This window comes from Myripristis murdjan, chromosome 7 (assembly GCF_902150065.1).
Source record: "Myripristis murdjan chromosome 7, fMyrMur1.1, whole genome shotgun sequence".
NCBI classification, from domain to species: domain Eukaryota; kingdom Metazoa; phylum Chordata; class Actinopteri; order Holocentriformes; family Holocentridae; genus Myripristis; species Myripristis murdjan.
In genome coordinates this window covers 10,089,248-10,156,389 of record NC_043986.1, presented here as the reverse complement: position 1 = coordinate 10,156,389, position 67,142 = coordinate 10,089,248, and the positions used below count along the sequence as shown (strand labels likewise).

Genomic DNA, 67,142 nt, shown 5'->3' with positions numbered 1-67,142 from the left:
CAGAGAGGACGTATCATTCTTCACCGTTGAGACATGAAAAAATTACCAATATTGGAGTTGCATGGAGTGACCTTATATAAGTTTATCTCTTTTACTTCTCTTTTAAGTCCTTATTCATTTTTCTTAAATGTCTCTCTTAAATGATCAGTCTGTGGTAACAGAAAAAAATATCAGGGAACTTTGACCCTGACTTTTGCACCCTTTATTGTTGGTTGCTTTTAATACAGGTGATCTAGGAGTTAAAGTTTATAATATGGTCACACTGGATAGAAGCATCAGCTAGATGCTTAAAATATCTATTGCACACCTAAAAGTAACGAGGAAATTTTTAAGTAGTAGATATTATTTTAAGCATTTGAAAATGAAAATACACACCATGTCTCCTTGTGTTTGTGCCTCAGATACTGCTGTCACCACTGGAAAATGGACCAGAAGGCTCTGTGCCCCAGCCCACAGGAGATAACCAGCCTTTATGTGCTACAGTTGAACTGCACTCTTTCACGCCAGGCAAGGAGTCCTGGCAGATGTCTCCTGGTGAAAAATGGGAGTGGGTGAGGTTGCACAAGGAAAGGGGTGGAGAGAGATTCAGGAATGGGGATGTATGGGGAGCTTCAGACAGCTACAGTCGGGCCCTCAAACTCCTCATCACTCTCCACTCTTGTATAAGTGAGGTGGAGAGAAATGGACCAGGACAGAAGATGGAGGAGCAGAAAGACACAAACACCTGTGACAAACAGAAACTGGCTGCAGACTCTCTGGTTCCCTCCATAAAAGCAGAGCTCCACTCCAACCTGTCTTTGTGCCAACTCAAACTGAACCAACCACAGCGGGCCAAGGCCAGTGCTGCCAAGGCCACACAGCTGGACCCCACCGGGGCAAAGGCCTGGTACCGGCTGGGCCAAGCCTATCAAATGGTAAATGACCTGGAGGAGGCCAGGCGGGCCTTTGGGAGACTTTTAGAGCTACAGCCAGACTCTCCTGCTGCCCAGAAGGCACTTAAAGATGTGGCAAGTAGAGAGAAAGAGAAAAACACACAGCTCGGACTGAGGCTCAGCAAAATGTTCAGCTAAAGACTATAAAATCTATAACCCAACAGTACAGTTCAAATGTGGGTCAGCAGTTCTTTTCTTCTTTTTCTTCTTGTTTGGGGGTGAGGAGTAAATGACTGAAATGTAGCCCTCTGTCTTCTATATAAATAAAATATAAATAAATTAGCAAACTTGTATTGCAATGCAAATCTGAATTGTTCTAGATCTACTACGCCATGTGGTGTGGACTTTTACAAGTCTTAAGAAAAAGCAAAGATGAAAGGTATATTATGTCAGAAATCATTGGTGCTAATGAATTATAGTTACAAACACAATGGTTTGCTTTGCCTTTCCTTTTGAAATGAGTGTTTATGAATTCAGATTTGACAGAATTTTGTTGGGGCTGGCACAGTGCACTTCATAGAGCAGTGATTCTGAAACATTTTTCATTAAGGCATCCCCTTTGATTTTTTTTTTTCCTTTTTTTCAAACAAGTACCCCCTGACCAGTGCAAAAAATGTATATTTGGTAGAAAAAAAGCCTATATAAGAGGTCCAACACAGCTCTATCAGTGTCTGAAACAGCAACCTGATCCTGGGGATATTTTGTCAGCTCTGTTTTTGCTTTAATTTATCATAAAGACAGACATTAAATTAGAAAACACCATGGATAAGGAGCACAAACCTGGAATGAATGGAGCCCCTGGTACACTGATAGGTTTTCAGCTGCACTCTTCCCTTGGAGACTCTTCTGGTCTCTGTGTAAAGCAGCACACCTGAAGACTGAATGTTGCCACATGCTGTTTCTGGGTGCGTCAGATGTGCTGCATCCACACAGTGTCAGTCAGAGGGACACTGAGCCAGTCATTCCCTTTGCTGCTCATGAGCTCCCCCAAGAGCTGATCAAGGAGGAGAATGCTCTGCTCTGCAACACCAGCTCAGTCTTGGTGATGTGGTGGTCCATCTCCCTCTCGGTCACCACAGGCCTGTTTTTCTGCATCAGCTGCACCCTCTCAGCCCCTCTCAGCAGAGCCACATCATCTGCATCCCACTCAAAAATGCATGGTGACATGCGTGCCATGAAGGTGGGGTACAGTTGAGGAGTGTCGGTGGTGCACTCTATGCCAGATGTCACATGAAGTGCCACATGTCTCAATGAACAATGAGATCCAGCCACCTGCTGAAGCACACCTTCAGTTTTGGTCTCTGCCACTTCCTTCCAGCAGCCACAGTCCACATCAGCTTCTTGGTGATCTGGAAATATAAATGAATAAATGCTGTATTAGAACAAGTTCATCTGGACTTACTAATTATATATTATAAAATGACGTAAAAAAAAAAAAAAAAAAAAAACAGACAAAAGCAAAACAAAAATCAACAATCCAACAGAAAGGTGTTTGCACATTGGTGAACACAACCACTAGATGGCCACAGAGAGGCTTTGAGCAAATGCTTGCCTGGCAAACATAACAGAGAATATGGAATAAACTGTACAGTGTTCTGTATATTGTATAGTGTCACCTGATGCAAGCACAATTTATCTCAAAATAAGAAGACAAACCATTTTAAACATCTGAGATGATGTCGAGGTTTGTAGGTTTTAAGGTAAAGTATTCTAGTCTGAAGAAGCATTAAACATAAATACTGTCTTTCCAATTTCTTTTCTGACTGTAGGAATGGATAAATATTGTGTAGAATGCCTCAAATGATAATCATATCATACCCATCAACACATACAAGAGAAAACTAACAGACTATGAAAACATGAAGGACAAAGTGGACTGAACATCAACAACAAAAAAACAGAAATTATGACCCTGAATATCAGAAACCAACCACCAGTCATGTTAAGCGAACGAGAGCTGCCCAGTACTACCACCTTGACACATTTGGGCGGTGCAGTGAATGTAAACGATGGGGCAAAGGCTGTAATCTGTCAAAGACTCTCAAAGGCAAGGACAGCCTTTAAGAACTTGCAAGCTGTCTGGAGATCAGGTCACGATCTGAACTGAACTCCAGCTATGCAAAAGCTGTGTCCTGCCAATACTCCTGGACGGGTCAGAGAGGATGACAGAGCTCATCTACAGAAACTGTCTTCCTTCCACACAGGGAGTTTGAGCAGGATCCTAAGGATCTAACGGCCACAGAACAGATTATGAAGAGAAGGCGGAAATTTTTAGGCCATGGCCTCCACAAGGCCTCTTTTGGACACCTGAGGGGACACGGAAGGCGAACCGTGGACGTGGACATGAAATAGTATCATCAAACCTGTGGCTGCTTGCAGGAAAAGCTTCATTGCTGCCCTTCACACCAGTGGGAGTTACAATAAGTAAGTAAATAAAAAATGTCTCAGACACTGCAAATGATCAGAATTGGGTGAATTGGGTTACATAATGCTTTATGCAGCCTAATGATATTTATCTGAGTAACATAATACAGCAGTGTAACGAGTTACTGCTTAAAATGTAGTACTATTATTGCAGTTTTTCTAATGTACAGGAGTTAACTGAAATTATATACAACCAATACTTCAGTGCTCATGAATATTACTCATCCTCACGGATAGGAAAGAAATACTTCACCACTGAGCACTCAGTGCAAGATGTTTTGGCTTGCATGGTGGTCAAAATCTTTTTAATTAATGATATTGTATTAATAAGTAGCTCTAACTTAACCTACACATCCATGTTTCGTTTGGTTTTTCATGAGTTTGCGCATACTTGGCTACCTGAGTCCTGATTATGTGTTCTCAGACAGTTAACCCAATAAAGCCTGAACTATGAAAGAATTGGCAGAAAATTCCAATTTTTTGAAATTGAACCCTTTATTTAGTCCTATAACAAAAAGAAAAATCAAAAAATATGTTATTACACAACCTTTCTGGTGTATGATATATGATATGTACTTGTAGTGCCAATGGTATGGTACAGGATGAACAGGGGAAGTGTTCAAAGGTATACAACAGTATTTTGGTCAAGTATTGATTAAAATGAAAACGAAAAACGGAATTGAAAATGTGTATCATATATGATACAAATGGCTTTATAGGGTTAAGAGGTTTTTGTCACTTAAGAGAGACTTGATAAACAACATTACCTCCAACAAAAAAATTGGACGGGGGTTATGTTTCCACCCCTTTCCATTTATCTGACTGTCTGACTGTGTGCTTGTCAGCAGGATATCTCTAAAAATTATGAATGGATTTACATTCAACTTTGTGGAAAAAGTTTGTGAGATATGGAAGAACTGATTCCCTTCTCATAACATTCTCAATTACACTCATTATTATTTACACTGTTTATTCAGTTGTTTACACTGTTTAGTCTGTTGTTTACATTCTGTTTTATCTAGTTACTCTCAATTGCACTCATTATTATTTAGCTCTTGTTTTTTTAGCACTAGTTATATAGACCATATCACACCAGTTATATAGACTATATTTATATATAATATTTATATTTATATATATTTAAACGGTCCCACAATTCCATCTCTGCTGTAATCCGGAAGCCAAGCAACGACATTTTGTTGCCAAAATCTCACTGCTGTGTTTTTTTGTGCAATGACAATAAAAGAAGTTTAAGTCTAAGTCTAAGTCTAACAGTCGGACAAAGGAGGGTGTGGTAGCTGGTGTGCTTAACTTTTGATGAATATCCAACATGATGAACGGCCATATCTTCAAAACTAGTGTTTGCCAGGTCTGCACTCTGGCTTTACAGTTTAGTGTCTGTATCTGAGATTATCAATAACCAATCACATGTCTGACTTGTCAGCATAACTTTCCAATAGTGAAAGTAATATTAAGTAGTATTAGCCACTATATGCAGACAGCAAAGAAAATATTGTATTACATTACTAAACATTTATAGGCTACTGTATGAGTTTCCATACTACAGATACAGTAGTATGGAAGTTACCATATACAGCAAGTGAGTATTGTAAGTTGAGAAAATAAGTTAATGACAGTAATAATGAACCATAATCACACTTCTTTTGATGATGAGTGATACGGAATATGTTACATTTTGAAACTAGTTTCCTCAAAACTGCACATCACATATTAACCCTTAGATGCATATGTGGGGTCAAAAATGCCCCCGGAGGTGTTTTTTTTTGCAATATCTTAGTCATTTTAAATTTTTATCATTTAATCTTCCATGTATTCCTCAAATAGGTTGTCTTTGACATGAGGGCATTTGGATTTGTATCTAATTGTTATATTTTTTAAGTAATTGCATTTTTTTATATCAATACCCCACTCTTCCATACGTGGGGCCAAAAATGACCCCAAGCATTTTCTATGGAATTTCAAGGGTTAACCTTAGGAACTGTTGATTTTTATCAACTGTGAATGTCAGGTATACATCTAGTGTTGATCCACACATCTAATGCCAGCAGTCTCACCACCCTGAAGGTTATTTTTACACAGCAACATACATTTAAGTATTATCATCATTTTTATACCTCAGAATATATATATGATGACTGGAAGGTAACTCACGCCTACCAACCCACATCACTGAAGCAATGGGAAGGTGTAGAATGACAAAAACTTCAATCCAGTCACAGGAGAGAAGCAGACAGGGCCAGCAGAAGAGAAAGAGGTGTAAGATCTGTCCAAGAAACAAAGATCGCAAAGCCACCTATAGTGTTGGAAATGCAGTGACCCTGTGTGCAGCGCTCACAGCCACAAACAAGTAGTTTGTAACAGCTGCTCACAGTGAGGAGAGAGAAGACACGCGTGTGTGTACATATGTGTGGACGTGCATAGACAGACAGACAGACGGACAGACAAACAATGAATGTTGACGTTTTGATAGCTGCATTGATAGCAATATTTTGATCAAATGAAAGAAGGTGATAAATCAGGGCCACTCAACTTAAGATGGCTCAGGGGCCACTCAGCAAAATTCAGCTGTGTCCAAGGGCCGCAAGCTAAACATGTCTGTCCTCTTTTGGACATTTAAACAATAATTTTGTCACAGGCTACATCTACAGGCTACAGCTACATTTCCATCCAAGGCCAAATCTCACTGAATAAAAGATTGTCATGCAATGATTAATGATGAAATGATCAGGTTACAACAAAATTAGGTTTTATTCCCAAAAAGACTGGATAGAATCATAATATTTTTATAATGATAGTGGCGGGCCACATAAAAATGACGTACGGGCTGCATGTGGCCCCTGGGCCGTGAATTGAGTAGCCCTGTGATTAATGAACATGTAAAACATGAAATTATTCTTGTGTTGACCAAAATATAATAAGAATCATTATTTTAAAACCAAAATGAAGAAATATTGCATTAAACACATTGTTTCTAATAGGGATAATTTTTGAATGTTTACTTTTTTTTGACCTATTTAAAATATGTTTTTGATAAAATATTTATTAAAAGTGATAAATGGACATGTGAAACATGAAATAATTCTTTTGTTGACTAAAATACAATAAAAATCATCATCTTTAACCAAAATGAAAGACATTTCTGAAGTTTACAGCATAAAACCCATTCATTTCAATTGGGGTCATTTTTGACCCCACTCATGGAAGAGTGTAGGGTTTGGTGAGCCATGCATCTAAGGGTTAAAAATAAATAAATGAATAAAAATTGCATTACACCGAGGGAGACTTGGATCATTTGCAAGGGACATCATGATCACTGTTGACTTGTTTTAACTGCAGAGCGATCAGACATGGGTCAGAAAAAAAAAAAAAAATTCTTCTCTGAGATCCAAAACCTCTAAACTTAATCTGGCAGTCAAATATAAAATGAATGCCTTTTTACATTTATCATTATATTTCAATTGAGCAGAGGAAATGATTTTTGGATGTCTTTTTTGTCAAAAATTATCATATAATTTATTTTTGCCAGTGTAATTACCATAAATGCAAAGCTGCAAAATGTGAAGGAATCATGAACAAAATATGAACTTATTATTAGAAACTCCACAAGAATACTGACATAATGCCATGTCAAGACACTCTAAGTTCTATGAATTAAAGAATCATAAGAATTGAGTAGAATTAAGATATCATCAATAATTCATGTCTAACTTAAAATATGATTAAAAAAACAAATAAACAAACAAATATACTGCTTCCTCTCACATGGTGAACAGCAGATGACCACTGAAGGTGCTGCGGTGATTTTGATCATCATATATTTTTGTGCTTTGCCAGAAACGCACAAACACAACATCTCCAACTTCTAGAAGCAGTGAAGCGCCATTAGAGGAAGTCCCATAGCCGGATGTTTGATGTTCAAATGCAATAAATATCTGTTGTCCATTTTTGACCAAGATAGCACTCGAGCCATGTGAACGATGTCCATATGCACCCACGTAGAACTCGAAGTGGTAAACACCTCTCACTGGTGCGATGAAAAGACCTGCAGAACAATTTTGACATTTTTAAATGGAGAGTGGACTGATGCAGCTCCTGCCAAACAACAAGCAGGTGTTTGGCATCACAGTGGCTAAAAATCACTTTTATTTCTGAAATTTGTAGAATACCTGTGTTTGGGTTGTAGGCATTCCCGATGTTAGTGATGACGTATCTGAAGACCAGAGGGGTGTCTGTGTTAAATGGCCCAAGAGTTCCAGAGCCTGAAGCCAGAAGAGAGGCTGAGAAAGCCACCCGTTTGACTGAGAGAGAGACAGAGAGAGAGAGAGAGAGAGAGAGAGAGAGAGAGAGAGAGAGTGAGTGAGAGAGAGAGAGAGTGAGTGAGAGAGAGAGAGAGAGTGAGTGAGAGAGAGAGAGAGTGAGAGAGAGAGAGAGAGAGTGAGAGAGAGAGAGAGAGAGAGAGAGAGAGAGAGAGAGAGAGAGAGACATGTAATCCTGTTAGTGTGGCTGCCACAATGACAAAAAACAGCTAAACTGAAATCATTTCATAATTGTCAAATGTGAAATGCATATGATTTAGTAAATGTGTTCACATCATTTTGTATACCAAGAGCATGCTACATCCTTGATAACTTTTTTTTTTGTGTTTGTTTGTTTGTTTGTTTTTTCCATCTGCAATGTTTAGGAGGGTAACATTTTTAAAATGATGTGTATCTTAATTTTGGAGAGAATGTTCCAGATATTATGCTGATAGTGTGATTTTCAGTCCTACCCTGCCTGTCTCTGTTTAGAGCCTCCACCTGGTTTTCTGTGATGTTTGACCTGGCCGTCATGGCGGCAAGTTGCACACCTTGAGCTGAAACCAAGAAAAGGAGAAACATGTAAAGAGAAAAGTGAAATACCTCCAATTCCTCTGCAAATAAACAGTTATTGAAACATTTGACAATGAAAAGCAGTTAATGGCAGCTGTCTGAACCAGGATGTAGGCGTCTCGGCTTGTCATAATATCAGTTTTCCCTTTCCATCAGTCCCAAAGTGACAGAGATAGTTACAACTAAACCAGACGTAAGGTGTTCAAATCAGCTGATTAACAATAAAGTAACATTTGAACAAACTCATCACAGACTTTGCACTGTATTCCACTGAAGTGTAGAAAAGTCACGGACAGAGATCACGCACATTTAAGAGCATCAGCTTTCATGTTATTTTTTGAACATATTTTGATTGTAATGACGGTTTAGTCATTGTTCGCTGTTGTTATGAGATGACGTCTGATCTTCACTCAGTACCTTGAAGCTGTGTCTTCAGACTGTCCACCTGAGTCTTCTGTCCCTCCAGTTCTCTCAGTTTTGCTGCTTGTGCTGCAACAAAAACACAACTTTAATAAATTAACCAACCAGTGGAGAAGAATTCATGGGTAAACCCATGGATCTTAGCCTCTATATGCCTGATTTTAATACAACTTTTATTATCCCTGGTTACTGTTTCAGTGCATGTTTATAATTTTTTTTGTTTGTTTGTTTTTTGTTTTTGTTGTTTTTTTGATGTAACAAGCAACACAATGACAAAACACATTACAATCTTGATCTAAGAACTTATTCCAAAAAACAGTCACTTTTCCTTTTCCTTTACTTCATTAGCTGACATTATTTTATTAGACCTTTGTTCTCATTCTACAAGTATCTCATCTCCACCTTCTGTCCAGCCAACATGGCACTCATTTCTCTCAGCGCAGCATGGATGTCAGGTGGACAGGTCTGTTGCTGACAACCCACGGTGAGCTATCTTTGGTCTTTAGGCTGCTAATCCCAAACTTACATATGGTCTAGCTTCGTTCAAACATTACCAGGCACAGTACCTTGAAGCTGTGTCTTCATCTCGTCCACCTGAGTCTTCTGTCCCTCCAATTCTCTCAGTTTAGCTGCTTGTGCTGAAACAAAAACCAAAAAAAATGTTTTAGAACAAAACATTTGCTAAATCTATCTCCTTTTTTTTATTTAAATGACATTTTACTATACCTTTGTTCTCATCCTGCAAGTATGTCATCTCCACCTTCTGCTCAGCCAACAAGGTGCTCATTTCTCTCAGCACAGCATGGATGTCAGGTGGACGGGTCTGTTGCTGATGAGAGGCGTTTGCAGGTTCAGTTCTCTGGGTTTCAGTCTGTTTTCCATGAGGAACGATTTGGTTCCCTTCGTCTGAGTGAACCTGAGCTCCGAACAGAGAGAGGACCAGCAGCAGCAGCTGACAAACCACGGTGATGTCCATTCTCACACTGGCAAATATGCACATGCCTTTATGCTGCTAATCCCAAACCTATATATAGTCTAGCTTTGTTTGGCTTTTTTTTTTCTGTCAGTATTTCTCTGCCAAGTTCTTAGGGCGCACTTGTTCTGCAAGTTTTTGCTCAAGCTGTTCTCTCCCCAACCTGTTTTGGACATTTGCTTAACCACTAACTGTTTGGGTGACTGAGATTTACCAGAAAACCCACAGTATGTTTTTCCTTTTGCTTCCTTAATGAATTGCGATGGGTAATTATATCTGGTTTTGGAACAGCAACAGCACTGACATTTAAGATGCAAAATATCCACTGCGAGATGCCATTCATGTGTGGAATTCCCTTGGATAGCTCAGTTTTTCTCGCTTCACTGAAAATTGATTGTAGATTGTGTGTGCACTGATATTGTATCCCCATGTAAAGCTGGTTTATCACACCGATGAGGTTTTTATCATTTCTTAAATCATGGTGGAGCTATCAGATATGGGCCAGAAAATAGACAGCATCCAGATGAATATATTTCAGTTAGTGTCCATCTCAACTCTTCCCATTAACTGTCAGTGCAACAGCCCCTAATCAAGCCCAAGTGTCTTCTCTGCTAAAGTATCCATGTATGAGACATGCAGCCAGCCTTGGGGGCCGCTTACAACTCATCACCAATGTATCTTAAAGAAGTAGAAGGGTCAATTGAGAACAAGGTTGGACTCAAGGAAACATCAACAGAGAAAAAAATCGAGCAGGCAGTGATTGACAGTGCAATACCCAGAGTAAGTATGGAGAAGAACAATGAACAAGGTAAAAGGAACTTTTTGTAAATGAGATGTTACAAGATAGGAAATGGTTACATGCTACATTTGAACTGCAATCAGGAAACTGGTCAAATAAATAAGTCAGACAACCTCCATTAACTTCCTGGTGTCGTTCTCCCAGGCCTGATCTTTGACATGTGATCTGGTGAAAGTGTCATGAAAATATGTAACCCTGTGTGGGATGAGGTGCTCCAGGGTTGGGCTGGAGCACAAAAAATCTTGGCAGACTTAAAACAAGATACACCAGAAACCAATCTTTAAGAAAAGGTGAGAAAGTATGCATATGTGTTATGTGCTTGGACTGCTCTTACAGATGTCATCATGGTGAAATCTCCATCTGATCCACTGAAAATGGATTGAGGTGACTGTGTGGACTGACTTTGTTTCACATATAAATGACCCTGATATTTCATATTTCATAGGGGTGCTCAGTTTAGCTGCCCCAGAATCAAGGCAATCTTTGGCTCTTTTGTCTCAAGCTTTGAAGAGATGCCAAAGTGACAAAATAAAACTGAACTGTGCAAAATCACATTAATGTTATTCACATGAACAACATTTGGGAATTCAATCTTACATTGAAATGCCATTGAAAGCTGCAACTGAGAATATTTCATTTTTCCCTGATGTCAGAATTTGTAGTGAAGTCATGATTAGTGCTGAATAATGGCCAGAAAGGTTTTTTGTAGATCATTATGATGTTACAGTGAATTTGACCCTTGAAACTTGAAATTTGAATCCAGGATGTGGCATATGAATTCTTGAGTTATGGCCAAATATGTGTTTTGTGAGGTCACTGTGACCTGGAACTTTGACCTTTGACTTCCAAAACCTAATCATTTCATCCTTGAGTCCCTGTGGACATTTGTGCCAAATTTGAAGGAATTCTCTCCAGGTGTTCCTGAGATATCGCATTCACAAGAATGGGACGGATGGACAGAAAATCTGAAAACATAATGCCTCCGGCCATGTTTGTCACTGGCACGGAGCCATAAAAATGTCATAGTTTAAAAAATGGACCCTCTCCATTAGGACATGCTGATCCACATGATCAGGCTTACAGTTTTCAGTCCATTTAAAATTTTAAGTCTGCCAAAGTCGTTAGACAGTGGTTATGTTTGTTGTTTGTTTTGTTGTTTTGTTGTTTTTTTGTGTTTGTTTTTGTGAGCAGGATATCTCAAAAAGCTCTGAACAGATTTGCATGGAACCTGATGGAAAGGTTGATCACGGGCCAAGGAGCTTTCAGATTTAGGCAGCATCATGAAACTTTGTGGAAAGGTCGGTCATGTGGCAAGAAAGCACAAATAAGCTTTTCACAAAAGTATTGGCCAAAGGGAGTGTGGCAGTGGGTTTGATTAACTTTCGGGCATATGACAATTGCATAGTGTCGGCTGAGGTAAGCACACTGATGAACATATTTTTCTAGTTTATAGTGTGATTTATGGCAATCGATGATGAACTATGAATCCATACCTTTGGGTTTGTAAAACTTTACTCTTGAATTACAAACATTGTTGAGGCCAAAATTATTTATGGTTAATTTATAATTCATTTATTTATAACGTTATTTGAAAACAGGTGTTTATGAGAATTTAATTGGTTGTTCATTTGTCCGATCGTTTAGTTAACTGGTTGTTTATTGTTTGTCTGAGCAGCTGTCTGCATTGATTGGAGAGGTGATTTATGACACCTGGGTAGAGATGCAGACAGTGGAGAGTGGGAAGCTGGACAGTTTTTTGACTGCAGAGGACAGACGCAGAACGTTTTGATTGCTTTCTTTTGTTAATCCGCTGAAGTGACTTTTTTTGTTATTATTTAATAAATGGCGATAATGCCAAAGTGACGCTGGATTCGCAGCTGTCTTTTGTTTTGATTGCAAGGCATGGACCCACTCAGTAGCGGCTTTTGAAAGTCTGGAAAAGAAGCCGCAACAAACCATGCATTATCATTCTACCTGCAAAGAGAATGGGGCTCCTAATTTGTAAAGAATTCAGATAGAAAGAGAATCCACCAAGTGAGATATTAAGTGCAAAAATATTGCAATGAATCAACCTGATCTCACAGAAATCCGTGAAATGAGCACAACCTCTTAACAACGCATTGCGTGCTCCTGGCACATAACCTGTTATAATTATGTGTGGCCACCACAGAAACAGCGTCCACTGAAAGTCAATTAGGATCCGTGTCGTATGGCCACCACGCAAACGCTGTCCACTGAAAGTCAATTTCATGTGGGTGGTAGTTCATAGATCCCGGAAGTGCAAATTTAATCAAAATAAAATAATAAAATAAAAAATAAAAAATCGCCAGTTTTCTAGACTAGGCCTACCATATTGACCCGCATAAAAGACGACCCTGATTTTAAGATGACCCCTCTTTTTCAAGACCATTTTTGGAAAATAGGCTACTTTTTATATGGACAAAATCTTGTTTGAATAAAAAAGCCACCGGCCTGCATCAGGCGGGTCGGCCGCGGCACCGGCTGGTACCGCGCCCACCCGGTCAGGTCTGCGGGATCTGACAGGTGAGCGGTCAGTGCCGCGGTCGGCCCGCCTGGTGCCATGGCCGGTAGGAGTAGTATCTAACATGGAAGGGCGCAAGCCAGTAATTTCGCCTAGGGCGGCACATAGGCAGAACCGCCACTGTATAGTTTATAATGTCATCATTTTCATATTTTTCTAGTCCACAAAAATCACATTTTAAGCCATTTTGAAATCAATGAACGAAATTTTATTTTAATCTGAAAAACACCGGCGTTACCAAGGCAACGCGCTTCATGCTACCTGGTGACTCCCGGCTTCTCGGCTTCAAAGACGTCACGCCATGGGTGGTGGTTCATAGATCCCGGAAGTGCAAATTTAATCGGCATTCTGAAAAAAAGGTCTGATTATTAGCCATAACGTTGTAACCACCCAAGGCAGACTCACCACGAGCTATGAGGATGTGTAACGATGGCATGTGTCCACAAGTCCCGTATAATATCAACTTTATTTTAAGAAAACACGTTTTATTTGCGATATCATATCACGGAGAAGCACTACATTACCCATAATCCTAGTGTTTATCAGCGACGTGTCTGAATTGACAGCTTTCATCAATAAAGTCAATAAAATCTAATAAAGTGCATGAAAGTTGATAATGCGCTGATATGTTACGCCATTGAACACAACCCTTTCAGTCAGCGAAACAGAGCGGGTGGACAAACCGTGGAAACACGTCAAAAATAGCACTAAAGATTTATATAGTCTATATATATTTTTTTTTTTTTCATAACACATCTTTATTCGTGGTATAAACATAGGCTACATGTTACGGTTATGCTTTTGCTGTTGAAAAACTACCGTATGTATGGTTTTTAAACCTAAATTCACAATGTTTATCCTAACCCGGAAGAGGGGTACCAGAACTACAATTCGTGCAGAGTTGCAACACACAGAGCTTTCCTGCGCCATAGCTTTTGTAGTTCTAACATGTTATGTCTATTATATGAAGTGGTGATCACTAATTTTGCAATCTTAATCAAAGTTTTGGGGTGTGGGAAGAACGCCTGAATGGTCAGATTTTAATTTTTTTTTTCTTAAGATAGTGAAATCATGTTTTTTCCATGTTTTGACACTAGTCGGTGGCGCCCCCTATTGGTTTGCCATCGGACATGATAGTAGAGGTCAAGAGCTTTCCAAAAATGTTGACCCCATGTCTCTACCATATTTTGTTGCTGCACTGTAAGCCTTTAAAAGTGTCTCAGGTGGCCATATTAAGTTAATGGGAAAATCTGAAATATGAAACATTGAGTATTTTATGGGGAAAAAAAGCTTTGAAATGGTCCAAATTGAAAAGTATGACTGTGTATATGACTAACATCAATATTCTAAATAAATTTGGCCATTAAATACCCCCTTAAAGAAGTTTGACTGATTTTATCAAGCTTGGCCCTAAAAGAGGTCTGCAGATGTACACCTGAGACAGCCTTGGCTTGGAGCAAGATGAAAATCAAACTTTGTCACAGAACAACAATGAAGACATCGTTTGAAAGGTCTTGACCTATGGAGTAACATATCTCAGTGTGAGACCAGTGGGCAGTTCCTGCTCCCCACAAGTGCCCTTTGAACCTTGCACCTGAGACACTTTTAAAGGCTTACAGTGCAGCAACAAAATATGGTAGAGACATGGGGTCAACATTTTTGGAAAGCTCTTGACCTCTACTATCATGTCCGATGGCAAACCAATAGGGGGCGCCACCGACTAGTGTCAAAACATGGAAAAAACATGATTTCACTATCTTAAGAAAAAAAAAATTAAAATCTGACCATTCAGGCGTTCTTCCCACACCCAAAAACTTTGATTAAGATTGCAAAATTAGTGATCACCACTTCATATAATAGACATAACATGTTAGAACTACAAAAGCTATGGCGCAGGAAAGCTCTGTGTGTTGCAACTCTGCACGAATTGTAGTTCTTGTACCCCTCTTCCGGGTTAGGATAAACATTGTGAATTTAGGTTTAAAAACCATACATACGGTAGTTTTTCAACAGCAAAAGCATAACCGTAACATGTAGCCTATGTTTATACCACGAATAAAGATGTGTTATGAAAAAAAAAAAATATATATATATAGACTATATAAATCTTTAGTGCTATTTTTGACGTGTTTCCACGGTTTGTCCACCCGCTCTGTTTCGCTGACTGAAAGGGTTGTGTTCAATGGCGTAACATATCAGCACATTATCAACTTTCATGCACTTTATTAGATTTTATTGACTTTATTGATGAAAGCTGTCAATTCAGACACGTCGCTGATAAACACTAGGATTATGGGTAATGTAGTGCTTCTCCGTGATATGATATCGCAAATAAAACGTGTTTTCTTAAAATAAAGTTGATATTATACGGGACTTGTGGACACATGCCATCGTTACACATCCTCATAGCTCGTGGTAAGTCTGCCTTGGGTGGTTATGTAAGGTAGTGACTGAGTCACGTCAGAAGGTGTCGCTGTTGACCGTTATATGCCCTTGATAAACTAGAAATTCGCTGTGGTTTGTCCTTTACAGGACACCGTAGTTTGATTTTTGCTTTAGTTTGTCCCTTACAGGACACCGTAGTTTAAGTTTCGTTTTCCGGCGGGCGCCATTTTCTTTTTATGTTTATTTCCCGCTGTGTGAAGGTAAGCACGGTAAAACGGCTCCCAGTATCACCTAAAATATTTGGATTTATAACACGGCCACATAGTTAATTTGTGGAGATATATATTCTAAATGTGTTTTTATGTTTATTTCCCGCTGTGTGAAGTGCGAAGAATGTGCTGTGCCATTGGTTTGGTGAAAATAAAAAAAAGGGACTCAGCCGCAATCCGAACTCCCTGTGTGTGCGCGCCGTGCTTCTCCTCCCCGCACTACACCCCCCACAAAGTAACATCAAAACACAACGCAGAGTCCAGGGTGTTAGGGGGGCCCCAGCAAAAGCGGCACGGCCGACGAGACGCACACACCACCGGGTTACATCTTTGGTGCCGTGACCGGGATTGTGGCGCTTCGAGACCCAAGAGAGTGTGAGGCTGAGGACAAAACCCTCCTCAGCTACGTTGTATTAAACTGTGTCGTTAACTGAGTGTGCAGTGTGTTGAACTGAGTGACTTTTGCCTTTGCAGTAGTTACCAGAATATTCGCCTTCCTCAACATATCCTTTGAAACCTGAAGTGTGTTTTATTTTGTTGTGTTTTGATGCAAGGACTTTTCATGGTATTCTGAAAAAAAAAAAAAAAAAAAACTGAACTCTTCCTTGAATGGTAAATGAGTGTATTTTGTGTGAAACCTTTCCATAAGAGTAATCTGTGAATAACATTAAGCCAGTTTTGGTGGGTTTATCTCATTTGTATTATTTGTGTGAAATAGAGCTTTGTACTGGACATTTGAGTTTAAAATAAGGTTAATGTGAGTTTTGGTTATGAGAAGATAGCTGTGCCACATTTCACTTTGTTTTTTTTGTTGTACAGTCGTACTTACCCACAAGCATACGCTAAGTAACACACACACTCATTCTACTCTGCCGCTTAAGTTAGGGACAGAGACATTAAAAGAACAGTTAAAATGTTGAGTGACTATACAGACCCTCCAAAGAAGATGGAAACTCACCTTTTGATTGAGGAGGCAACGGCTTGCACCAACACTGTGAACCAACAGCTATCAGTGAGGCCAAAGCAAACCACGCCGTTCACCAGATACGCCGACCCGCAGCTGCAGTACCACACTCCAGCCCGTCAGGCCGGTGGGCAGCCCATGGACTCAGGACTGGCCTCACAGCTCACCCCTTCACCCCCAATGCTGTTACCCTATACTGATCTCCACGCTGCTCCAGCTCATGTGTCTACTACGCGAGGCTCTGGAACCCCAATGCAGGTACCTCCATTCTGCTTTGACACCAGCCCAGCCACGCGACCCAGCACCCAGGCGATCAGATCAGATCACAGGTCACCAAGTGCAACCTTCCAAGTGCTTCAACCGACAGTGCAGGCGACTGCGGCCCCTGCCTTCCTACCACAAGACAGCGTGCATGAACCCACAGCCACCCTGCCACCACACCCCCCCCCCATGTCCCGTCTTCCCAGAGAAACGGACAATACAGCAGCCCCTCATGAACCAACCAGTCCCCTCCCCTTATCCCATGCAGGTCACTCTGCCTAGCTCACAGGTCTACACCAGCTATGCCTATTCCACACCTGCAATCCAAGTTCCCATGCCAAGTTTCCTAACACCACAGCCAATGAACATTATGAATAACCCCCCTGCAGCTGAGCAGACCACCCAAACTTCAGAGTATGGACAGACCCCTCAGTTGCATACGTCACAAGCAGCTGTCCCCTCCTCCCAGGCTCCCCTGCACTCATCTGCCACCGGTGCATGGGGCCCCAGTGTAATCACACCCACCCCCCTGAATATGACTCATGCAGCTTCTGACCCCACAGTTCCTCCTCACGGCCCCGCTCCAGTACATCCATCAAGGCCTGTTTCAGACCCTCAAGCCAGCATGTACCCCAATACATTTCCCCAACTCACCCCCCTCCCTCCATACTACACCCAGCAAGTGCAAGCACCATTAAATGCCCCAGTCAGAGCCGTACCCAACCCAAGCCTCCCACCAGCTGCCTATGGCGGTTTCTTACAGACTCATCAGGTGAAGAATGTCCAAGTTTTTACGGGTAATGCGGATAGCAAGATGCTTGTGGAGGACTGGATTCGTGACATGCAGTACCTCCTGGAGGCGATAGAGCTCCCCATTCACCTCCGCTTTTCCACTGTTGTGCGTCACCTGAGCGGTGAAGCCAGAAAGCTGGTTTTGAACTTGCCCCCCCCGGACCAAACCCCTGAAAAAGCATTTGAAGAACTGAGGGCAGAGTACGGTGACACTCAAGGCTCTTTGGACCCCCTAGCCGACTTCTATGAGCGTAGCCAGAGATCGGGGGAGTCTGCTTGCTCATATGCTATAGCATTAGAGGCAACATTGCGAGCTGTGGAAGAAAGCCAACGAGGCGGCAAGCCTTTCCCTGACCGTGACAGTAAGCTCACCCGGCAGTTCTTAAGAGGACTTAGTGATGAGGAAGTGTATGCAAGGATTTCACCCATGAAGCCCCGGCTCCTGAGCTTCCGGGAGCTGCAAGCTGAACTCAGAAATCTATCTAAAGAAACAAATAAGTTCCAGTCACAACACAGGCCAAAGAAAACTTATGCTCAGGTCCATGTTACATCAGAGAGTAGTACAAATGTGAAGACAGAAAAGACAAAACACACGTCAGAGTGGTCAGAGCTAACAGAACTGGTCAAGAAATTAGCGCTTAGCCAAGAGGAACAGATGGCCAAATTGACTCACCTTGAATCAAGAATTGCTGCTCCATCCTCAGTCCCCCCACCAAGAGTCCAGCCACCCCCTGGAGCTACAACTCAGACCTCAAGTGTTACATGCCACCGGTGTGGCAAACAAGGACATATAGCCCGTGTTTGCAGAGCAGTGTTCCCAGATCCCAAACAGGCATGGGCTCACAGACCTCAGCCCTTGGCCCCCACAGAGGAAAACACACCCCGCTCAGCTCGACCTTTAAACGGCTAGAGCCCATGGTAATCGGGGCTACCATGGGTGAGCTGCAAGACCCCCTGCTGCGAGAGAGCAAAACTGGTGATGGAAGAGAGGACACTCCCTTAGTGGGCCCCAGGAACGAGGGTGAGGTAGAGGTTAATGGAATGAAGTGCAGGGCTCTCATTGACTCTGGCTCTCAGATAACAAGTATTACCCACAAATACTGGCGCAACCACCCTGCCCTGCAGGAACAAAAGCTACAGCCGTCAAAAATACCCATAGAAGGTGCAGCAGGTCAGAGTGTACCCTATTATGGTGTCCTGCGCATTAACCTGAAAGTGTTGGGCAAAGAGTTCATGAGTGTGCCAGCTTTTGTTGTTCCTGATTCAGAGTATCGCTCCTCTGTCCCTCTACTCGTGGGAACTAACGTCCTCCGTGCCTCCAGAAGCCACCTCCAAGCAACCTATGGTCAGCAGTTCCTTCACCATATCAAGGAGAGACATCCAGAGTGGTACCCCGCTGTGGTGGAAATTGGGAGCACCGAGCAAAGTGGAACGGATGACATGGTGGGCCCTGTTGTGTACACTGGCCGCAAAATACACATTCCTGTGGGAAAAGAGATGGATTTAATGTGTAGGGTCAAAGCTGGTCCACAAAGGAAGACATACACAGCCCTGATTGAAAGTCAATCCTCTCTGCGGCTCCCCCAAGACCTCCTAGTAGCCAAAGTGCTTGCTGATGTTAAGAAAGGTTACGCCCCTGTCAGAGTGATGAACCTGTCCCAGCATGCTATTACTATTAGGCCACACACGCATCTGGCCAATGCCTTTCTGGTGGAGGGTGTGGTGGACTTTTCAGAGAAAAAGCGGGGCGAATGTCATGATGGTGAAAACAAAGAGCCGTGCCTGAGTCTTGACCATGTAGTGACAAGTTGCGGGGTGGACCTAAGTGAAGCAGCGGTGGAGAATGAGCACCAGCGCTCCCTCCTTAAAGAGCTTCTGGAGAGGAATGTCAGCGTGTTCTCCCAGCATCCCATGGACTATGGCCACACAAAGACGGTGCAACATGAAATCCCTCTAGTTGACTCCAAGCCGTTTCGGCTCCCATATCGTAAAATCCCCCCTTCACAGTGGCAAGATGTGAGAAAGTTGTTGACAGAGATGGAGGCAGCAGGAGTCATCAGGCCCAGTAAGAGCCCATATGCCTCACCTGTTGTGATTGTGACCAAGAAAGACGGATCACTAAGACTATGTATTGACTACCGGAAGTTAAACTCCTGCAGCACGAGAGACGCCTTCCCACTGCCCAGAATAGAGGAGGCCCTGGAGGCTCTGGGGCAGGCAAAGTATTTCTCTACACTTGACCTCACATCTGGTTATTGGCAGGTAGAGGTGGCAGAGCATGACAAACACAAGACGGCGTTCAGCACTCCCATGGGGCTGTTTGAGGCCAACAGAATGCCTTTTGGACTGCAGAACGCTCCCTCCACCTTTCAAAGGCTCATGACCTGCTGCTTTGGGGATCTGAACTTCACCCACCTCCTGATCTATCTGGATGATCTCATCATATTCTCTAAAACCTTTGATGAGCATCTTGAGAGACTGCAGCTGGTGTTCGATCGGCTTCTGGAGCACGGCTTGAAGTTAAAACCCTCCAAATGCCAGCTAGTGAGAAAAGAGGTACAGTATTTGGGTCACTTGGTGTCTGCTGAGGGGATCCGGACAGACCCGGAGAAAATCAGCAGGGTTAAGGACTGGGTGAGGCCCACAAATCGTAAGGAAGTGCTGCAGTTTCTGGGATTCACTGGATATTACAGACGTTATGTGCATGGCTACTCCGTCTTAGCTGCCCCTTTATACCGCCTCACTGTGGGTGACCCCAGAAAGAAGAAGAGAGGGGGAAAGAAAAGCTTGGAGCCTGACCCACCTTTCTTGTGGACTAATGAGTGTGAGGAGGCATTTCAGGCCCTAAAAGAAAAGCTGACGACCGCGCCGGTGCTGGGCTATCCTGATTACAGCTTGCCCTTTGTCCTTCAGACTGATGCCTCTGGAGAGGGGCTTGGTGCCGTTTTGGTTCAGGTTCAGGGTGTAGCAGAGAGGGTCATAGCTTTTGCCAGCAGAGGTTTAAGTCCAGCTGAGACAAGGTATCCTGCACACAAACTCGAGTTCCTTGCGCTGAAGTGGGTGGTGACAGACAAGTTTTATGACCACCTGTATGGGCGTAGATTCTCGGTCCTGACAGACAACAACCCTCTCAAGTATGTGATGTCAACAGCAAAGCTGGATGCTACGGGCCAGCGGTGGGTGTCTCGGCTGTCTGCCTTTGATTTTGATGTCCAGTATCGAAGGGGACAGAGCAACGCGAACGCTGATGCACTCTCCCGTATGCCCAACCAGGAAGTCACACAGGTCCTACATACATGCCCTCAACAGGTGAAGTTCAGTGAGCAGAGGCAGCGCGTGGGACAACCCACCGAGGAATCAGAAAGCTCCTCAGGCCAGAACACCCCTACCTCTGAGGAAATTGTGTCTCAACCCCCTAGACCCAGTGAGCCCTACAGGGATGTTGGAATGGAGTCACTGCCTGCCATGACAAAACAGGAGATCCGTGCGGGGCAGAAGGAGGATCCTGTCATCGGCCCTGTTTTGCACTATAAGAGTCTGAACCAAAAGCCAAGCCGCTGTGAGAGAGTCAGTGGTGGGGGGCAGGTGGGCCTTCTCTTAAAGGAGTGGAGGAGGTTAGTGATAAGGGATGGTATTATGTACCGCCGTATCCGAGACTGTCAAAGGGGAGTAGTGGAGCAACTTGTACTGCCAGAGAGGCTGCGTGCATCAGTCAAGACTGCTCTTCATGATGACTCAGGGCACTTAGGTTTAGAGAGGACAGTGCAAATGATCAGAGAGAGATTCTACTGGCCACGGATGTTCCAGGAAATCAAGGCCTGGTGTGAGCAGTGTGAGAGGTGCTGCCTCAGGAAGACGCCAACTGCAGGCGTCAGGGCTCCCCTGGTCAGTATTCACAGCAGTGCCCCCATGGAGCTTGTGTGTGTGGATTTTTTGAATCTGGAGAAGTCAAAAGGTGGCATAGAAAATGTGCTCATTGTTACAGATCACTTCTCACGCTACGCGCAAGCCTATCCCACTAAAGATCAAAAAGCCAGCACAGTGGCGAAGGTGCTGTGGAGAAACTTTATCTGCAGGTTTGGCTTCCCTGCAAAATTGCACGCCGACCAAGGGCGAAATTTTGAAAGTGCTATTGTGAAGGAGCTGTGTAAGTGTACTGGCATCACTAAGACTCATACAACCCCCTACCACCCCCAGGGCAACGGGACCACTGAGAGGTTCAACCGCACCCTCATGAACATGCTTGGGACGCTAGAGCCTCACTTGAAGCCGCGGTGGCATGAGTATGTGGATGCGATGACGCATGCCTATAACTGCACACGTCATGATTCGACTGGATACACACCATACTACCTGATGTTTGGCAGGCATCCCAGGCTCCCCATCGACCTGGTTTTTGGGCTCCAGACCACTAATGAGTCTTGTGAATATAGTGAGTATGTCCAGACTCTGCGGGACTGTTTGTCACAGGCCTATGCCCAGGCTAATCAGACCTCTCACCAGGCCAAGGGACAACAGAAAAAATATTATGATCAGAAAGCAAAGAGTCCAGTCTTCAGCCCAGGTGATAGAGTCCTTGTTAAAGTGTGTCATGTGGAAGGGCGGCAGAAACTGGGAGACAAGTGGGAGTCTCGGCCATACATTGTGGTGAAAAAGCAGCCCAGCATACCTGTTTATGTGGTGCGATCAGAGAATGGAGACACAGAGAGGGTGGTTCACCGCAACCTCCTTACACAGTGTATGTTTCTTCCTGTGGAGCAGGCTGGCGAGGCGACAATGGAGGAGGTTGAGCCGGACACAATGGAGGACTGGGAGATGGAGGATACAGTGGACATGGGAGAACAGACTGGTGAAGTGGCAAGAGAAGAGGTTGCATCAGATGCAGCCGAGGAGTGGGAGGTTGACCACTCAGAGGAAATTGTGGAGAGTGCAACAACAGTGACAACAAATGGACAGGATGAACACACAGGGATAGAGGAAGGACAAATGAGTGAAGGAGGAGAGGAAAATGGATCTGCCAGAGGCACCGACTCGTCTTCTGGACCCAGCACTCCGAGGAGGAACTTGCCGAGAAATCGTCGTCCCCCACAGAGACTGTCATATGAGACACGAGTCATGGACTCTGAGGACCAGCAGAAGATAGAAAGGGGATGGAAGTTGTGGCAAAGGGCCAAAGCAAGAAAGGCCGCACGACAAAGTTGATACACTCACTTAGATAGTAGATACACATACACATTTATTATGCCACATGGTTATGCATTTCTCAAATGTTTTATTGTGACTGTTCTTATTGTTTGTGTTTACTGAATGGCTCTTGTTTAATTTTTCTGTTGGTTTGATGACTGGGACGCCATCACTTAAAGAAGGGGTGGATGTAAGGTAGTGACTGAGTCACGTCAGAAGGTGTCGCTGTTGACCGTTATATGCCCTTGATAAACTAGAAATTCGCTGTGGTTTGTCCTTTACAGGACACCGTAGTTTGATTTTTGCTTTAGTTTGTCCCTTACAGGACACCGTAGTTTAAGTTTCGTTTTCCGGCGGGCGCCATTTTCTTTTTATGTTTATTTCCCGCTGTGTGAAGGTAAGCACGGTAAAACGGCTCCCAGTATCACCTAAAATATTTGGATTTATAACACGGCCACATAGTTAATTTGTGGAGATATATATTCTAAATGTGTTTTTATGTTTATTTCCCGCTGTGTGAAGTGCGAAGAATGTGCTGTGCCATTGGTTTGGTGAAAATAAAAAAAAGGGACTCAGCCGCAATCCGAACTCCCTGTGTGTGCGCGCCGTGCTTCTCCTCCCCGCACTACACCCCCCACAAAGTAACATCAAAACACAACGCAGAGTCCAGGGTGTTAGGGAGGCCCCAGCAAAAGCGGCACGGCCGACGAGACGCACACACCACCGGGTTACAGTTACAACGTTATGGCTAATAATCAGACCTTTTTTTCAGAATACCGATTAAATTTGCACTTCCGGGATCTATGAACCACCACCCACGGCGTGACGTCTTTGAAGCCGAGAAGCCGGGAGTCACCAGGTAGCATGAAGCGCGTTGCCTTGGTAACGCCGGTGTTTTTCAGATTAAAATAAAATTTCGTTCATTGATTTCAAAATGGCTTAAAATGTGATTTTTGTGGACTAGAAAAATATGAAAATGATGACATTATAAACTATACAGTGGCGGTTCTGCCTATGTGCCGCCCTAGGCGAAATTACTGGCTTGCGCCCTTCCATGTTAGATACTACTCCTACCGGCCATGGCACCATGCAGGCGGGCCGACCGCGGCACTGACCGCTCACCTGTCAGATCCCGCAGACCTGACCGGGTGGGCGCGGTACCAGCCGGTGCCGCGGTCGACCCGCCTGATGCAGGCCGGTGGCTTTTTTATTCAAACAAGATTTTGTCCATATAAAAAGTAGCCTATTTTCCAAAAATGGTCTTGAAAAAGAGGGGTCATCTTAAAATCAGGGTCGTCTTTTATGCGGGTCAATATGGTAGGCCTAGTCTAGAAAACTGGCGATTTTTTATTTTTTATTTTATTATTTTATTTTGATTAAATTTGCACTTCCGGGATCTATGAACTACCACCCACATGAAATTGACTTTCAGTGGACAGCGTTTGCGTGGTGGCCATACGACACGGATCCTAATTGACTTTCAGTGGACGCTGTTTCTGTGGTGGCCACACATAATTATAACAGGTTATGTGCCAGGAGCACGCAATGCGTTGTTAAGAGGTTGTGCTCATTTCACGGATTTCTGTGAGATCAGGTTGAATGAATTTACCCTCAAATTTAGGTAAACTGGACTTTACAGGCCCTAATCATCCAATGAACACATTCATAAATCATATTTCTATTGAGGAAAATAGATGATAGAGTAGCCTTTGTGATGTTTCTAGATTGTGTTTTTATAATCAAATGTGTTACATGAAAGGCTCATCTGTCCATGTGTGCAAGTGTAGGACTGGAGCACAAACTGCACCAGGAAGCTTTTAAACATTTGATCTGAAAATCCCCCTTGTCTTAATCATTGTACTTCCCCATACTTACCCTGGGTATGGCACTGCCAGTGTCAGACTGCTGGATTTATTGTTCTGTTAGTGTTAAGTGTTTTTAGTGTGAACACAGCTACTTTTCCCTTTCCATCAGTCCCAAAGTGACAGTGATAGTTACAACAAAACCAAACAGAAGGCGTTCAAATCATCTGATTAACAATAAAGTAACATTTGAACAAAGTCATCATAGACATTGCACTGTATTCCACTGAAGTGTAGAAAAGTCATGAACACAGTTCATGCACATTAAAGAGCATCGGCTTTCATGTTATTTTTTGAACATATTTTCATTATAATGACAGCTCAGCAATTTGTTCACTGTTGTTATGAGATGACGTCTGATCTTCACTCAGTACCTAGCTGTGTCTTCAGGCCGTCCACCTGAGATTTCTGTCCCTCCAATTTAGCTGCTTGTGCTGCAACAAAAGTTAAAACTTTCATAAATGAAGTAAGAATTAAAGTGGATTTTAGGAGAAAACCAGTAGATCTTGGCCAAAGCATCAGTCATTGTTCACTATTGTTATGAGATGACGTCTGATCTTCACTCAGTACCTTGAAGCTGAGTCTTCAGGCCGTCCAATTCTCTCAGTTTAGCTGCTTGGGCTGCAACAAAAACACAACTTTAATGAATTAACCAACAAGTGGAGAAGAATTCATGGGAAAACCCATGGATCTTAGCGTGCCTATGTCTGATTTTAATGCAACTTTTATTATACCTGGTTACTGTTTCAGTGCATGTTTATAGCAAAAATATTTGATCTAACAAGCAGCATAATGACAAGACACATTACAGTCTTGATCTAAAAACTTATTATAACAAAACATTTGCTAATGCTATCACCTTTTTTCATTATCTGACATTTTTCTATACCTTTTTTCTCATCCTGCAAGTCTCATCTCCACCTTCTGTTCAGCCAACAAGGCGCTCATTTCTCTCAGCACAGCATGGATGTCAGGTTGGCAGGTCTGTTGCTGATGAGAGGCGTTTGCAGGTTCAGCTCCCTGGGTTTCATTCTGTTTTCCTTGAGAAATGATTTGGTTCCCATCTTCTGAGTGAACCTGAGCTCCAAACAGAGAGAGGACCAGCAGCAGCAGCAGCTGACAAACCACGGTGATGTCCATTCTCACACTGGCAAATATGCACATGTGTTTAGGCTGCTAATCCCAAACCTATATATAGTCTAGCTTTGTTTGTCTTTTTTTTTTTTTTTTCACAAGAGTTGTGTTAGTGATACTGTCAGTATTTCTCTGCCAAGTTCTCAAGGCCCACTTGTCCTGCAAGTTTTTGCTCAAGCTGTACTCTCCTCAACCTGATCCATCATGAAAGTCCATATTTCCTTGTGAGATCAGAAAAAGCCCAGAGAAAGAAAGCACACTGAATCATGTTTGAACTATAACAGAAATATGATTTATGAATAGCTAAGAACTGGATTGTTGCTCCTTCTTAATGCTTTGGACCTTTGCTTAACCAAAAAATCCTCTTTTTTTTTTTTTTTTTTTTTAAATACATCCCTAATCATGTAACAAAATTTTAATTAAGACTATTAATATTTAAAATGATCACTTTTATAAAATCATGTCCGACAAGTTTGTGAATGACAGACTCTTCAGTTTCTACTGTATCAAATAAAAATTTCAGATGGTAAACATTAAACTAATGCCTAATGTGCTATTTCATGGAAAATTCATAGGACCAGAGATAATACAAATTTATCATCAGTCACTAGCAATTTACTACCTTCAAACTGTCAGTTTACGATCCCATCACATTCATCTGTGACCAGATTTCATACCTGCAGTGAAAACTTTAATTATTTGATTTGAAATGAGGATTCCTAAACTGACAAAAAATTAATTGACCTCAGTTCAGTGAAGATTTTCGAATCATCTTACATATTACAGTACATTTATCTGTTCAAACATTATCATTTGCATGTGCAGATGTTATGGTGATGGTTTCTTTGCTGACCTAGGCTTTTTGTTTGGCTGACCGAGATTTACCAGAAAACCCAAAGTATTTTTCTCCTTTTGCTTCCTTAATGAATTGTGATGGATAATATCTGGTTTTGGATCAGCAACAGCACTGATATTTAAGATGCAAAATATCCACTGTGAGATGCCATTCATGTGTGAAATTCTCTTGGACAGCTCAGTTTTTCTTGCTTCACTGAAAACGGATTGTAGATTGTGTGTGCGCTGATATTGTATCCCCATGTAAAACTGGTTTTTCACACCGATGAGGTTTATATTATTTCATATCATCAAATCTGCAACCCAACAATTCGGTTCAAATGTGGGTCAGCAGTGCTTTTTGACGGCCTACATTAGAAAATGGAGGTGCATCTAAAGATACTGCCTTACAATGAAAGCCATTAATCTGGACTTGCTTGGCTTCCAATGCTATATTGATTAATCCCAACAGTCAACTTACAGAATGTGTCTTACCAGAATGTAAATTCCATTTACAGGACATTACACAACTTGTTTACAGACAGTCATTAAATCATAAACACCATGGATAAGGAGCACAAACCTGGAATGAATGGAGCCCCTGGTACACTGGTAGGTTTTCAGCTGCACTCTTCCCTTGGAGACTCTTCTGGTCTCTGTGTAAAGCGGCACACCTGGAGGCTGAATGTTGCCACATGCTGTTTCTGGGTCCTCAGATGTGCTGCATCCACACAGTGTCAGTCAGAGGGACACTGAGCCAGTCATTCCCTTTGCTGCTCATGAGCTTGTAATGGAAATTTACTGCTCATGTTTGCTTAGTTAGTATGCCGTTGATGACCTTTGTTACACCTAGGCAATGTCTACGTTCCTGCATTAGGTTCCTGTTTTTAATTAGTAATTTTTTAATAAAGTAATTTCTATGCTTCTATTTCTATTCCTACACTTGTATTTCCTTTGTGATAAACCCAGGCATGTGCAGCGCCTATGCCCCGACAATGGCTCCGATCTGCACGCGTGAACTTTTGATGAACTCTTTTTTTTCTAGGAACTTGAACTCTTGACTCTGAAGAGCTTGAACTTTTGACTTGTCTCCTTTACCCAATTTGGAAATGGCACCCGCCATCTGCATTCAGACAGGATGCAGATGTGTTGAACTATTGTATGATATTTTCTGTATAAATGTCTCTGCTTGTAACCACTCTGCGGGACTTCCCTGCAGACTGCCTTGCATTCTGCTTGGTTCTCCTCTTCAGCGCTGAATAATAAAAATACACAAAGACAACTTATTGATTCCAGATCCTTAATTTAACTATCTAAGAGAAAAATCCATGACAAGCTCCCCTAAGAGCTGATCAAGGAGGAGAATGCTCTGCTCTGCAACACCAGCTCAGTCTTGGTGATGTGGTGGTCCATCTGCCTCTCGGTCACCACAGGTCTGTTTTTCTGCATCAGCTGCACCCTCTCAGCCCCTCTCAGCAGAGAGGGGCATCATCTGCATCCCACTCAAAAATGCGTGGTGACATGCGTGCCATAAAGGTGGGGTACAGTTGATGGGTGTCGGTGGTGCACTCTACTACCAGACACCACGTGAAGTGCTACATGTCTCAATGAACAATGAGATCCAGCCACCCGCTGAAGCACTCCTTCAGTTTGGTCTCTCCCACTTCCTTCCAGCAGCCACAGTCCACATCAGCTTCTTAGTGATCTAAAAATATAAATGAATAAATGCAGTATTAGAACAGCTTCATCTGGACTTACTAATTATAGATTATAAAATAAAATAAAATAAAAAAAAATCAACAATTCAACAGACACTCAAACATCAGAAAGGTGTTTGCACATTGGTGAACACAACCACTAGATGGCCACAGAGAGGCTTTGAGCAAATGCTTGCATAACAAACATATAACAGAGAATATGGAATAAACTGTACAGTGTTTTGTATATTGTATAGTGTCACCTGATGCACGCACAATTCATCTCAAAATAAGAAGACAAACTATTTTAAACATCTGAGATGATGTCAAGGTTTGTAGGTTTTAAGGTAAATTATTCTAGTCTGAAGGAGCATTAAACATAAATACTGTCTTTCCAATTGCTTTTCTGACTGTAGGAACGGATAAATATTGCGTAGAATGCTTCAAATGATATGCTGAGTAATAATGGTATATCACAGTCTAATATTCACCATACTTGAAGACCTGGACTTTACTCTTGATATTGTTATGTTCTCTCATACCCATCAACACATACAAGAGAAAACTAACAGACTATGAAAACATGAAGGACAAATTGGACTGAACATCAACAACAAAAAAAAACACAAATTATGACCCTGAATATCAGAAACCAGCCACCAGTCATGTTAGGCGAATGAGAGCTGCCCAGTACTACCACCTTGACACATTTGGGCGGTGCAGTGAATGTAAATGGTGGGGCAAAGGCTCCAATCTGTCAAAGACTCTGAAAGGCAAAGACAGCCTTTAAGAACTTGCAAGCTGTCTGGAGATCAGGTCACGATCTGAACTGAACTCCAGCTATGCAAAAACTGTGCCCTGCCAATACTCCTGGACGGGTCAGAGAGGATGACAGAGCTCATCTACAGAAACTGTCTTCCTTCCACACAGGGAGTTTGAGCAGGATCCTAAGGATCTAACGGCCACAGTAAATTTTAAACCAGGACTTCTTTAATAGATACCAACAGGAGGACACTGACTACAAAGATAAAATGGAAATTTTTAGGCCATGGCCTCCACAGGGACTCTTTTGGACACCTGAGGGGACACGGAAGGCGAACTGTGGACGTGAACATGAAATAGTATCATCAAACCTGGGGCTGCTTGCAGGAAAAGCTTCATTGCTGCCCTTCACACCAGTGGGAGTTACAGTAAGTAAGTAAATAAGTAATGTCTCAGACACTGCAAATGATCAGTATTGGGGGAATTGGGTTACATAATGCATTATCTAATAATCTTATTTATCTGAGTAACATAATGCAGCAGTGCAACGAGTTACTGCTTGAAAAGTAGTACTATTATTGTAGTTATTCTAATGTACAGGAGTTAACAGAAATTAGATACAACCAATACTTCAGTGCTCGTGAATATTACTCATCCTCACGGAAAGCTACAAAGAAATACTTATCCACTGAGCACTCAGATGTGCAAGATGTTTTGGGTTGCATGATGGTCAAAATCTTTTTAATTAATGATATTGTATTAATAAGTAGCTCTAACATAACCTACACATCCATGTTTATTTTGGTTTTTCATGAGTTTGTGCAGACTTGGCCACCTGAGTCCTGATTATGTGTTCTCAGACAGTTAAGAGGTTTTTGTCGCTTAAGAGAGACTTGATGAACAACTTTACCTTTAGAGGTGGGAGAAAAAATCAATTTTTAGATGCATCGCGATGCAGACGTGGGGCAAGCCGGCATCGATGCATTAATGTCAATAATCGATGCTTATGAAATGATTAAAAAACGCAGAACTGAAGTATATGAGCAGCATCTAGCCGGGCAGTTACATCGTGGAAAAAAAAACGCAGAACCTAAGTGTGGGAAAGCAGCGTCCCTCCGGGCAATTACAGGTGTCACTATCCGGCTCACAGATCATGACAAACAAGAGGAGAGTCACGGAACTATAATGTTCAAACGAATAATTTATTTACAGAAAGATATAACTAAGGATAAACATAATAAAATGAGGCGTGTAAAGTAGGAAGATCAGTGTGTCTGCTGATGAATGCATGTGTGTGTGTGTGTGTGTATGTGTATGTGTATGTGTGTGTATGTGTGTGTGTGTGTGTGTGTGTGTGTGTGTGTGTGTGTGTGAGAGAATGTATGTAAACTCAAAACAAAAGGCCGTAGCCAAACCAAACAAAAAGAACCCAGGACCCAGGCAGGACAGTCTGGTCAGCAGGAGAGGAGGGAGAGGGAATGGTTTAAGACCGCAGCTTTTATGGGGTTGTAAGGGAGACTGGCCAGGTGCTCCCGATCACCTTTGATGCAATCCCCGCCCACCTGATTACCTGCAAGGACAGATGAACAAGACAACACAAGGGAAAACAAGGCAGGCCATACAGGCAGACGGCCGTCACACAACAGAAAACAGTCACGTCCCCTGCGTTCCAAATCGCATACTTATACTTTTTACTTTTAGTATGTACTGCAGCTGCACTTACAAAGTATGTAGCTTAGTATGAAATATGCATACGAATGCATACTATTGGGACACACTACAATTGTCCTCCCTGACCTCCGACCCTCTTGCTCACTCCGTAGCGCCACATTTGAATGTTGTTGTCAAAATGCAGCGCTGTTTCATACTGCGCTGTCGTCTGTCATATTTCTGATCTTCTGTCTTCCTGTCGCTTCTGCTGTCACTGAGCGAGGTGAGTGCCATGTGTGTGTTTTGTTGCCGTCCGTATGTGGGCGTGGCTTGTATACGCAACTCAGTCAGTGTGATGTAATGTCCGCTGCGCAAAGGATTGTGGGTCAGAATGGCCAGAGAACCATGCTGAAATGCATACTGCTAAATCTGACCAGATGTAGTAGAGCATCCCGGTACTCTTGGCATACTGCATCTGACATACTATGTATTGGGACATACTAATTCTTTTTTCCCCTACGAAATAGTATGGTAGTATGATTATTGTAACGCAGGGGTCAAGATAGCTGAACGAGCTGAAAGAAACATCAAACCGGCACCCTCTGCATTAAAAGTGAGTGTTTGGAAACATTTCGGATTTTATGAAGAGGAAGGGATAAAAGACCTGGATAAGAGCCAAACAGTGTGTAAGTTATCTCACACAACACTGAAATATTTTGGCAACACGAAATTACAGTAAATAACAGTAAATTAATTATTTAGCATTCTTTTTAGTCATAGTTCACTACAAATACACCTTGTTTTAGTTGTCGCACAGTAAAAAAAAAAAAACAAATTGTCTGAAAAATTATACAAAAAAATGATTCAATGACAATCATAAAAATATGCATCAAGATGCATCAAGATGCATCGATAATCGCTTTATTATTGCATCGTTGCCCTCATAATCATAATCAAATCAAATCGTGAGGTGGCCAAAGATTCCCAGCTCTAATTTCCTCCAACCAAAAAATTGAACAGGGGTTATGTTTCCACCCCTTTCCATTAATCTGTCTGTCTGACTGTATGCTTGTCAGCAGGATATCTCTAAACATTCGGAACGGATTTACATTCAACTTTGTGGAAAAACTTTGTGAGATATGGAAGAACTGATTCCTTTCTCATATCAGTCGGAGAAAGGAAGGTGTGGTAGCTGATGTGCTTAACTTTTGATGAATATCCAACATGATGAACGGCCATATCTTCAAAACTAGTGTTCGCCAGGTCTGCACTCTGGCTTTATAGTTTAGTGTCTGTATCTGAGATTATCAATAACAAATCACATGTTGGACTTGTCAGCGTAACTTTCTGATAGTGAAAGTAATATTAAGTAGTATTAGCCACAATATACAGACAGTAAAGAAAATATTGTATTACTAAATATTTATAAGCTACTGTATGAGTTTCCATACTACATATACAGTGGTATGGAAGTTCCCATATACAGCAAGTGAGTATTGTAAGTTGAGAAAATAAGTTAAAGACAGTAATAATGAGACATAATCACACTTTTTTTAATGATGAGTGATACGTAATAGTATGTTACATTTTGAAACTAGTTTCCTCAACACTGCACATCACATATTAAAAAATGAATGAGTAAAAATTGCATTACACCCAGGGAGACTTGGATCATTTGCAAGGGACATCATGATCACTGTTGACTTGTTTTAACTGCAGAGCGATCAGACATGGGTCAGAAAAAAAAAAAAAAAAAAAAAATCTCCTCTGAAAGTTAAATATAAAATGAGTGCCTTTTTACATTTATCATTATATTTCAACTGAGCAGAGGAAATGATTTTTTTTTTTGTCCAAAATGATCATATAATTTATTATTGCCAGTGTAATTACCATAAACGCAAAGCTGTAAAATGTGAAGGCACCATGAACAAAATATAAACTTATTATTATAAACTCCACAAGAACACTGACATAATGCCATGTCAAGACACTCTTAGGTCTATAAATTCAAAAATCATAAGAATTAAGTAGAATTAAGATAACATCAATGATTTGAATTAGGTAGAATTAAGATATCATCAGTAATTTATGTCTAACTTAAAATATGTTTTAAAAAAACAAATAAACAAACAAATACACTGCTTCCTCTCACACGGTGAACAGCAGATGACCACTGAAGGTGCTGTGGTGATTTTGATTGTCATATATTCTTGTGTTTTGACAGAGACGCAGAAACACAACATCTCCAACTTCTAGAAGCAGTGAAGCGCCATTAGAGGAAGTCCCATAGTGAGATGGTTGATGTTCATATGCAGTAAATATATGTTGTCCATTTTTGACCAAGACAGCACACGAGGCATGAGAAGAATGTCCAAATGCACCCACGTAGAACTTGAAGTGGTAAACACCTCTCACTGGTGCGATGAAAAAACCTGCAGAACAATTTTGATGTTTTTAAACGGAGAGTGGACTGATGCAGCTCCTGCCAAACAACAAACAGGGTGTTTGGCATTACAGTGGCTAAAAATCACTTTTATTTCTGAAATTTGTAGAATACCTGTGTTTGGGTTGTAGGCATTCCCGATGTTAGTGACGACGTATCTGAAGACCAGAGGGGTGAGTGTGTTAAATGGTCCGACGTATCCAGAGCCTGAAGCCCGAAGAGAGGCTGAGAAAGCCACCTGTTTGACTGAGAGAGAGAGAGAGAGAGAGAGAGAGAGAGAGAGAGAGAGAGAGAGAGAGAGTGAGTGAGTCACGTAATCCTGTTAGTGTGGCTGTCACAATGACAAAAAACAGCTAAACTGAAATCATTTCATAATTGTCATCTGTGAAATGCATATGATTTAGTCTGTGTTAACATCATTTTGTATACCAAGAGCATGGTACATCCTTAACAGCTTTGTTTTATGTGCTTGTTTTTGTTTTTCCATCTACAATTTTTAGGAGGGTAACATTTTTGAAATGATGTGCATCTTAATTTTTGAAAGAATGTTCCAGATATTATGCTGATAGTGTGATTTTCAGTCCTACCCTGCCTGTCTCTGTTCAGAGCCTCCACCTGATTCTCTGTGATGTTTGACCTGGCCGTCACAGCGGCAAGTTCCACTGCTTGAGCTGAAACCAAGTAAAGGAGAAAAATTAAAAAAGAAATTCTGACATACCTCCAATTCCTCTGCAAATAAACAGTTATTGAAACATTTGACAATGAAAAGCAGTTAATGGCAGCTGTCTGAACCAGGATCTAGGCGTCTCGGCTTGTCATCGTATCAGTTTTCCCTTTCCATCAGTCCCAAAGTGACAGAGATAGTTTCAACAAAATCAGACGAAAGGCGTTCAAATCATCTGATTAACATTAAAGTAACATTTGAACAAACACATCATAGATTTTGCACTGTATTCCACTAAAGTATAGAAAAGTCAAGAACAAAGATCATGTACATTTAAGAGCATTGGCTTTCATGTTATTTTTTGAACATATTTTGATTGTACGTAAGTAGAGTACAGCAAGTCAACTGGATTTAAGTAGTAGTTGACTTGCTCTACTCTACTTACATATAATGACCTGGATGACTGAGAATCTTCATAGACATTTTGATTGTAATGACAACTCAGTCATCATTCACTGTTGTTATGAGATGACGTCTGATCTTCACTCAGTACCTTGAAGCTGAGTCTTCAGGCCGTCCAGTTCTCCCAGTTTAGCTGCTTGTGCTGCAACAAAAACACAACTTTAATGAATTAACCAAACAGCAGAAATGAATTCATGGGAAAACCCATGGATCTTAACCTGCCTATGTCTGATTTTAATCCAACTTTTATTACTGCAGGTTACTGTTTTAGTGAATGTTTATAACAAAAAATATTTGATCTAACAAGCAATACAATGACAAGGCACATTACAATCTTGATCTAAAAATTATTCCAAAAAATAGTTCTTTTGGGGAAAACAGTTGCTTATTCTTTTACTTTTCTTCATTATCTGACATTTTATTATACCTTTGTTCTCATTCTGCAAGTATCTCATCTCCACCTTCTGTTCAGCTAACAAGGTGCTCATTTCTCTCGATACAGCGTGGATGTCAGGTGGACAGGTCTGTTGCTGACAAACCATGGTGATGTCCATTCCCAAACTGGCAAATATGCACTTGAGCTATCTTTAGTCTTTAGGCTGCTAATCCCAAACTTATATATAGTCTAGTTTTATTCAGCCATTGCCAGGCACAGTACCTTGAAGCTGTGTCTTCAGCTCGTCCACCTGAGTCTTCTGTCCCTCCAGTTCTCTCAGTTTAACTGCTTGTGCTGCAACAAAAAAAAAAAAAAAACATTTTATAACAAAACATTTGCGAATGCTATCACCTTTTTATCATTACCTGACAGTTTACTATACCTTTGTTCTCATCCTGCAAGTATCTCATCTCCACCTTCTGTTCAGCCAACAAGGCGCTCATTTCTCTCAGCACAGCATGGATGTCAGGTTGGCAGGTCTGTTGCTGATGAGAGACGTTTGCAGGTTCAGCTCCCTGGGTTTCAGTCTGTTTTCCATGAGGAACGATTTGGTTCCCAGCGTCTGAGTGAACCTGAGCTCCGAACAGAGAGAGGACCAGCAGCAGCAGCTGACAAACCACGGTGATGTCCATTCTCAGGCCGTCACTCAACACAATTCAACTGTTGTGTTTGTGTCGTCTCTTCATTCTAGCCTTTTATATTGTCTTCTTTTGTTCAATCATTAACATTTATTATCATTATTGTTATTCTCAACATGCAGGCTATACAGTAGATACAAGTTATGACTTTAGCAAGCGCATGTGCACGTGCATGTGATTGTATCACGTGTATGAAAACAGAAAAACAAAGATTAATCATTATTAGCTTTGGATTGCATGTGTGAATTCTTGCCAGTTCTTGCATTATCAGTTTACAAAGTTTTGGATTACTTATCAGCATTTTAAATGCAGACTACTAATTGTTAAAATCATAGCTTTTTTAAACCTTGGTCAGTATTATTGGTAAGTCCTGTAAATGACAGTCTTTACTAGTTAGATTCCATTGCATGTATCAGGTACACATTATACTAGTTTCAAAGTGGAAACCTTTTTAACAAATCGATAGAAAAACATGGAAAAGGAAAACAATGATATGCTTTGCTTGCAGGAAGTGGCAAAAGACAGACAGGAGTGGAGAAGCTGCATCGCTGCCCTTCACACCAGTGGGAGTCACAGTAAGTAAGTAAATAAGTAATGTCTCAGACACTGCAAATGATCAGTATTGGGGGAATTGGGTTACATAATGCATTATGCTGCCTAATGATATTATTTATCTGAGTAACATAATACAGCAGTGTAACAAGTTATTGCTTAAAATGTAGTGCTATTATTGCAATTTTTCTAATGTACAGGAGTTAACAGAAATTTGATACAACCAATACTTCTATGCTTGTGAATATTACTCATCCTTATGGAAAGCTACAAAGAAATACTTATCCATTGAGTACTCAGTGCAAGATGTTTTGGCTTGCAGGATGGTCAAAATCTTTTTAATTAATGTATTATTGTATTAATAAGTAGCTCTAACTTAACCTACACATCCATGTTTTGTTTGGTTTTTCATGAGTTTGCGCATACTTGGCCACCTGAGTCCTGATTATGTGTTCTCAGACAGTTAAGAGGTTTTTGTCACTTAAGAGAGACTTGATAAACAACATTACCTACAACCAAAAAATTGGACAGGGGTTATGTTTCCACCCCTTACCATTAATCTGTCTGTCTGACTGTGTGCTTGTTAGCAGGATATTTCTAAAAATTATGAACGGATTTTCATTCAACTTTGTGGAAAAAGTTTGTGAGATATGGAAGAACTGATTCCCTTCTCATATCAGTCGGACAAAGGAGGGTGTGGTAGCTGGTGTGCTTAACTTTTGATGAATATCCAAAATGATGAACGGCCATATCTTCAGAGTGTTCAGAGAGTTCTAGTGTTCACCAGGTCTGCAATCTGGCTTTATGGTTTAGTGTCTGTATCTGAGATTTTCAAGAACCAATCACATGTGGGACTTGTCAGCGTAATTTTCCAATAGTGAAAGTAATATTAAGTCATGTAATATTAAGTAATATTAACCACTATATACAGACAGTAAAGAAAATATTGTATTATTAAACATTTATAGGCTACTGTATGAGTTTTCATACTACATATACAGTAGTATGGAAGTTCCCATATACAGCAAATGAATATTGTAAGTTGAGAAAATAAGTTAAAGACAGTAATAATGAAACATAATCACACTTCTTTTAATGATGAGTGTTAAGTAATATGTTACATTTTGAAACTAGTTTCCTCAACACTGCACATCACATATTAAAAAATAAATGAATAAAAATTGCATTACACCGAGGGAGACTTGGATCATTTGCAAGGGACATCATGATCACTGTTTACTTGTTTTAACTGCAGAGCGATCAGACATGGGTCAGAACAAAATAATAATAAAAAAAATTCTTCTCTGAGATCCACAACCTCTAAACTTAATCTGAAAGTCAAATATAAAATGAATGCCTTTTCACATTTATCATTATATTTCAACTGAGCAGAGGAAATTATTTTTGGATGTCGTCTTTTGTCAGAAATGATCATATAATTTATTATTGGCAGTGTAATTACCATAAACGCAAAGGTGCAACATGTGAAGGGACCATGAACAAAATGTAAACTTATTATTAGAAACTCCACAAGAATACTGACATAATGCCATGTCAAGACACTATAAGGTTTATTAATTAAACAATCATAAGAATTAGGTAGAATTAAGATATCGTCAATAATTTATGTCTAACTTAAAATATGATTAAAAAAGCAAATACACAAGCAAATACATTGCTTCCTCTCACATGGTGAACAGCAGATGACCACTGAAGGTGCTGTAGTGATTTTGATCATCATATATTCTTGTGTTTTCCCAGAGACGCAGAAACACAACATCTCCAACTTCTAGAAGCAGTGATGCGCCATTAGAGGAACTCCCATAGCCGGATGGTTGTTGTTCCCATGAGATGAGTACATGTTGTCCATTTTTGACCAAGATAGCACAAGAGCCATGTGAATCATGTCCATGTGCACCCGCGTAGAACTCAAAGTGATAAACTCCTCTCACTGGTGCGATGAAATGACCTGCAGAACAATTTTGACATTTTTAAACGGAGAGTGGACTGATGCAGCTCCTGCCAAACAACAAGCAGGGTGTTTGGTGTCACGGTAGCTGAAAATCACTTTTATTTCTGGAATTTGTAGAATACCTGTGTTTGGGTTGTAGGCATACCCGATGTTAGTGACGACGTGTCTGAAGACCAGAGTGGTGTGTGTGTTAAATGGCCCAAGAGTTTCAGAGCCTGAAGCCCGAAGAGAGGCTGAGAAAGCCACCCGTTTGACTGAGAGAGAGAGAGAGAGAGAGAGAGAGAGAGAGAGAGAGAGAGATGTAATCCTGTTAGTGTGGCTGTCATTGTGACAGCCAAACAAATCATTTAGTAATTGTCATTTGTGACATGCATATGATTTAGTCAATGTGTTAACATCATTTTGTATCCCAAGAGCATGCTACATCCTTATCCTAATCCTTATGATGTGCATCCTAATTTTGGAAAGAGTGTTCCAGATATTATACTGATGATTTTCAGTCTTACCCTTCCTGTCATTGTTCAGAATCCCCACCTGATTTGCCATGGTGGCAAGTTCTATTTCTTGAGCTGAAACCAAGAAAAAGAGAAACATGTAAAGAGAAAAGTGAAATACCTCCACTTCCTCAGCAAATAAACAGTTATTGAATATTTTAACATTGAAAAGCAGTTAATGGCAGCTGTCTGGATCAGGATTTAGGCGTCTCGGCTTGTCATCGTATCAGTTTTCCCTTTCCATCAGTCCCAAAGTCACAGTAATGTTTACAACAAAACCAGACGTAAGGCATTCAAATCAGCTGATTAACATTAAAGTAACATTTGAACAAACGCATCATAGATTTTGCACTGTATTCCACTAAAGTGTAGAAAAGTCAAGAACAAAGATCATGCACATGTAGGAACATCGGCTTTCATGTTATTTTTTGAACATATATTGATATTAATGACGGCTCAGTCGTCGTTCACTGTTGTTATGAGATGACGTCTGATCTTCACTCAATACCTTGAAGCTGTGTCTTCAGGCTGTCCACCTGAGTCTTCTGTCCCTCCAGTTCTCTCAGTTTAGCTGCTTGTGCTGCAACAAAAACACAACTTTAATGAATTAACCAACCAGTGGAGAAGAATTCATGGGAAAGCACATGGATCTTAGCCTGCCTATGCCTGATTTTAATGCAACTTTTATTATCCCTGGTTACTGTTTCAGTGCATGTTTGTAGCAAAAATATTTAATCTAACAAGCAGCATAATGACAAGACACATTACAAGCTTGATCTAAAAACTTATTATAACAAAACATTTGCTAATGCTATTGCCTTTTTTCATTACCTGACATTTTAATATACCTTTGTTCTCATTCTGCAAGTATGTCATCTCCACCTTCTGTTCAGCCAACAAGGCGCTCATTTCTCTCAGCACAGCATGGATGTCAGGTTGGCAGGTCTGTTGCTGATGAGAGGCATTTGCAGGTTCAGCTCCCTGGGTTTCAGTCTGTTTTCCATGAGGAACGATTTGGTTCCCAGAGTCTGAGTGAACCTGAGCTCCGAACAGAGAGAGGACCAGCAGCAGCAGCTGACAAACCACGGTGATGTCCATTCTCAGGCCGTCACTCTATGCAATTCAACTGTTGTGTTTGTGTCGTCTCTTCATTCTAGCCTTTTATATTGTCTTCTTTTGTTCAATCATTAACAGACATTTATTATTATTATAAACATGCAGGCTATACAGTAGATAAAATATATGACTTTAGCAACATCTAGAATCGAAACAGAAAAACAAAGCACATGATTGTATCATGTGTATGAAAACAGAAAAACAGCAATTAATAATTTCTAGCATCCATTACATGTTTGGATTCTTGACAGCCCTTGTATTATCAGTATAAATTTTTTTGGATTTCTTACCTGCACTTTAATTGTTAAAATCATCGCTTTTTTAAAACCTTGGCTGACATTACTGGTAAGTGACAGTCTATACTGGTTAGATAACATTGAATATATCAGGTTAATAAATAGTATACCAGTTTCAAAGGGGAAACATTTTAACAAATGTATAGAAAAACATAAAACAGGAAAACATTAATATGTCTTTAAAAATTCTGGTAATATATAGTATCTGATTGTATATTTGTGTGGCCACATTAACAAAAAAGACAAAAAAAACAGTGGATTTTTTGAGTCACATTTTGTCACTTTGATGATTTGGATACAGAAGTCTTAATTTAGACACTGTAAATCTGTTGATTTCAGTAGCATTTTATAGTACCTATATCTTTTCAACCCTATTGCTTTATTACTCTCACTGGCATGCGCAGATGATATGGTGACCTTCTCTCAGCTCATTAGCGGGCTGATTTATGTCAGGACTCCTCAGAAACTCAGAAGTATTTTTCTCTCATTGCTTCCTCAATTAGTTGCACATGGTAATAAAGTTTGGTTTTACAACAACATCAGAGATGACACCGAATGAACTGAAAACAAAACATCCGCAATGAGACAGGATTCATATGAGTTATATGTTCCTGAAAAGCACAAGTTTCTCCCAAAACTGAAAAACAAAATTCTCTTGATGGTTCAGTATTAATTTTTATTTCATTGTGGTGCTATCAGGTATGGACCAGGAGACTGAGAGCATCCAGATCCCTTTATGGTCCATCTCAAGTCTTTGTCCCACTCCTTATCAGAGGATCTGCGGCTCAGTTTGCCATCACCAACACTGTCTTTTGTCTTTGACCTTGGAAAGGAATGTTTAGTTTCATTGGAACGTCCATATTGGCTGACAGCAGCTGGTAAGTACAGTCAGGAGAAGGGAAATAGGCTGTCTAGTCAGCAGTTGACAGCTGGTATGCAAAATGAATGGACCAGTTATTGTATGCAATACCTAATGAAGAAGATTTGGATTTACTTTCTGGGTCTCATTGTGTGTATTCTTCTCAGAGAAATCCTTTCCTTAAAAAAAAAACAAAAAAAAAAACAAACAATTGCAATGTATGGTGCAGGTACAGTAAAAAGTTACATTATAAGACTTTTCTCCATAAAGGAAAGCTTCTTTGTCAAACCTTGATCAACCAGTCTTTATTAAATCCCAACTGGTAATACAACAGTCCCCTGTGTCACCAATGTACTTTTAATGCACTGTGGCTTTTGTGAACTTTGGCCTATACTACAAACCTTATTTTATTGAGGAAGCAGAGGGGAAAAAATTATGATTGTTTATTAACCTGAAATACACAGCCACCTTTACACTGACATCATAATTATTTGCACTAAATGAAACTTGTCTTTGATATCTGAAGGTCAAAAGACACATATGTGACTCTGAAGTGTGAGATGAAGATATAAATGTGTGCAGTATATTCTGTCACATTTTACATCTATTTCATGTGACTTTTAAAACGTGGGTGAAAATATTTGCAGCTTATGTTGAATAATTACTCCACCTCCCGCCCTGCATAGAGAGGGACAAATAATGTCAATCTGGTGGGCAAAGACTTAAAAAAAAACATAAAACTCAATGAAATGTCCATCAGTTTTATTTGTGAAACAGACAAGAGTAACAATATTTCTTAAAAAAAAAAAACACAAAAAAACACAAAAAAACAGCACTTAGTAGTAGAAAGGAGATGTCAAAATGATTACAGAGTTAACCCTGAAAATGAACCCTAGTTCACCTGTGAGATGAAGATATAAATGTGTGCAGTATATTCAACAAAAACACTGTAAAAAGTCGGGGTTGAACACATTAAACACATTTGAAGTCTTTTAATAAGGGTAAATGAAGTAAATAGCAACACTGTCATTGCCGCATGTCTCATTGTCCTTGTTATAGCTGTATGTTTGGGCTGATTGGTGTGAAAATTCAATCAGCTCTTCTTTGGCTGGGGATCAACCTTTCTACAAGGTTTCATGTAAATCTGCTCAGAACATTTAAGATGTCTTACGCACAGATGGACACAGAAAAATACCCTCTACTACCTCCTTGACAGAGGTAATAATTGAATGGGACAGTCATATGACAATATTAGAACTATTATAAGTCTACAGAAAGTGTTTTTGAGTGTCCTACATAGAACTGCACATGAGTACAGTCGGCCAAAGTGCAGCTCTGGATTGAAAGCCTAACAGGCATCCACCGCACCACTTCGCTTTCAGTCGCTGCACATGCAGTCACTTGGAGGAATGATGCTAAAACACCCAGAACCAAGTCCAGCATCTCCTGCAGCACTTCTGTTGTTGGTAGAGTAAACCTTTATCAGTGCTGCATTCACCACATCAGTCGGGCTATCATGGTACATTTCACTTCAACACAGCAAACAAAATGTTTCTTCAGTGCTTTTTTATTCAGGAATAAGCAGATAAGCAGTTACAGTAGTCTTAAGGTTACAGTACAAATGCTAGAGCAAAATGAACCCAATATTTCAAAACATTGTAAAATGCACACAGGTCTTTCCTATTTCCTTTTGATGTTCTTTGTTAAACTGGTATGACAATGTTTGAGTTTCAAGAAGTATACTATAAGAGCTTTGTGCTACAGTTGGTTGTTGGTGTCGTGCTTTGTCCTAAGCACCTAGACAAAAAAAGGGAAAAGAAATGAAGAAATGGGCCGTGTATTAAGTAACAAGATTGTTGCTCAGACCGACTAAAGTAAAGAATCATAGAGGGATGTATACACTGCTTCATCTCACATGGTGAACAGCAGATGACCACTGAAGGTGCTGTGGTGAGCTTGATCATCATATATTCTCGAGGTTTGATAGAGACGCAGAAACACAACATCTCCAACTTCTAAAAGCAGAGATGCGCCATTAGAGGACTTCCCATAGCCGGATGTTTGATGCTCATACGTGATAAATATGTGTTGTCCATTTTTGACCAAGATGGCACCTGAGCCATGTGAACGATGTCCAAATGCACCAACGTGGAACACAAAGTGGTAAACACCTCTCACTGATGCGATGAAAAGACCTGCAGAACAATTTTGACATTTTTAAATGGAGAGTGGACTGATGCAGCTCCTGCCAAACAACAAGCAGGGTGTTTGGCATCACAGTGGCTGAAAATCAAATTTATTTCTGAAATTTGTAGAATACCTGTGTTTGGGTTGTAGGCATTCCCGATGTTAGTGACGACGTGTCTGAAGACCAGAGGGGTGTGTGTGTTAAATGGTCCGATGTGTCCAGAGCCCGAAGCCCGAAGAGAGGCTGAGAAAGCCACCCGTTTCACTGAGAGAGAGAGAGAGAGAGAGAGAGAGAGAGAGAGAGCAGTGTCATTTACTGTATTTATTTATTCGTTCATTCATTCTTCCCGCAACCCCCCTGCAATTGCTCTGCACCCCCCCTAGGGGGCACATCCCCCACTTTGGGAACCACTGATTTAGTCAATGTGTTCACATCATTTTGCATACCAAGAGCATGCTACATCCTTAATAGCTTTGTTTTTTGTGTTTATTTTTGTTTTCATAGACATTGCACTGTATTCCACTGAAGTGTAGAGAAGTCACTGACAAATATCATGCACATTTAAGAGCATTGGCTTTCATGTTATTTTTTGAACATATTTTGATTGTAATGACGGCTCAGTCATCGTTCACTGTTATTAGGAGATGACGTCTGATCTTCACTAAGTACCTTGAAGCTGAGTCTTCAGGCTATCCAGTTCTCTCAGTTTAGCTGCTTGTGCTGCAACAAAAACACAACTTTAATGAATTAACCAAACAGTGGAGAATTCATGGAAAAACCCATGGATCTTAGCGTGCCTATGCCTGATTTTAATGCAACTTTTATTACCACAGGTTACTGTTTCAGTGCATGTTTATAACAAAAATATTTGATCTAACAAGCAACACAATGACAAGAAACATTGTAATCTTAATCTAAAACGTATTATAACAAAACATTTGCTAATGCTATCACAATTTTTTCATTACCTGACATTTTACTATACCTTTGTTCTCATCCTGCAAGTATCTCATCTCCACCTTCTGCTCAGCCAACAAGGCGCTCATTTCTCTCAGCACAGCATGGATGTCAGGTTGGCAGGTCTGTTGCTGATGATAGGCGTTTGCAGGTTCAGCTCCCTGGGTTTCATTCTGTTTTCCATGAGGAACGATTTGGTTCCCAGCGTCTGAGTGAACCTGAGCTCTGAACAGAGAGAGGACCAGCAGCAGCAGCTGACAAACCACGGTGATGTCCATTCTCACACTGGCAAATATGCACATGCCTTTAGGCTGCTAATCCAAAACCTATATACAGTCTAGCTTTGTTTGTCTTTTTTTTTTTTTTTTTCACAAGAGTTGTGTTAGTGATACTTTCAGTATTTCTCTGCCAAGTTCTCAAGGCCCACTTGTCCTTCAAGTTTTTCCTCAAGCTGTACTCTCCCCAACCTGTTTTGCTTAACCACTTAACCCCTAACCCTAAACCCATTGTATTTTTCTCCTTTTGCTTCCTTAATGAATTGCGATGGGTAATAATATCTGGTTTTGGATCAGCAACAGCACTGACATTTAAGATGCAAAATATCCACTGTGAGATGCCATTCATGTATGAAATTCTCTTGGATAGCTCAGTTTTTCTCGCTTCACTGAAAACGGATTGTAGATTGTGTGTGTGCTGATATTGTATCCCCATGTAAAGCTGATTTTTCACACCGATGAGGTTTACATCATTTCATATCATAAAATCTATAACACAACAATACGGTTCAAATGTGGGTCAGCAGTTCTTTTGAGGGCCTACATTAGAAAATGGAGGTGCATCTAAAGATACTGCATTACAGTGAAAGACATTAATCTGGAGTTGCTTGGCTTCCAATGCTATATTGATTAATCCCAACAGTCAACTTACAGAATGTGTCTTACAAGAATTTAAATTCCAAGGACATTACACAACCTGTTTACAGACAGACATTAAATCATAAACACCATGGATAAGGAGAACAAACCTGGAATGAATGGAGCCTCTGGTACACCAGTAGGTTTTCAGGTGCACTCTTCCCTTGGAGACTCTTCTGGTCTCTGTGTAAAGCGGCACACCTGGAGGCTCCTGAATGTTGCCACATGCTGTTTCTGGGTCCGTCAGATGTGCTGCATCCACACAGTGTCAGACAGAGGGACACTGAGCCAGTCATTCCCTTTGCTGCTCATGAGCTTGTAATGGAAATTTACTGCTCATGTTTGCTTAGTTAGTATGCCGTTGATGACCTTTGTTACACCTAGGCAACGTCTATGTTCCTGCATTAGGTTCCTGTTTTCTGTGTAATTTCTACGCTTCTATTTCTATACCTACACTTGTATTTCCTTTGTGATAAACCCAGACATGTGCAGCGCCTATGCCCAGACAATGGCCCCGATCTGCACGCGTGAACTTTTGATGAACTCTTTTTTGTTCTAGGAACTTTGAGGGACTTGAACCTGTACTCTGAAGAGCTTGAACTTTTGACTTGTCTCCTTTACCTAATTTGGGAAATGGCACCCGTCATCTGCATTTAGACAGGATGCAGATGTGTTGAACTATTGTATGATATTTTCTGTATAAATGTCTCTGCTTGTAACCACTCTGCGGGACTTCCCTGGAGACTGCCTTGCACTCTGCTTGGTTCTCCTCTTCAGCGCTGAATAATAAAAATACACAAAGACAACTTATTGATTCCAGATCCTTAATTTAACTATCTAAGAGAAAAATCCATGACAAGCTCCCCTAAGAGCTGATCAAGGAGGAGAATGCTCTGCTCTGCAACACCAGCTCAGTCTTGGTGATGTGGTGGTCCATCTGCCTCTCGGTCACCACAGGTCTGTTTTTCTGCATCAGCTGCACCCTCTCAGCCCCTCTCAGCAGAGCCGCATCATCTGCATCCCACTCAAAAATAAATGGTGACATGTGTGCCATAAAGGTGGGGTACAGTTGATGGGCGTCGGTGGTGCACTCTACTGCCAGATGCCACATGAAGTGCCACATGTCTAGGTGAACAATGGGATCCAGCCACCTGCTGAAGCACACCTTCAGTTTGGTCTCTCCCACTTACTTGCAGCAGCAACAGTCCACATCAGCTTATTGGTGATCTAAAAATATAAATGAATAAATGCTGTATTAGAACAAGTTCATCTGGATTTACTAATTATATATTATAAAATGACAAAAAAAAAAAAAAAAAAAAAAAACAGACAAAAACAAAACAAAAATCAACAATTCAACAGACACTCAAACATCAGAAAGGTGTTTGCACATTGGTGAACACAACCACTAGATGGCCACAGAGAGGCTTTGAGCAAATGCTTGCCCGGCAAACATGTAACAGAGAATATGGAAGAAACTGTGCAGTGTTTTGTGTATTGTATAGTGTCACCTGATGCAAGCACAATTTATCTCAAAATAAGAAGACAAACCATTTTAAACATCTGAGATGATGTCAAGGTTTCTAGGTTTTAAGGTAAATTATTCTAGTCTGAAGGAGCATTAAACATACATACGGTCTTTCCAATTTCTTTTCTGACTGAAGGAATGGATAAATATTGTGTAGAATGCCTCAAATGATATGCTGAGGAATAATGGTATATCGTGGTCTAATATTCACCATACCTGAAGACCTGCACTTTACTCTTGATATTGTTATGTTCTCTCATACCCATCAACACATGCAAGAGAAAACTAACACATTATGAAAACATGAAGGACAAATTGGACTGAACATCAACAACAAAAATACAGAAATTATGACCCTGAATATCAGAAACCAACCACCAGTCATGTTAGGCGAACGAGAGCTGCCCAGTACTACCACCTTGACACATTTGGGCGGTGCAGTGAATGTAAATGGTGGGGCAAAGGCTGCAATCCATCAAAGACTCTGAAAGGCAAGGACAGCCTTTAAGAACCTGCAAGCTGTCTGGAGATCAGGTCACGATCAGAACTGAACTCCAGCTATGCAAAAGCTGTGTCCTGCCAATACTCCTGGACGGGTCAGAGAGGATGACAGAGCTCATCTACAGAAAATGTCTTCCTTCCATACAGGGAGTTTGAGCAGGATCCTAAGGATCTAACGGCCACAGTAAATTTCAAACCAGGACTTCCTTAATAGATACCAACAGGGGGGGCACTGATTATGAAGAGAAGATTTTTAGGCCATGGCCTCCACAAGGACTCTTTTGGACACCTGAGGGGACACAGAAGGCGAATCATGTACGTGGACATGAAATAGTATCATTAAACCTGGGGCTGCTTGCAGGAAAAGCTTCATTGCTGCCCTTCACACCAGTGGGAGTTACAGTAAGTAAGTAAATAAGTCTGGCTGTTCTCATTCAACGTTCGTACAAATTCCTATGAAAAATAATGCACAAATTTTCGTGCATATACCTACGAATTTCCAGCAGCACGAGCGATCAGCGCGCCTGCGCGAGCCCCGAAACGAGAGCCTTAAGAAAAATGGCGGACATTCCTTTTATTCTCAGTGGAAAATGCAATATTTTAAGAGAGCTTATGCATTCAAATGCATTTTGATAACATTTCTAGCGGGAAATGTGCATTTTATTTCCAAAATCTTCGTTCAGTTAGTGTATATAATGTTTACTTTGTTAGTTATTACGAAGATTCTTTCAGGTTTCTCGTTGCTATGGCTGTTGCTATGGACGCTGCTACCACTGTCGCTGATGTAGCTTCCGCTCGGAAGTCCCTTCCTCACTGACTGTCACCATGGAAATCTGGGGAGGGAGGCGTGGGGTTAACCTGCTCTCACAGAAATCCGTGAAATGAGCATGACCTCCTAATAACGCATTGCGTGCTCCTCGCATGTAACCTGTTTTAATCGATTTCTATGGTTTTAATTCCGTGTGATCACCACACTAACGGTGTTCACTGGAAGTCGGCGAGATTCCGTGACGTCACGCTGTGGGTGGTGGTTCATACATCCCGGAAGTGCAAATTTAATCGATATTCCGGAAAAAGGTCTGATTATTAGCCATAACGTTGTAACCATCCAAGGCAGACTTACCACGAGCTATGAGGATGTGTAACGATGGCATGTGCTTCATCCGAGTCCACAAGTCCCGTATAATATCAACTTTATTTTAAGAAAACACGTTTTATTTGCGATGTCATATCACGGAGAAGCACTACATTACCCATAATCCTAGTGTTTATCAGCGACGTGTCTGATTTTACTTTCATCAATAAAGTCAATAAAGTGTAATAAAGTGCATGAAAGTTGATAATATGCTGATATGTTACGCCATTGAACACAACCCTTTCAGTCAGCGAAACAGAGCGGGTGGAAAAACCGCGGAAACACGTCAAAATAGCACTAACGATTTATATATATTTTTTTATTTTTCATAACACATCTTTATTCGTGATATAAACATAGGCTACATGTTAAGGTTATAGTTTTGGTGTTGAAAAACTACCGTATGTATGTTTTTTAAACCTAATTTCAAAACTTTTCCCCTAACCCGGAAGAGGCGTACCAGAACTACAATCTGCGCGGAGTTGCAACACACAGAGGTGTCCTGCGCCATAGATTTTGTAGTTCTAATATGTTATGTCTATTATGTGATGTTGTGATCACTAATTTTTCAATCTTCATTATAGTTTTTGGGTGTGGGAAGAACGCCTGTTTGGTCAGATTTTATTTATTTTTTTCTTAAGATAGTGAAATCATGTTTTTTCCATGTTTTGACACTAGTCAGTGGCGCCCCCTATGGGTTTGCCATCGGGCATGATAGTAGAGGTCAAGAGCTTTCCAAAAATGTTGACCCCATGTCTGTGCCATTTTTTGTTGCTGCACTGTAAGCCTTTAAAAGTGTCTCAGGTGCAAGGTTCAAAGGGCACTCCTGGGGAGCAGGAACTGCGCACTGGTCTCACACTGAGATATGTTACTCCATAGGTCAAGACCTTTCAAACGATGTCTTCATTGTTGTTCTGTGACAAAGTTTGATTTTCATCGTGCTCCAAGCCAATGCTGTCTCAGGTGTACATCTGCAGACCTCTTTTAGGGCCAAGCTTGATAAAATCAGTCAAACTTCTTTAAGGGGGGATTTAATGGCCAAATTTATTTATAATATTGATGTTAGTCTTAAACACAGTCATACTTTTCAATTTGGACCATTTCAAAGCTTATTTTCCCCTTAAAATACTCAGTGTTTCATATTTCATATTTTCCCATTGACTTAATATGGCCACCTGAGACACTTTTAAAGGCTTACAGTGCAGCAACAAAAAATGGCACAGACATGGGGTCAACATTTTTGGAAAGCTCTTGACCTCTACTATCATGCCCGATGGCAAACCAATAGGGGGCGCCACTGACTAGTGTCAAAACATGGAAAAAACATGATTTCACTATCTTAAGAAAAAAATAAATAAAATCTGACCAAACAGGCGTTCTTCCCACACCCAAAAACTATAATGAAGATTGAAAAATTAGTGATCACAACATCACATAATAGACATAACATATTAGAACTACAAAATCTATGGCGCAGGACACCTCTGTGTGTTGCAACTCCGCGCAGATTGTAGTTCTGGTACGCCTCTTCCGGGTTAGGGGAAAAGTTTTGAAATTAGGTTTAAAAAACATACATACGGTAGTTTTTCAACACCAAAACTATAACCTTAACATGTAGCCTATGTTTATATCACGAATAAAGATGTGTTATGAAAAATAAAAAAAATATATAAATCATTAGTGCTATTTTGACGTGTTTCCGCGGTTTTTCCACCCGCTCTGTTTCGCTGACTGAAAGGGTTGTGTTCAATGGCGTAACATATCAGCATATTATCAACTTTCATGCACTTTATTACACTTTATTGACTTTATTGATGAAAGTAAAATCAGACATGTCGCTGATAAACACTAGGATTATGGGTAATGTAGTGCTTCTCCGTGATATGACATCGCAAATAAAACGTGTTTTCTTAAAATAAAGTTGATATTATACGGGACTTGTGGACTCGGCTGAAGCACATGCCATCGTTACACATCCTCATAGCTCGTGGTAAGTCTGCCTTGGGTGGTTACAACGTTATGGCTAATAATCAGACCTTTTTCCGGAATATCGATTAAATTTGCACTTCCGGGATCTATGAACTACCACCCACAGCGTGACGTCACGGAATCTCGCTGACTTCCAGTGAACACCGTTTGTGTGGTGATCTCACGGAATTAAAACCATAGAAATCGATTAAAACAGGTTACATGCGAGGAGCACGCAATGCGTTATTAGGAGGTCATGCTCATTTCACGGATTTCTGTGAGAGCAGGTTAACCCCACGCCTCCCTCCCCAGATTTCCATGGTGACAGTGAAGACAACGCTTCCGAGCGGAAGCTACATCAGCGACAGTGGTAGCAGCGTCCATAGCAACAGCCATAGCAACGATAGAAACCTGAAAGAATCTTCGTAATAACTAACAAAGTAAACATTATATACACTAACTGAACGAAGATTTTGGAAATAAAATGCACATTTTCCGCTAGAAATGTTATCAAAACGCATTTGAATGCATAAGCTCTCTTAAAATATTGCATTTTCCACTGAGAATAAAAGGAATGTCCGCCATTTTTCTTAAGGCTCTCGCTTCGGGGCTCGCGCAGGCGCGCTGATCACTCGTGCTGCTGGAAATTCGTAGGAATATGCACAAAAATTTGTGCATTATTTTTCGTACGATATCATACGAACCGTTTCATGAGAATACGTTGAATAAGTAATGTCTCAGACACTGCAAATGATCAGTATTGGGGGAATTGGGTTACATAATGCATTATGCAGCCTAATAATATTTTTTATCTGAGTAACATAATACAGCAGTGTAACAAGTTACTGCTTAAAATGTAGTACTATTATTGCAGTTATTCTAATGTACAGGAGTTAACTGAAATGATATACAACCAATACTTCAGTGCTCGTGAATATTACTCATCCTCACGGAAAGCTACAAAGAAATACTTATCCACTGAGCACTCAGTGCAAGATGTTTTGGCTTGCATGATGGTCAAAACCTTTTTAATTAATGATTCTGTATTAACCGTGTTGGGCACGTTACTTTTAAAAAGTAATTAGTTATAGCTACCAGTTATTTCTCCCAAAGAGTAACTGAGTTAGTAACGGAATTACTCCACTATAAAAGTAACTAGTTACCAGGGAAAGTAACTGATGCGTTACTTTTTAAAAAAAAAAAAAAAAAAAAAAAAAAGTGTAAATATGTCTAAGAATTTGGATTTTTTTTCTGAGCAGGTTTCACAAGCCAGTTGCATTGAGTGGAACAGCATAGACAGATGGACGTGAACAAACACTTCGCTCCGGGACATAATGTACACTTAACATGTACGTTCTTGCCTTTTACCTCAAGGAGATTAAAGTAGTGTCTGTACTTCTACTTTGAAAACACCAACTTTCCCTCTGAGAGCTCCGGACTCGCCATTGCTGCAACCAACCTCTGATAGTTTGAGTGTGTGTGTGTGTGTGTGGCTGCTGTCCGCGTGTGTGGCTTGTGTGTAAACTGAACACTACCTCTGATTGGCTTACCATGAAATCTTTCCCTACTTTAGCCAATCATCACCACTTATGCGGTTGTCTCGCCCCTCCCCTCCTCCCTCGCCAAAGGAAAAAACAACACCTTTGCAGCGCCTGTGGCAGGGTGTTTGAGATAGTGATGGGAATTCCGGCTCTTTTTAGAGAACCGGCTCTTTTGGCTCGGCTCACTAAAAAGAGCCGGCTCTTTCGGCTCCCAAACGGCTCTTCAGATTTTTTTGTTGCTTAAATTAATTTATTACCAACAATAATGTAAAATTATGTGCAAAATGAATTACTAATGTAAAAAAAAACATGCGTTATGTTTTTTTTTATTTATATGTTTATTATATAAATATGCCTTTATTTATTCACTCTATATAGTGCTACAAAAACTTAATTATAAAATACAAAACAAACTTTTAACTATTTACAGTTGAATTGAGTTGCTGTACACACTGCAGCAGCAGCAGCAGTTGCAGTAGACACACTTCACCTTCAAAAATATCAGGTTCAACTGCTTGTGTTTTTTCTTCCCATTGCACTGATGGCTGGACAGTTCTCATGTGCCTGTGCAGGTTGTTTGTGGAGCTGGCTCGATAAGATTTTTTTTTTTTTTGAAGACCCTACACTCTGCCTTTCTATTGTCATTAAATTTGAAATGGGTCCAGATTGTACTCCTTTCCCTGCTGTCACTAATTTTCTTAACTACACCTTTCCAGCGCGTTCGTGTTGTCTCTTCTTGTGGCCCCTCGCTCTCTTTCTCTCTCGTCTCCCCCACTCCTGTTCTCCTGTTCGTGTGTGTAACTGCCGCTCTGGGGTGAAGCGCTCAGCACAGACATATGGGCTACGATTGGACACAGAGACGGTACCCCACATCTTGACCAATCACATGCGGCTTTCGCAGAAAATCGGCTCCCGAAAAAAAAAAAAAAAAAAAACGGCTCCCAATCAGGAACCGGCTCCCGTCGTTCACTTCCAAGAACCGGCTCTTAGAGCCGGTTCGTTCGCGACCGACCCATCACTAGTTTGAGAGCCAAGTCGGATGAGTAGCTTCAGTAACAAGCCAGTAACGTGCGTCGGTAAAGGTAACGGCGTTGCAACGATGGAAATAGTAATTAGTTAGATTACCCGTTACTGAAAAAAATAATGACGTTAGGCAACGCAAGGCAAGGCAAGTTTATTTGTATAGCACATTTCAGCAACAAGGCAATTCAAAGTGCTTTACATAGAGCATAAGGTATTAAGCTCACAGCCGTCTGTCTCCCTCACACATCCAGACCCCCACACACCCCCACCGCATCCACCCCTCCCCCCTCTCCCCCCTGTGATGAGCACTCCTGTACAACACCTCTCCTCCCCCTCCCCCTCTACCTCCTCCTCCACTGAAGACACCAGCAACCTCACCCGCACGACTGTGACTACGGGCCAGGTTAGGAGACAGCTGGAGAGACTCCACCAGAGGAAAGCCGCAGGACCTGATGGTATCAGCCCAAGGATCCTGAGGACCTGTGCCAACCAGCTGTCTTCTGTCATCCAACACCTCTACAACCTGAGCCTGAGTCAGGAGAGAGTCCCGGTGCTGTGGAAGACGTCCTGCCTGGTTCCTGTCCCAAAAAAGTCGACTCCATCGGACCTCAATGACTACCGACCAGTTGCCCTCACATCTCATCTAATGAAGGTGCTGGAGAGGCTGGTCTTGGCCCACCTGAGGCCGCAGGTGAAGGAGCTGCTAGACCCTCTACAGTTTGCCTACCAGTCCCATTTGGGAGTTGATGACGCCGTCATCTACCTGCTGCAACGAGCTCACATGCATCTGGATGGTGGTGGCAGCACTGTGAGAATCACATTCTTTGATTTCTCCAGTGCTTTTAACACCATCCAGCCTCTGCTGCTGGGTGAGAAGCTGCGGGTGATGGGTGTCGACACCTCCATTGTCTCCTGGATTACTGACTACCTGACAGGCAGGCCACAGTTTGTTCGTCTGGGCAGTGTTCTGTCTGACGCGGTGGTCAGTGATACAGGAGCTCCACAGGGGACTGTGCTGTCCCCTTTCCTTTTCACCTTATACACCACAGACTTTCAGTACAACTCCGAGTCATGCCACCTGCAGAAATTTTCTGATGACTCGGCTGTTGTTGGGTGTATAAGTGAGGGAAGGGAAGGGGAGTACAGAGCAGTGGTAGATAACTTTGTGGAGTGGGCTGGACGCAATCACCTGAGGCTGAATGTCAACAAGACCAGAGAGATGGTGATTGACTTCAGGAAGAAGAGGACGGTTTCACAGTCACTGTGTATTCTGGCAGAGGATGTGGAGGAGGTGGAGGACTACAAGTACCTGGGCGTCAACATCAACAACAGACTAGACTGGAAATCCAACACCGAAGCTGTGTACAAGAAGGGGATGAGCAGACTCTACTTCCTGAGGAAGCTGAGATCCTTCAACGTGTGCAGCAAGATGTTGGAGATCTTCTATCAGTCTGTTGTGGCCAGCGTAATCTTCTTCGCCGTGGTTTGTTGGGGGAGCAGCATCGGAGCCAGCGACACCAACAGACTCAATAAACTGATCAGGAGGGCTGGCTCCGTGATCGGCTGCAAACTGGACACTTTGGAGGCTGTGGTGGAGAGGAGGACACTGAACAAACTGTTAACCATCATGGATAACCCTGACCACCCTCTCCACCACACACTGGACAGACAGCGGAGCTCCTTCTCCAACAGATTGTTACAGCTCCGCTGTCAAAGGGACAGATACAGGAAATCATTCCTGCCACAAGCCATCACACTGTACAACAAATCACATCTGTCAGACAGAGACTTGCAACTGTCTGCTGTATAGTTCTGTTCTTAACACTGCATTACCAGCACCTTAACTGTTTTTGTACTTATTGTACATCACCCAGCACCTTTAACTGTGTATTTATTATCCATCACTCAGCACCTTAACTGTTTTTGTACTTATTGTACATCACCCAGCACCTTAACTGTGTATTTACTATCCATCACCCAGCACCTTAACTGTTTCTGTACTTATTGTACATCACCCAGCACCTTAACTGTGTATTTATTATCCATCACTCAGCACCTTAACTGTTTATTTATTATTTATTATCTGTATATTACAGCCTAAGTTAATATACACTCACACTGTTTTTCAGACTGGAGGGGAAGTGGATTCCTTAAGAGGCTGAATCAAGGCGGTTAGTTCCTTGTCCCAGTCCCGGGCGTTCAGGTTCTGCCACTTGGTTCTTAGTCTCCTGGTTTTCATACTAACTCTCCTTATCTATACAATCTATACAATCATGCATATACTTCAGCGCCATCTGTATATTGTCATGCTCATTCCATATGTATATTTTACATCTCGTATCTCCTTTCCTTAGGTTAGCCCTTATTGTATTTTTTGAGTCTTTAGTCTTTATAGTCTCTATTGTATATTTTTAGCCTTTATTCTTTTTTTAGTTAACTTTATTGTATGTTTCTACTGTTGCTGCTGGAACACCAGAATTTCCCTGGTTGGGATCAATAAAGTATATCTATCTATCTATCTATCTATCTAAAACAATATAAAAGCGACACAGGAAAACATACATAAAAACAATTAATAAAAAGAAGCTAAAAGGAGAATAAGATGATAAAGCAGGACATTGAAAGTTACAGCAGTGTTGTAACACCGTTATTCCCATCACTGTGTATTAATAAGTAGTAGTCCAGTAATTTTAGGCCAAAATTGGGGTCAACCTAGGACAAATTGCAAGAGAAGCAAACTCAACTGATTTTGTATCCTCAGTTTGTCCTGAGTGAGGGGAAAAAAGTCCCAGGAAATCCCATTGGTGGAACGTTTTGAAAATCACCTATTTATGACCACGAATTACCAAAAAACACTGTTTTTAACACACAGGGGAAAGGGGTTCAAAATTTTACTTTCAGATATCACTATAAAAATTCACAAGTTGATTACATACACAAAGACAAGAAAAAAAGTCAATTACAAGTTCTTTGAATTATTCTGTTTACACATGCATATCACACATTATCTGATTTGATATGCGCTAATAAAGAATATCAGGAATAAATGCCAGAACAGATATTTAAACAGTGAATTAAAAGGTTACTATATATACAGTAACCTTTTAATTCATTGTTATGTAGTAACCTTTTAATTCAAGGTTACTATATATATAGTAACCTTTTAATTCACTGTTTAAATATCTCTTCTGGCATTTATTCCTTATATTCCAATTAGCGCATATCAAATCAGATAATGTGTGATATGCATGTGTAAACAGAATAATTCAAAGAACTTGTAATTGACTTTTTTTCTTGTCTTTGTGTGTGTAATCAACTTGTGAATTTTTATAGTGATATCTGAAAGTAAAATTTTGAACCCCTTTCCCCTGTGTGTTAAAAACAGTGTTTTTTGGTAATATGTGGTCATAAATAGGTGATTTTCAAACTTTCCACCAATGGGATTCCTTGGGACTTTTTTCCCCTCACTCAGGACAAACTGAGGACACAAAATAAGTTGAGTTTGCTTCTCTTGCAATTTGTCCTAGGTTTTTTCATAAAATGACTGGACTATAGCTCTAACTTAACCTACACATCCATGTTTTGTTTGGTGTTTCATGAGTTTGTGCATACTTGGCCACCTGAGACCTGATTATGTGTTCTCAGACAGTTAAGAGGTTTTTGTTGCTTAAGAGAGACTTGATAAACAACATTACCTCCAACCAAAAAATTGAATGGCGGTTATGTTTCCATTAATCTGTCTGTCTGATTGTGTGCTTGTCAGCAGGATATCTCTAAAAAATATGAACGGATTTACATTCAACTTTGTGGAAAAAGTTTGTGAGATATGGAAGAACTGATTCCCTTCTCTTATCAGTCGGACAAAGGAGGGTGTGGTAGCTGGTGTGCTTAACTTTTGATGAATATCCAACATGATGAACGGCCATATCTTCAAAACTAGTGTTCGCCAGGTCTGCACTCTGGCTTTATAGTTTAGAGTCTGTATCTGAGATTATCAATAACCAATGACATGTTGGACTTGTCAGCGTAACTTTCCAGTAGTGAAAGTAATATTAAGTAGTATTATCCACTATATACAGAAAGTAAAGAAAATATTGTATTACTAAACATTTATAGGCTACTGTATGAGTTTCCATACTACATATACAGTAGTATGGAAGTTACCATATACAGCAAGTGAGTATTATAAGTTGACAAAATAAGTTAAAGACAGTAATAATGAAACATAATCACACTTCTTTTAATGATGAGTGATACGTAATATGTTACATTTTGAAACTAGTTTCCTCAACACTGCACATCACAATTTAAAAAATAAAAAAAATAAAACTTGCATTACACCCAGGGAGACTTGGATCATTTGCAAGGGACATCATGATCACTGTTGACTTGTTTTAACTGCAGAGCGATCAGACATGGGTCAGAAAAAAAAAAAAAAAAAAAAAAAAAATTCTTCTCTGAGATCCAAAACCTCTAAACTTAATCTGAAGTCAAATATAAAATGAATGCCCTTTTATATTTATCATTATATTTCAACTGAACAGAGGAAATTATTATTTTTTTTTGTCCAAAATGATCATATGATTTATTTTGCCAGTGTAATTACCATAAACGCAAAGCTGTAAAATGTGAAGGCACCATGAACAAAATATAAACTTATTATTATAAACTCCACAAGAATACTGACATAATTCCATGTCAAGACACTCTAAGGTCTAAGGTCACTCTAAAGAATTAAGTAGAATTAAGATAACACCAATGATTTGAATTAGGCAGAATTAAGATATCATAAATAATTCATGTCTAACTTAAACTATGTTTTAAAAACACAAGTAAACAAACAAGTACACTGCTTCCTCTCACATGGTGAACAGCAGATGACCACTGAAGGTGCTGTGGTGATGTTCATTATCAAATATTCTTGTGTTTTGACAGAGACGCAGAAACACAACATCTCCAACTTCTAGAAGCAGTGATACGCCATTAGAGGACTTCCCAAAGTGGGATGGTTGATGTTCCCATGCACTACATATATGTTGTCCATTTTTGACCAAGGCAGCACAAGAGGCATGTGAAGGATCTCCATGTGCACCCACATAGAACTCGAAGTGGTAAACACCTCTCACTGGTGCGGTGAAAATACCTGCAGAACAATTTGGACATTTTTAAACGGAGAGTGGACTGATGCAGCTCCTGCCAAACAACAAGCAGGGTGTTTGGCATCACAGTGGCTGAAAATCACATTTATTTCTGAAATTTGTAGAATACCTGTGTTTGGGTTGTAGGCATTCCCAGTGTTAGTGATGATGTGTCTGAAGACCAGAGTGGTGTCTGTGTTAAATGGTCCGACATGTCCAGAGCCTGAAGCCCGAAGAGAGGCTGAGAAAGCCACCCGTTTGACTGAGAGAGAGAGAGAGAGAGAGAGAGAGAGAGAGAGAGAGAGAGAGAGAGAGAGAGAGAGAGATGTAATCCTGTTAGTGTGGCTGTCACAATGACAAAAAACAGCTAAACTGAAATCATTTCATAATTGTCATCTGTGAAATGCATATGATTTAGTCAATGTGTTAACATCATTTTACATACCAAGAGCATGCTACATCCTTGATAACTTTGTTTTTTGTGTTTATTTTGGTGTTTCCATCTGTGATTTCAAGTTCCACTGCTTGAGCTGAAACCAAGTAAAGGAGAAAAATGATAACAGAAAAATGACATACCTCCAATTCCTCTGCAAATAAACAGTTATTGAAACATTTGACAATGAAAAGCAGTTAATGGCAGCTGTCTGAACCAGGATCTAGGCGTCTCGACTTGTCATAATATCAGTTTTCCCTTTCCATCAGTCCCAAAGTGACAGTGAAAGTTACAACAAAACCAGACGTAAGGCACTCAAATCAGCTGATTAACAATAAAGTAACATTTGAACAAACTCATCATAGACATTGCACTATATTCCACTGAAGTGTGGAAAAGTCATGGACAAAGCTCATGCACATTTAAGAGCATCGGCTTTCATGTTATTTTTTGAACATATTTTGATTGTAATGACAGCTTAGTCATTGTTCGCTGTTGTTATGAGATGACGTCTGATCTTCACTCAGTACCTTGAAGCTGTGACTTCAGGCCGTCCATCTGAGTCTTCTGTCCCTCCAGTTCTCTCAGTTTAGCTGCTTGTGCTGCAACAAAAATACAAAACTTTAATGAATTAACCAAACAGCAGGGAAGAATTCATGGGAAAACCCATGGATCTCAGCCTGTCTATGCCTGATTTTAATGCAACTTTTATTACCCCTGCTTATTGTTTCAGTATATTTTTTTAACAAAAATATTTGATCTCACATTGCAATCAGACACATTGCAATCTTTATCTAACAACATATTATAACAAAACATTTGCTAATGCTATCACCTTGTTTTCATTACCTGACATTTTACTATACCTTTGTTCTCATCCTGCAAGTATCTTATCTCCACCTTCTGTTCAGCCAACAAGGCGCTCATTTCTCTCAGCACAGCATGGATGTCAGGTGGACAGGTCTGTTGCTGATGAGAGGCGTTTGCAGGTTCAGCTCCCTGGGTTTCAGTCTGTTTTCCTTGAGGAACGATTTGGTTCCCAACTTCTGAGTGAACCTGAGCTCCGAACAGAGAGAGGACCAGCAGCAGCAGCTGACAAACCACGGTGATGTCCATTCTCAGGCCGTCACTCTACGCAATTCAGCTGTTGTGTTTGTGTCGTCTCTTCATTCTAGCCTTTTATATTGTCTTTGTTCAATCATTAACATTTATTATTATTATTATTCTCAACATGCAGGCGATACAGTAGATAAAAGTTATAATTTTAGCAACAACATCTAGAATGAAAACAAACAACAAACTACATGTGCACGTGCACGTGATTGTATCACATGTCCAAAAACAGAAAAAAATAAAGATTGATAATTATTAGCTTTTGATTGCAGCCTGTAAAACATCCATTACACGTGTGGATTCTTGTCAGTCCTTGCATTATCAGTTTACAAAGTTTTGGATTACTTATCAGCATTTTAAATGCAGAGTACTAATTGTTCAAATCATCGCTTTTTTAAATCTTGGTCAGTATTATTGGTAAGTTCTGTAAATGACAGTCTTTACTAGTTAGATTCCATTGCATGTATCAGGTAAATACACAGTATACCAGTTTCAAAGTGGAAACCTTTTTAACAAATCGATAGAAAAAACATATGGGACGTAAAAACAATAATATGTTTTGCTTGCAGGAAGTGGCAAAAGACAGACAGGAGTGGAGAAGCTTCATTGCTGCCATTCACACCAGTGGGAGTTACAATAAGTAAGTAAATAAGTAATGTCTCAGACACTGCAAATGATCAGTATTGGGGGAATTGGGTTACATAATGCATTATGCAGCCTGATAATATTATTTATCTGAGTAACATAATACAGCAGTGTAACAAGTTACTGCTTAAAACGTAGTACTATTATTACAGTTATTCTAATGTACAGGAGTTAACAGAAATTATATACAACCAATAATTCAGTTCTCATGAATATTACTCATCCTCACGGAAAGCTACAAAGAAATACTTATCCACTGAGCACTCAGTGCAAGATGTTTTGTCTTGCATGATGGTCAAAATCTTTTTAATTAATGATATTGTATTAATAAGTAGCCTACACATCCATGTTTTGTTTGTTTTTTCATGAGTTTGCGCATACTTGGCCACCTGAGTCCTGATTATGTGTTCTCAGACAGTTAAGAGGTTTTTGTCGCTTAAGAGAGACTTGATAAACAACATTACCTCCAACCAAAAAATTGGACAGGGATTATGTTTCCACCCCTTACCATCAATCTGTCTGTCTGACTGTGTGCTTGTTAGCAGGATACTTCTAAAAATTATGAACGGATTTACATTCAACTTTGTGGAAAAAGTTTGTGAGATATGGAAGAACTGATTCCTTTCTCATATCAGTCAGACAAAGGAGCGTGTGGTAGCTGATGTGCTTAACTTTTGATGAATATCCAACATGATGAACGGCCATATCTTCAAAACTATTGTTCCCCAGGTCTGCACTCTGTCTTTATAGTTTAGTGTCTGTATCTGAGATTTTCAAGAACCAATCACATGTGGGACTTGTCAGCGTAACTTTCCAATAGTGAAAGTAATATTAAGTAGTAATAGCCACTATATACAGAAAGTAAAGAAAATATATTATTAAACATTATTAAACATTTATAGGCTACTGCATGAGTTTCCATACTACATATACAGTAGTTTGGAAGTTCCCATATACAGCAAGTGAGTATTTTAAGTTAAGAAAATAAGTTAAAGACAGTAATAATGAAACATAATCACACTTCTTTTAATGATGAGTGATACGTAATATGTTACATTTTGAAACTAGTTTCCTCAACACTGCACATCACATATTAAAAAATGAATGAATAAAAATTGCATTACACCGAGGGAGACTTGGATCATTTGCAAGGGACATCATGATCACTGTTGACTTGTTTTAACTGCAGAGCAATCAGACATGGGTCAGAGAAAAAACAAAACAAAAAAAAAAAAATCTCTTCTTCAAGATCTAAAACCTCTAAACTTAATCTGAAAGTCAAATATAAATTGGATGCCTTTTTACTTTCATCATTATATTTCAACTGAGCAGAGGAAACGATTTTATTGTTATTATTTATTTATTTATGTATTTATTTATTTTTTTTTTGGCAAAAAAGATCAAGTAATTTATTATTGCCAGTGTAATTACCATGAACGCAAAGCTGCAAAATGTGAAGGCACCATGAACAAAATATAAACTTATTATTAGAAACTCCACAAGAATACTGACATAATGCCATGTCAAGACACTCTAAGGTCTATGAATTAAAGAATCATAAGAATTAAGTAGAATTAAGATATCATCAATAATTTATGTCTAACTTAAACTATGATTAAAAAACAAATAAACAAACGAATACACCACTTTCTCTCACATGGTGAACAGCAGATGACCACTGAAGGTGCTGTAGTGATTATGATTATCAAATATTCTTGTGTTTTTCCAGAGACGCAGAAACACAACATCTCCAACTTCTAGAAGCAGTGAAGCGCCATTAGAGGAAGTCCCATAGCCGGATGGTTGACGTTCCCATGAGATGAGTACATGTTGTCCATTTTTGACCAAGATAGCACAAGAGCCATATGAACGATGTCCATGTGCACCCGCGTAGAACTCGAAGTGGTAAACACCTCTCACTGGTGCGATGAAAAAACCTGCAGAACAATTTTGACATTTTTAAACGGAGAGTGGACTGATGCAGCTCCTGCCAAACAACAAGCAGGGTGTTTGGCATCACAGAGGCTGAAAATCAAAATTATTTCTGAAATTTGTAGAATACCTGTGTTTGGGTTGTAGGCATTCCCAATGTTAGTGACGACGTATCTGAAGACCAGAGTGGTGTGTGTGTTAAATGGTCCAAGAGTTCCAGAGCCTGAAGCCCGAAGAGAGGCTGAGAAAGCCACCCGTTTGACTGAGAGAGAGAGAGAGAGGGAGAGATAGATAGATAGAGAGAAAGAGACATGTAATCCTGTTAGTGTGGCTGTCACAATGACAAAAAACAGCTAAACTGAAATCATTTCCTAATTGTCATATGTGAAATGCATTTGATTGAGTCAATGTGTTAACATCATTTTGTATACCAAGAGCATGCTACATCCTTGATAACTTTGTTTTTTGTTTTTGGTTTTGTTTTTCCGTTTGCAATTCATGGGAAGGTAATATTTTTGAAATGATGTGCATCTTAATCTTGGAGAGAATGTTCCAGATATCATGCTGACAGTGTGATTTTCAGTCCTACCCTGCCTGTCTCTGTTTAGAGCCTCCACCTGGTTTTCTGTGATGTTTGACCTGGCCGTCATGGCGGCAAGTTCCACTGCTTGAGCTGAAACCAAGTAAAGGAGAAAAATGATAACAGAAAAATGACATACCTCCAATTCCTCTGCAAATAAACAGTTATTGAAACATTTGACAATGAAAAGCAGTTAATGGCAGCTGTCTGAACCAGGATCTAGGCGTCTCGGCTTGTCATAATATCAGTTTTCCCTTTCCATCAGTCCCAAAGTCACAGTGATAGTTACAACAAAACCAGACGTAAGGCACTCAAATCAGCTGATTAACAATAAAGTAACATTTGAACACACACATCATAGACATTGCATTTTGAACATATTTTGATTATAATGTCGGCTCAGTCATTGTTCACTGTTGTTATGAGATGACGTCTGATCTTCACTCAGTACCTTCAAGCTGTGTCTTCAGGCCGTCTACCTGAGTCTTCTGTCCCTCCAGTTCTCTCAGTTTAGCTGCTTGTGCTGCAATGAAAATTAAAACTTTGATAAATGAAGCAAAAAATAAAGAAGAATTTAGGGGAAAACCAGTAGATCTTGGCCAAAGCATCAGTCATTGTTCACTGTTGTTATGAGATGACGTCTGATCTTCACTCAGTACCTTCAAGCTGAGTCTTCAGGCCGTCCACCTGAGTCTTCTGTCCCTCCAGTTTAGCTGCTTGTGCTGCAACAAAAACACAACTTTAATGAATTAACCAACCAGTGGAGAAGAATTCATGGGAAAACACATGGATCTTAGCCTGCCTATGTCTGATTTTAATGCAGCTTTTATTACCCCTGGTTACTGTTTCAGTGCATGTTTTTAACAAAAATATTTGATCTAACAAGCAACACAATGACAAGACACATTACAATCATCAACTAAAAACCTGTTACAACAAAATATTTGCTAATGTTATCACCTTTTTTTCATTATCATTTTACTATACCTTTGTTCTCATCCTGCAAGTATCTCATCTCCACCTTCTGTTCAGCCAACAAGGCGCTCATTTCTCTCAGCACAGCATGGATGTCAGGTGGACAGGTCTGTTGCTGATGAGAGGCGTTTGCACGTTCAGCTCCCTGGGTTTCATTGTGTTCTCCATGAGGAACGATTTGGTTCCCAGCATCTGAGTGAACCTGAGCTCCAAACAGAGAGAGGACCAGCAGCAGCAGCTGACAAACCACGGTGATGTCCATTCTCACACTGGCAAATATGCACATGCCTTTAGGCTGCTAATCCAAAACCTATATATAGTCTAGCTTTATTTGCCTTTTTTTTTTTTCCACAAGAGTTGTGTTAGTGATACTGTCAGTATTTCTCTGCCAAGTTCTCAAGGCCCACTTGTCCTGTAAGTTTTTCCTCAAGCTGTACTCTCCCCAACCTGATCCATCATGAAAGTCCATATTTCCTTGTGAGATCAGGTGTAAAACTCTGCAATCGATAACACTTTTTGTTTTTGAAACACAATTTAGAAAAAGCACAGACAAAGAAAGCAGACTGAATCATTTTTGAACTATAACAGAAATATGATTTTTCAATAGCTAAGAACTGGATTGTTGATCCTTCTGACTGCTTTGGACCTTTGCTTAACCAAAAACCCTCTTTTTAAAAATACATCCTGAATCACATAACAAAATTTTAATGAAGACTATTAATATTTAAAAAGATCACTTTTATGAAATCATGTCTGACAAGTTTGTGAATGACAGACTCTTCAGTTTCCACTGTATCAAATAAAATTTCAGATGGTAAACATTAGACTAATGGGTTCATGGGACCAGAGATAATACAAGTTTATCATCAGTCACTAGCAATTTACTACCTTCAAGCTGTCAGTTTACAATCCCATCACATTCTTCATTGGCCAGATTTCATACCTGCAGTGAAAAGTTTAATTATTTGATTTGAAAAGAGGATTCCTAAACTGACGGGAAAAAAAAAAAAAAAATTGACGTCAGTTCAGTGAAGATTTTAGAATCATCTTACATATTAGAGTACATTTATCTGTTCAAACATTATCATTTGTGTGTGCAGATGTTATGGTTATGGTTTCTTTGCTGACCTAGGCTTGTTGTTTGGCTGACCGAGATTTACCAGAAAACCCATAGTATTTTTCTCCTTTTGCTTCCTTAATGAATTGCGATGGGTAAATAATATCTGGTTTTGGAACAGCAACAGCAATGACATTTAAGATGCAAGATATCCACTGTGAGATGCCATCACATTCATGTGTGAATTTTTTCTTCAGCTCAGTTTTTCTCGTTTCACTGAAAACGGATTGTAGATTGTGTGCGTGCTGATATTGTATCCCCATGTAAAGCTGGTTTATCACACCGATGAGGTTTTTATCATTTCTTAATTCATGGTGGTGCTATCAGATATGGGCCAGAAAATAGACAGCATCCAGATGAATATATTTCATTTGGTGTCCATCTCAACTCTTCCCATTAACTGTCAGTTTAACAGCCCCTAATTAAGCCCAAGTGTCTTCTCTGCTGAAGTATCCATGTGTGAGACATGCAGCCAGCCTTAGGGGCAGCTTACAACTCATCACTAATGTATCTTAAAGAAGTAGAAGGGTCAATTGAGAACAAGGTTGGACTCAAGGAAACATCAACAGAGAAAAAAAATCTAGCAGGCAGTGATTGACAGTGCAATACCCAAAGTAAGTATAGAGAAGAACAATGAACAAGGTGAAGGGAACTTTTTGTAAATGAGATGTTATAAGATATGAAATGGTTACATGCTACATTTGAACTGTAATCAGGAAACTGGTAAAATAAACAAGTCAGACAACCTCCATTAACGTCCTGGTGTCGTTCTCCCAGGCCTGATCTTTGACATGTGATCCGGTGAAAGTGTCATGAAAATATGTAACCCTGCGTGGGATGAGGTGCTCCAGGGTTGGGCTGGAGCACAAAAAATCTTGGAAGACTTAAAACAAGATGCAATGGATTGAGGTGACTGTGTAGACTGACTTTGTTTCAAATATAAATGACCTTGATATTTCATACTTCATTGTGGTGCTCAGTTTAGCTGCCCCAGAATCAAGGCAATCTTTGGCTCTTTTGTCTCAAGCTTTGAAGAGATGCCAAAGTGACAAAATAAAACTGAACCATGCAAAATCACATTAACGTTGTTCACATGAATAACATTTGGGGATTCAATCTTAATTTCTTACATGAAATCCCATTGAAAGCTGCAACTTAGAATATTTCATTTTTCCCTGATGTCAGAGTTTGTAGTGAAGTCTTTGAAGGCAGTTAAGAAAAGGTATTAAGTGTATTTTTGGCACAATGGAAACAATCATGATATAGACCTGTATGATTTCAGTTGATAATTTCCAGTGAGAAACACGCTGTCTTCACTTAGAGATTACTTTTACAGAGGAGTACAAAGGACTGATGGGGAGCTTCATCACACAATGCAACAATAATCATCTGAAGATCCATATAAGTAAAACCGATGAGCTTGTGGATGACCAGAGGAACAGGAGGCCCCGTGTCCTGGGTGTCATCCAGGGAGAGGAAGTGAATTGAAAATGGTGAGTTATAATTAGTGCTGAATAATGACTAGAAAGGTTTTTTGCAGACCATTATGATATTACAGGGAATTTGACCCTTGAAACTTGAAATTTGAATCCAGGACACTGCAATCAGGACATCACAATGTCAGCTGCAGAACAGTGCCCCTAAAGTTGTGTATACTGTGAGCGTGATTTGTGAGCGTGACAGGCCTTCCTCCATTGCGGGGACCGGCAATTACTCGCAAATTATGGTAAATTGCATTTATTGTAGTTTTCTTAGCTTTATTTCTTGCACATTTTGTGCCTTTGATGCAAGGTTTGTGATTAAGTAACAATAAACACTTCTGCAGCTAACAGTTTTTCCACTGTGATCAGCACAGTTTTTTAAAGAAGCATCAATGCTCTGTCAGAGCTCTGTGCTGCAGGTTCCCCTTGATGATTGGACAATGGAGAGGCTGGGGGAGGGTCAGTGTGACATCACCGAAGCATGTGTAGAGAGGATGAGAGCTGAAGAGCAATATGAGGTAAAAACGGTCTTACGTGATCACAGAATTAAAAAATTATATATCGTTGAAATCATTGAAAACCACGTATGTCCAGAATGCTAACATTTCAGGAGCTAAGACAAACAGCCTTGTTTTTAGCTTGACCACTGTGCATTTTTCAGTTTAGAAATCCCATGAGTTGTACAAGGACATGTCATTCTTCTCATTCATCATTCTTCACACAACCTGTTTACATGTTATATTGTTTATCTTGGGGAAAACAAATGTGCTCTTGTTTGAGGGTGAGGAGTAAACAACAAAAACGTAGCCCCATGTCTTCTGTATCAATAAAATAATAAACTAACAAACTTGTATTGTAATGCAAATCATAATAGTTGTAGCTCTACTGTGCCATGTGGTGTGGTGTTTTACAAGAAAAAGCAAAGATGAAAGGTATATCATGTCAGAAATCACTGGTTCTAATGAGTTATAGTTACAAGCACATTGGTTTGCTTTGTCTCTTCAGCTGAAATGAATGTTTATGAATTCATTTTTGAGATAATTTTGTTGGGGCTGGCACATAGAGCAGTGGTTCTGAAATGCTCTTCAATAATGCATCCCCTTTGAAATTTTTTCTTTGTTTTCAGCCAAGTACCCCCTGACCAGAACACCTTCAGTGTCTGAAGCAACAACTTGATCCTGGGGATATGTTTTCAGCTCTGTTTTTGCTTCTTTCTCACTTCTTTCTCCTTGTTTTCTGCTGTATCGCTGCTACGCGTCAACCACAAA

At 40.4% G+C, this 67,142-nt stretch overlaps 3 protein-coding genes and 1 long non-coding RNA gene across 4 annotated transcripts in view; 1 reads left to right on the top strand and 3 right to left on the bottom strand.

Annotated features, from left to right (window-relative positions):
- The window catches only part of fkbpl (FKBP prolyl isomerase like), a 2,277-nt gene extending 914 nt beyond the window's left edge, over nucleotides 1-1,363 (top strand). Inside the window, exon 4 of the mRNA XM_030056686.1 lies at nucleotides 402-1,363. Coding sequence (XP_029912546.1) covers nucleotides 402-1,070 — 669 coding nt within the window. The 3' untranslated portion in view covers nucleotides 1,071-1,363. The remainder of the gene's footprint in view (nucleotides 1-401) is intronic.
- Nucleotides 1,364-7,135: 5,772 nt separating this feature from the next.
- On the bottom strand, nucleotides 7,136-35,410 carry LOC115362499 (uncharacterized). The gene is made up of 5 exons (XM_030056453.1): nucleotides 35,161-35,410; nucleotides 34,434-34,484; nucleotides 33,804-33,887; nucleotides 7,544-7,675; nucleotides 7,136-7,419 (listed from the first exon to the last, which is right to left on the bottom strand). The coding sequence occupies exons 1-5, from the start codon at nucleotides 35,408-35,410 to the stop codon at nucleotides 7,136-7,138; spliced, it is 801 nt and encodes a 266-aa protein (XP_029912313.1).
- On the bottom strand, nucleotides 8,670-9,432 carry LOC115361842 (uncharacterized). Its single transcript, XR_003928460.1, has 3 exons — nucleotides 9,392-9,432; nucleotides 9,232-9,303; nucleotides 8,670-8,734 (listed from the first exon to the last, which is right to left on the bottom strand). It is a non-coding gene; the product is annotated as an uncharacterized LOC115361842 (long non-coding RNA).
- A 2,243-nt stretch (nucleotides 35,411-37,653) lies between the features above and the next one.
- On the bottom strand, nucleotides 37,654-62,770 carry LOC115361840 (complement C1q-like protein 4). The gene is made up of 4 exons (XM_030055504.1): nucleotides 62,753-62,770; nucleotides 62,311-62,394; nucleotides 61,852-61,983; nucleotides 37,654-37,937 (listed from the first exon to the last, which is right to left on the bottom strand). Exons 2-4 carry the CDS (start codon nucleotides 62,369-62,371, stop codon nucleotides 37,654-37,656), a joined length of 477 nt encoding a protein of 158 aa, XP_029911364.1. The 5' UTR covers nucleotides 62,372-62,394; nucleotides 62,753-62,770.
- Nucleotides 62,771-67,142: the final 4,372 nt, after the last annotated feature.

What these genes read in the sequence shown, in the direction of transcription:
- LOC115361840 (XM_030055504.1), bottom strand. Translation starts at nt 62,371, where the DNA reads ATGACGGCCAGGTCAAACATCACAGAAAACCAGGTGGAGGCTCTAAAC. An exon ending in TCTAAACAGAGACAGGCAGG is followed by an intron (nt 61,984 to 62,310) that starts GTAGGACTGAAA and finishes TCTCTCTCTCAG; the next exon opens with TCAAACGGGTGGCTTTCTCA. An exon ending in TGCCTACAACCCAAACACAG is followed by an intron (nt 37,938 to 61,851) that starts GTATTCTACAAA and finishes ATTGTTCTGCAG; the next exon opens with GTCATTTCATCGCACCAGTG.
- LOC115362499 (XM_030056453.1), bottom strand. Translation starts at nt 35,410, where the DNA reads ATGGACATCACCGTGGTTTGTCAGCTGCTGCTGCTGGTCCTCTCTCTG. An exon ending in TCTGAACAGAGACAGGCAGG is followed by an intron (nt 7,676 to 33,803) that starts GTAGGACTGAAA and finishes TCTCTCTCTCAG; the next exon opens with TCAAACGGGTGGCTTTCTCA. An exon ending in TGCCTACAACCCAAACACAG is followed by an intron (nt 7,420 to 7,543) that starts GTATTCTACAAA and finishes ATTGTTCTGCAG; the next exon opens with GTCTTTTCATCGCACCAGTG.